At 39.9% G+C, this 60,948-nt stretch overlaps 1 protein-coding gene and 1 long non-coding RNA gene across 4 annotated transcripts in view; both read right to left on the bottom strand.

Moving 5' to 3' along the window:
• Positions 1–7,297: 7,297 nt before the first annotated feature.
• Positions 7,298–51,771, bottom strand: MATR3 (matrin 3). Of its 3 annotated transcripts, none has more exons than XM_084636237.1 (15): positions 51,627–51,771; positions 37,725–38,789; positions 32,087–32,148; positions 31,380–31,421; positions 28,183–28,283; positions 26,270–26,322; positions 23,619–23,744; positions 22,843–22,968; positions 22,034–22,204; positions 19,565–19,696; positions 16,155–16,198; positions 15,671–16,061; positions 11,562–11,955; positions 10,546–10,667; positions 7,298–8,361 (listed from the first exon to the last, which is right to left on the bottom strand). In XM_084636237.1, exons 2-15 carry the CDS (start codon positions 38,625–38,627, stop codon positions 8,311–8,313), a joined length of 2,718 nt encoding a protein of 905 aa, XP_084492363.1. In that variant the 5' UTR covers positions 38,628–38,789; positions 51,627–51,771; the 3' UTR covers positions 7,298–8,310. The 3 variants fall into 3 exon arrangements, with proteins under 3 accessions (XP_084492363.1, XP_084492364.1, XP_084492365.1); XM_084636238.1 differs by lacking the exon at positions 51,627–51,771 and adding an exon at positions 51,509–51,575; XM_084636239.1 differs by lacking the exons at positions 37,725–38,789; positions 51,627–51,771.
• Positions 51,772–58,353: 6,582 nt separating this feature from the next.
• Positions 58,354–60,948, bottom strand: part of LOC311525281 — a 4,010-nt gene continuing 1,415 nt past the window's right edge. Inside the window, exons 3-4 of the long non-coding RNA XR_014712734.1 lie at positions 59,563–59,663; positions 58,354–58,628 (exon numbers count right to left, since the gene is read on the bottom strand). This is a non-coding gene — a long non-coding RNA (uncharacterized lncRNA). The remainder of the gene's footprint in view (positions 58,629–59,562; positions 59,664–60,948) is intronic.

Here is a 60,948-nt window from a genome sequence, read left to right as displayed (position 1 = left end):
TTCACACCTAATCTACCTAGGTATCCAGCAAACAGAGCTGCGTTGACCCATTGACAGATTTTGGCTGGGGTTGGGTTATAACTCAGTTGAATGCGGGGGGGGGGGGGGAGAGGAGAGATGAAATAATGTTTTTATTGTAGGAGTAAAGGGCAGTAGAACTGTACTTAGCCTGTGCTGATTGAGGGCATCAAGAGAGAGGGTGGGGACCTGTCCCTCTCCATTGTTTAAAGACAGAGCTCATTAGGCTCCATAGATAGTCTTTTGTTAAGTCACCACTGCAGCTGAAATCACTGATAATCAGGTCTAACTGCTTAGTCCTGCTATGGGGACAGTGTTTCTGTGGAAGACATAGCCCAGACTGCAAGAGCTGCGAGGTTCCCCCACTGACAGCTCAGCTGAAATCACTGAGAGCTGGGTGGAACCTCAAGAGACCAACTTGCAGAGGTCACAGTGGCAGATGGCAGCAGAAGGTGACTGCACAGGGCCACTGGCAATAGAGTGGTGGAGTGATCAGTGGAACAACGCACAGCAGTGGCCAGAGCGAACAGGGAGCTGCTGGAGGAACAAGCAAGGTGCCTTCTTGCCCCCACCTGGGAGGTGTACTCATGTGAAAGCATCTCTGAACTCTAAATCTCCACTGACCAGGGACAACACCGGCGAGTGGGGTGCGCTGGAGGGAAAAGTGAGTGGCACGTTAAATAAACATTTGTTTGTTGGATTATATTTTAGTGACTTTGCTCCAGAATGCTAGATGTGTGACTGGGAATGGAAACTTATATAAATGTTTCCTAGTAGACCAAGATTTTTAAAATGCATTATTTGCCAAGGTTGTTATCTCACATCGTTGCTATCTTGAGAGTTTCCGTACTAAACATTTTTATAATTAATTTTTACATAAGAATGGTCATACTGGGTCAGCTCAATGATCTATACAGCCCAGTATCGAGTCTTCCAATAGTGGTCAAGGCCAGGTGCTTCAGAGGGAATAAACAGAACAGGTAATCATCAAGTGATCCATCCCTTGGTGCCCATTCCCAGCTTCTGGCAAACAGGCTAGGGACATTCAGAGCATGGTGTTATATCCCTCCCGATCCTACCTAATAGCCACTGATGGACCTATTCTCCAGGAATTTATCTAGCTCTCTTTTTTAATCCTGTTATAGTTTTGGTCTTCACAGCATCCCCTGGCAAAGAGTTCCACGGGTTGACTTTATGTTGTGTGAAGAAGTACTTCCTTTTGTTTTTTTTAAAACCTGCTGCCTGTTAATTTCATTGGGTGACTACTAGTTCTTATGATATGTGAAGGATTAAATAACATTTCCTTATTCACTTTCTTCACACAAGTCAAGATTATATAGACCTCTATCGTATCCCCCCTTAGTCGTCTCTTTTCTAAGCTGACAAGTCCCAGTCATTTTAATCTCTCCTCCTGTTTCATACCCCTAATCATTTTAGTTGCCCATCTCTGTACCTTTTCCCATTCCATTATCTCTTTTTTTGGGATGGGGTGACCAGATCTGCACATAGTATTCAAGGTGTGGACGTACCACTGATTTATATAGAGGCAATATGATATTTTCTGTCTGAGTAAGAAAGGGATAGCTAATGATTCCCAACATTGTTTGCTTTTTTGACTGCTGCTGCTGCAGTGAGTGGATGTTTTCAGAGAACTATCCATGCCTCCCAGATCCCTTTCTTAAGTGTTAACAGCTAATTCAGACTCCATCATTTTGTATGTATAGTTGAGAGTGTTTTCCAATGTGCATTACTTTGCATCTACCATTTTGGTGCCCAGTCACCCAGTTTTGTAAGATCCCTTTGTAACTCTTCGCAGTCTGCCTGGGACTTAACTATCTTGAATAGTTTTGTATCATCTGCAAATTTTGCCACCTCACTGTTTATCCATTTTTCCAGATCATTTATGAACATGTTGAACAGTAATGGTCCCAATACCAACCCCTCAGGGATACCACTATTTATCTCCCTCCATTCCGAAAACTGATCATTTATTCCTATTTACCATCTTTTAACCAGTTACTGATCCATGAGAGGACTTCCCTCTTATTCCATGATGGCTTACTTTTCAAGAGTCAATTTAAATTAAATACATTTAAAAAAAATTTTTTTTAGAAATCTAGACCTTTATCCTTATGTTAAATTTGCATTATCCTAACAAAACATTTACTTTATATCTCTTTTATATGTTGCAGGTCAAAGTGAAAAGACAAAACAATTCTTCCACTCAAAAGCCTTAAAAACTAACCAAGGTGAAGAACACATCAAGAACCAAGAATATATCAACATGTCATCTGAAGGTTCAAGTGGTATATCTACATCCAACCCAGCCGAAGCACAAATACAGCTACCTATTGAAGAAACAGTGTCTCCAAAACCTAAAGGCAGTTCCCAATGTTTGTCGGTCAAACTGTTCCCATTTATTGAAGTTACAAAAGATGGCTACTGGTGCACCTCTTGCAAAAAAGCTTACAAAGAAGGAAAGCTTCCCAATGCTCTAATTGGTAAAAGTGGAGGAGCTTGGTTAGCAAAGCCAATGCTGACAAACTATGTGAAAAGGCTGCAAAAACACCAGGCCTCTGGAGTACATCAACATGCAGAAATTCTTATAAGCCCACTTTCAAAGCCAATTTTAGAAGTACTTAATGAGGCTATTAAGAATGCTGGAGACAACACAGTTCATGCGAACAAACATGGTTGTGGCATCCTACTTTCTATTTAAGCAAGAGATACCACACTCTACAAACTGGAAGCCAATGTTAAGTTCATTGTCACTTGTTCATCCTGAAGTTGAACACTGGTTCCGAACAAGACCAGCAAATGCTCACTATCCTTCTGCGAGAAACTCAACTGACTGGCTAGAAGCATACGATGCAACAGTGAAAGACTCAACAGTTGAAAAAGTGAAGAACTCCCACCACATTCAAAAAATTTGCATACATGGCTGATGAATGCACCGATGCAAATGGGCATCAAGTCATTGTGTACATTATCTTGATATCAGGGGTAGGCCAGTAGATGCATTTCTAGATGTTCAAGTTATAGAAGTCACATCGGCCGCACCTGTGACAACCCACATCTTAGAGGAGTTAAATGCTCGTCAATTGGACCCCAAACAGATGGCTGCTTGGGCATTTGATGGAGCTGCAAACTCCTCTGGAAGACATGGTGGAATACAAGCTTTGCTCAGAGAAAAGTGTAACCCTAATCTCTCCTATACACACTGCAGAGGCCATCTACTCCAACTAGCACTAGTACAAGCTGCAGAATCTTAAAGACACTAAAAAAAGCTATACATTTAATGTCTTCATTATATTTTTTTCAGCAAGAGTCCAAAAAGACTGAATATCTTGGAAAATATAGAAGACACACTGGGACTGAAGTTCAAATTAGTCCAACCTGGGAAAACCCGCTGGCTTTCTCATGAGCAATCCTTGGCTGTTGTCTTAAAATTACTCCAGCCGTTATTACTGGCTTTGGAAAGTATCTACCAAGATGGGATGGATCTAAGTAGTGAGGCTGGTGGATTACTTTTGCTACTATGTTCAGAGAAGACTATTGCCATTCTCTCTCTTGTAAATCTACTGTTGAAACCACTTGGGTCATTAAACAATGCCATCCAGGCATCTGCTACAACAGTAGCAGATCTTTGTCCAGCAATAGAAGCTACATTTGGATCAGAGAGCTATCCATTGAAAAAGTACTGGAAGAAGCAAAGACTTCAGTCTAGAAGTTGACTAATGAAGGCATTTAAATCCAATCCTTAAGTGAAGAAGACAATAAGTGTTTGTTAAGACAACTGAAAAAAAGTACACACTTGATTCTTAATCTACAACAGCAACTTCTAGATTCTACTCAACCTTTACGTAGCTTTTACAGATGCCTGGCCTATAAAACACCAACAGTTGAGTGGAGTGAGGCACTACCAGCAATGGGGCCGTGTGATCAGGACCGAATAGAGAATTTGAACAGAGTGGAATATCATATGATGAATGAATGAAGATTTGACTTCAACTTTTTTATCATCACTAGTGGCTCGACCCGATCTCTGTGCTCTGTTTCCTAGGATGAAAGAAGTAGGAATTCATCTCTTGTTACTCCCAGTCACAACAGCTACAGCTGAGCATTTTTTCATCATTGAATAGAATGGTGTTCTGAAAGAAGTCGCCTTCTGCCTGATCATGTGAATGAACTAATGAGCATATCAATCGAAGGAATGGAAGTACCAGACATACGAGAAGCCACCAAAGATGAATGCACTGCATTCAAGAAGTTCATTAACAGAGTTGTGCAAAATTATAACAAGAAACCAAGAAGGATGTAGATGATGTGTTTCATAGAAGGCTTGAGTAGCCAACTTTAATTTGTGTGATGATTTTAAAACATGAGTTAAATCTCATAAAATGGTCATGAAACATTTCAGTTTTTACTAGGTGGGCTGTATGGCACCATTCACCCTCACAGTCTCAACCCTCTTCGGCCCTGACACCTGCCCCCTGCAAATTCGAGCACCCCCCCAATTTCAATTCCTGTGGAAACCACTGGTTGCTGCTGTTTGAATGGCAGGAGTTCCATGTGGCTGACACCTTTTGTAGGGAAGGGGAAGTTGCTTCAAATGGAAGCAGAGGCTGCCAGTCTCCCCACTTTGCCCCCTTGACCCACCTTTTTGATTGTTGATGGCTAAGGCCATGCTGGGTAACTAACCCCAGTTATACCTCAATTGTTCCAGTTTCCCAGAGAAGTTTAGTTTTAGAATTAGGTGTGTCCTGGAGGGGGCTTTTTGGGGGGAAGGGGAGGGAAAGGTAAGCATCTCCTCTGGCAATGGACATAGATCAAGGATTCATACTATTTTATTAGCACAGTCTTTACTAGCATGAGCTGTTGATGACTGCTCTGCAGGACCTGGCAAGGGTGAGGTCACCCAAGGGTGAGGTCACCTTCCTACTAGTAGAGAAGGCTTCTAGGGGCATGATGAGCCATAGCTCATTCCTGACTAAAAGCTCACTGTACTGCTGCCACAGGTTTCCATCCCCTCACCCTTGATTAAGGTGTATTTGCAACACCCAGGTGAGACATTTGGGGCTGTAGTACAGCTGATACAACTACAGTACTCAGTTCTATGCCTTATCCTCAAACCCAGTTTTATTCTACCTTCACCCTCCCAAGGCCTAGCTGGATTTTAATGAATCCATCACTATTCCAGGCTTCCTGACTGACAGAAGATCTGAAAAAATGCCTGTCTGGTTATCTTAACATTTTCTGGCTTATCTAGCAGATCTCAGGTTTAGCTATGCCTTTGTCACCTCTCGTCTAGATTGATGCAATGTGCTCTAATTAGAGTTACTCTTGAAGTCTAGTCAGAATATGCAGATAGTAGCAGGCACCTAATTTATGCATCACAGTCTGATCTGAAAAATCGTTCCCACAATGCTCTGTTGGCTCTGAATTTGCCTTTGGGAGCAAATCAAGGTGATAGTTACGTAAAAATCCCCAAGACACCTGGCATATGTCTGTACATTGCAATATGAGAATGTTCTTGATATATGTCCCCAGGATTGGATTATTTTGAGGGAAGGGGTTGTCAGATGGACAATTTGCTTCCTTTTTTATACTACTATATTGATTATTAAGAAACCATACAATGCATGCATCCACTCGAACTCAGTGTAGGTAGAAGGTGCTGCCCTTATCAATGATTGGAGTAGGTTTGAGTTATCAGTAGTTAGTAACAGTTATTTTCAAAAATTCTGTACTATATCCTCCAAAGGAGGAACAGGTGTATAAGGTAGGTAAGGCAGCTATAAAGGACATAGGGCTGAATTTTCAAATATCTTTAGGCACCTAATGATTCAGAGAGCACCTCATTGGATTTTCAAAAACACCTAGACAGATTAGGTGCTTCTCTGAATCTTTAGGTGCCTAAATACCCTTGAAATCTGGGTCACAGTGTACAGCATTTCTAGAATAGCTGATCTCTGGACTATGTCACCTTAAGACAACACTGTGGTCTTTAATTCTCTAAAGATTCCTTTATGCTCAACACCTGTAGACCATTCAATATATTACTTGTTTAATCCCTACTGTAATAATACACCTTCTATATTTACCACTTCATTGAGAGAACAGTGGATATTAAATCACTAAACTGTCTGGTATTTAGGAGGGCTGCTATAAGATGCCTAAATGGCTAAACTGAAGGGGGTTTTGTTTTGTTTTTTTAAACAGCTTTGGGAGCATTTAAATGGATCAGTCAACTATATATGCTGTTAGGAACCAGGTCTCTCCTCCCCCAAAGGCAACTTTCTCCACACCCCCTCCAAAATCTATTAAGAAACAGATTAAACTTATTTTTGGCAGCCAGTGTGTGGGAAAAGTCAAATCCATTACATCCTCCAACTTGTCAATTAATGCACTCCTGGAACCATCTCCCATTCATCTGTTGCCTTTTGCACTAATGGCAGGATAGCGTCTATATTAACTAAATCAATGCAACTATTATAGGATTTATATAGCAAGTCTTATTCAGGGACTTACTCTTCTCTTTTTAAGGGTACGGCCTACTGGCAGAATTGGTGTTCAAAGTGTATTGTATATAGTTGTATTTTACTCTATGTTTATCCATTTAACAATCAGCAATTAACTATTTAATTAAAAAGACTGAGTGCAAAGCAAAGAATGTCACAACAGCTTGCTTACTGAAAAGGAAATATGGAAAAATGAATTATTGCAAATTACAATTTAATTTTGTTTTGACAGCATTTTAGGCTGTGCCATTTAATGAAGATTTGTGCACCCAAAGCCAAGCAGCATTTCACCCTCATATCTTGCTGATGTTCAGAAAGCTGCATACAGTATCAATTCAAATTCTCACTTTACCCAAACATCATAATTCTCTCAGAAAACAAGTTGCACCCAATGCCAAGGGACAAAAAAGTCCAAAGAGTTACTCTTTACATTTCAGCCATTCTTAATGATCTTCATTCATGAAAATCTAAAGGAGTTTGAATCTTAGCATTAATGCAAATGTATTACTTCCAAGAGGAATAATAAATTCACTCGCAGAAGCGCCTAGAACCATTTCATTAAGTGGCATTTTAATTCATTGCAGTGCAGTGTGCGTGCATTAGGAAGGAGGGTAGCATAATGAGCTACTAAATCACACAAACTGTTAAACAAGCAAAATTAAAAACATTCACTAAAGGTTATGAGTTAATCAGATACCATGAATACACTGGTCTCAACTGCAGTAAACACATTGCTTAACATGCCAAACAAAAACAAATTACTGTTGCCTAGGTTTGTTTATTGGTAAATCACTTTAGTAACCTGAACCCACAAATAAGCAGTATATAATCAGAAAGACTACAGATAAACACAGATTATACATGCAAATTCCTGATCACATGTCACATGTGCAGGTACATTAATAGCACAGTTCTAGGAATTTGATCAAACCAGTTTTAAAATGCAGGTATGAAAAATTACATATGAAGAATATAAAGATACTTATTTTTTTACATTTCAGGACTCAAATGCTGCTTTTGCTTATATCAGAGATGTATGACAGCTACAGGATTCAAGTAGCAAGCAGTAAGAGGTCAAGAAAATAATACTGGTCAGAGAAGAATAGGACTTTACATTTCACTAAAAAGTACGCTGAATAATAGAACAGGGGAAAAAACCTATCAAGAACTTAGAAAAGAATCACAAAATTTTAAAGCTGACTACTTACTAATTTTCTTATTATCTAGATAACAGCAATGACATTAAAAGAAACTGCATCCAACATTTTAAAAATGCAACCTTTACATTTAAAGACTTTCCACAGTGAAATGCAACGACAATCTCACACTCCAAATTAAATATATGCTAGGCTCAGAATGAAATCTGGAATGTTCTAGATGAAAGCAATAAAAATACAATACCACGTTTTATTTTTTATTGAAGAATGGAATCAAAATTGAAGGATAACTTCGAAGCCGGAAAACAGTAGGTTTATATAAAGTTTGCTTTTTGTACATGAGCTTTCATAGTGGTGCAATAGTTTCTATAGTAGCTTGAAATATCAATTGAAAGAAAACTTTCTTCTGTTGCCATTCCCATATTTTCCATGAACAAAAAATTTCTATTAGCTTCATTTATGTTATAACATTTAACACATGAACAGAGCTATACGCCTACTGTATTTCACTAAAACAAAAGAGTATAGTATTTTCCATCTACTATTTGTACTGCATTTAAAAAAGGTTAACATTAAAAACAAAACCACTTTCCTTGAATCAAGTTTTTTTGCACTTAAGCCTCTTTCTTTTGTCTATGATCTTCTGCCATTTTATCCAGAATTTTCTGTAACAACAAAAAAGAATGAATTACAACAAAGCCAACCTGATTAGGGATTAATTAAATGAACTAAATAAGACCATAATTCTAAGTATAAAACCATTTTAAAGGTTGTCAGATTTGTGAACTTAAATGTATGACATAGTAATATGTCATACAATTTATTAACTACGCAACTGCCAAATAAGCCTGGCACTGGGCAAAATATGCCTGGTGCTCTTCTAGTGTACCAGATACATAACTGATCCACTGAAATGAAAACTGCTAGAGCTCCTTTAAAAGTACTGCATTTTCCAGCCGCCTGAAGCTCTGAACAAATCAACAAGTAAAATTTACTTTCTACCTGTGTCATACATCAGAGTCTTCATGAACATTTACCCAGTCCATGCACAGATATCTACTGTACTTGAGAGTCAGTCTAATCTGCGACAGCAGAGAACTGGAGTCAGAAAAAATGGTTTCCATCCCCTGTTCTGACACTGATTCACATATGACCTTGGCAGTCACTTATCCTGTGTCTCAATTTACCCATCTGTAAAATGGGGAGAATACATATTTACCTACCTCACAGGGGTTGCTGTGAGAATTAGTGCTTTGTGGAGCACTTTGAACAAGCAAAGCACTATATCACTGTCAAGTTTTATCATCTTTATCCACCTTTGCCATTATGAAGATAATGAAACTAGATGTATGATCCAAGATAGAGAGGGGGCATTATACTTATGCAAGTGTTGCTTTCTTTTCAATACTTTATCATTTAGAAATAATCAAGCTCAAATGAAGCTAAAGGTTACTGGCTGTGTGTGGCAGAGAAAGCAAATTAAATGGTTAATTTTACCTGTAAAATTAGAGAGATAAAATTCTGATAAGACTATTCAACAAGTCACTGGATTTGTTTTTCTCTTATACAAGTATCAATACTTCAGTGTCCCATCATTATGTACTTAACTGCACAAAGCTATGGATGAGGTGGTTTTCTACCCTAAGATTTGGATTGCTCCCTGGATTCTCTCATCTACTCCCTCCTTGCTGATGCTGTGGCTATTCCTCCTTTGCAGAGGCTTCATGATAAAGGCCAGGTCTATACTACAGACCCCAAGCAATGTAGTTATACCAACTTAAACCCCTCCCAAAGTAGACAGTGCTAGGTCAATGCAAGACCTTCTCCCGCCAACACAGCTACCACTTTTTGGGGAGGTAGATTAACTATGCCAACAGGAGACTCTCTCCTGCCAGTGTAGAAGCATCTTCATGTATAGCAGCACTGTAGTGGCACAGCTGCACTATACAGGAAGACAAGCTCACAATCTAGTTGCCCTTGTGTTCTCTCTACCACTTGCCCCCTTTCAGTTCCTGGGCTAGTTTGAGGCATTCCCACTCCCATAGATGCATCCCCTCCACTGGTAACTCTCAGACATGTGCCTGCTTCCTTCCTATAGGACAGAAGGAACTTATATACAGCTTGGCAATGAACTGAAGTGAAATCAACTAAATGCAGAAGCTTGGAATAATTAATGTGAAGACTTACTGTGTTTTAATAATGGTGGTAATTACTTATTGTGTTAGGAGCACCCCATCCTCCCCCCGACACACAAAGTGTACAATGTCAAAGAGCAGCTCATAGTACACAAGCAGCACTAATGACAGCATAAACACGTGTTATTGCACAACATTTCACTCAATCAGGAACTCTAATACATGCCCATAAAATCAAAAGTTAGATATATCAACTTCAAAATATGCATGGGGTTCAGAGCACTATTTAAAAAAAACCAACCAAAAAAACCCCTCTAGCTTTGCTCTTGCAGTTTTTGGTCGTAAGCCACCCTCAAAGGAACTGTAGGGACAAGATTCAGTCACCTTTTATTCCTTCTTCAAAACTATTCTAAAGCTTACCTCTACTGCAATCAAAAAGTCCTATATATTCTCAATTCATAGAGAATCATAGGGTCCCATATTTGACTTGTTCATTACGCATTCAAATTTGAACAGAGGCAACCCTGGAGAGGATTAATTTAAAACAACTAAAATTACTGTGATATGAAGCAACAGCTCTTAAGCATGTTTGGATAATCCAGTGTTCTAACTGGATTAATTTGTTTTTTCCTTTTAATGAAGCCCCAACAAATCTATTCCTTACTCCTTCCCAACAAAGAATCACTTCACTTAAAATGGACAGTTTTACCTTACCTTCAACTTTTGATAATGTGGAAGGCTGCTGCAATGGGTCTTTTTTGCAACATCTTCATTTGTGTAAAACAAGGAACACAGTTTGCAATAAAACCCTGTTTTGGGTACCACATAATTCACACCTAGAGAAGTAAAGACCATAAAGTAACTAATAGAATGAATTAGAGTAATTTTTAAAACCTCAAATACACTGCTCACTAAGTGAATCTTACAGTAACAACTCAATTTGCACTGAACAGCTGCTTTACTTTAAATATCCTTGTTTTTATGTGTTCAAACCAGAATCTGTAATTAAATATGTACACACTTGCCTTTAGCATGTTTTTGGATTAAAACATGGCAGTTCTATTGGTTCCCTTTTCAGAAAGGTATGCAATGGTTTTAGTTACAATACATAGCGTTAATTTCAATACTAGTATATCTACTGCACATTACCCATGTCATGATGACAAATACATGATTTCATATATCAATCTAAAGTAACTCATCACTTCTGAAAGATATTTTGTGCTGTCATAATAGGTCTCTTTCATCATAATTCCAGGCTGGAGAGAAGCCATTGTCAAAGACTGCATGGGAAGAGTAAAAGGGACCAGAGATGATCATAGAAAGAGAGTGTGAAGTTCTAAAATGAAATGGCAATCTTTGACCTTACTTCAATGTCTACTGGCAAATCTACACTTAAAATGCAGCTGCACTGCTGTAGCGCTTTAATGATGCTTTATGCCGAAAGGGGAGAGTTCTCCCATTGGTGTAGTTAATCCACCTCCCCGAAGAGGAGGTAGCTATGTCGGTGAGAGCAGCTCACCTGCTGACACAGTGCTGTCTACACTGGGGGTTAGGCCGGTATAACTACACCCCTGAGCGATACGGTTATACAGAAATAGGCCTATAGTGTAGACCAGACCTAAGAGCCAGTGTGCACTGCAAAAAATAAAGTTAATTAAATGAAAATGTTACCATAAAGCCCCCCCCCAAAAAAAGCAGCATTTGAAAAGAGATGGGAAAATTCTTACCAACAGGAACATTTGGCTGATACGGTCCAATTCTATATTCGTCTGGAACAACAGATTTCTCCTGGATGCTTTTTGTTTCCTGTTCATCCTGTGCATCTGTATTTTCATTTGTATTTTTCTCCGTATCCTGGGTTGCTGTGTTGTCAGAAACTTCAACAGTTTCTATCTTCATATTCTCCTCAGTTTTGGTTCCATTTTCCAAGGTCTCATTTTCCTGCTCTGGTTCCTCCATCTTGTCTACCTTAATTTCAGCCAAACTATCATCATTTTTCCCAGCAGATTTAACTGCCATCCCCGATTTACGCAGTTTCTGATGATCTGAGTCTTCTTCATCACCAACCTCATCTAGAGTGACAAAACCTTCCATGCTCTGGGGGAAACCACCCACATATCGCTGTTGAGAGACAAAGGTTTTTCATGTCTACAACTGTTAATTTACATGCATAAAAGTATAATTTCTCTTATTTTTTAAGTTACAAAAGAAAAAAAAACCTTTTAACTTTTTTTTTTTTTTTGGAAGAACCCTGTATTTCCTGCCCCCAAAGCTACCTATATTCTTCAGAAACACTGTTCAAATCACATGAATGGGTATATCAAATTGCTTATTTTTTGCTTGATTTGTAGAATACTTATTTTATTTTGAAGTATTTTAGCCTCCATTTGAAAAATATTTTATTTTGCCAGGTTTCCACCTGGCCTTTAGTTTTCAGCTTTTTGCACTTGCTTCACTGGATTACATTGATTCCTTCACTGCAGTAATTTATAAATTATTCAGATTAAAAACAGTTGCAATTTTAGAATGGTAATTTTAAAAAAATAAATTTTATCTTTTGTTTCTCTGCAACAAAGTAATTTAAAGATATTTACAATCTGGAAGACATTCCCACTGGATCCTAAATTTCAAGGGTACCTGAAGGTACAAATTAAAAAACCTGAAAAGGTCTGAGGGGAGAAATGAATAAAGTGCTGATTAGAAATGCAAGGCTTACCTTACTATAAATAATCCAAGATGTACCTACCTAGCTTTTTACTGAAGCTACAAGCTAGCTAGGTTATACATACTATTTCTTTTGTTTATATCCAACACACTATTCTTAATAAACCTTATTTTTAGCATGGTCACTAAAGTCTGCCCTCGAAGGGCAGACAGACAACCTTCTAAACTCATGAAGCAGCTGGAGAGAAAATTGTTCCTATGCTGGAGCACTGAGTTGAAGCAATCTCCTAAAATGTACCACTGAGATACTGATAGCAGTCAACAGGGGCACAGAAAGCCACCACGCAAATGAGGTGGGGAAACCAAAAGTTACAGCATGTTCGAATAAAGGATAAAGTGTTCTCTAAATCAGGGTGGACAGTTTTAAATTTAAGCGATTTTAATAATGATTTAAACTGATAAGCAAGAAATCTTGATGCAAATCAATTTTAGTCATGTTTTGTATTTTAGTTATTTTCCTGAAGAAAGGTTGTTTCTCATTGGTTGGTATAATTTGGAACTTTCTGCTAACCAGGAAGCTACGCTATATCTATAAACATTTACTTAAGCAATTATATAGCTTAACACATTTATTCAGATTCTTAATTTTTATTTTTTTTTTGTTAGAAAATGGTAACTGACGCGTTTCCTATTTACTAGATGATTAGTATGTGCAGGTGGTGGAGTCCCTATCGGTGCACCAGAGGTTGGTCCTGGCAGGAGTCACCAGGATCTGAGACCTCCTAGATAACGACCAGGGAGACTGGGTGGGTCCCCTTTGCGCTCACTCAGCGCATGGTGCTCTCCACCCTTTTAACTCCTGAGCATGTACTTCAGGAGGTTACGGCAGCCTTGTCGTCCATCTCTCAGGTTTACCTTGAGTGGGTCCTGTAGCAGGGTGCTCCCCACCCACCCTACACCCCAGGCCCTCTGGATCTCTTTATAGGGCCCTTGCCTCATGAGCCTCTGCCCGGCCGTCCCACCCACCCACCGTGAGCCGGCTGCACGACCTGTAGCCGGTTCGCTTTTGAACCGCGCCACAGGCACACCTGTACATGCTCATGGCTCCATACTCTCCATTTCCTCATCCTTGTGCCCCAATACTAAGTGGTGGAACCTATTGCTCCGTGAAGGAGCCACCAACCAATATACCTGGCGGGCTGTGGGACTAAGGTGGGATATAGGCTAGCCCACCTTAGTCCCACAGCCCGCCAGGTATTTTGGTTGGCGGCTCCTTCACGGAGCCATGAGCATGGGCATTTACCTAGCGCAGTTCATCCCCATCCCCAATGCCTGTCCCTTTTGCGGCCTGAGGGAGATCCTGGCACAGGTTTACCTTGAGTGTGCCAGGTTGCAGCCCCTTTTCTGGCTCCTCCTAGACTTACTGTTATGTTTCTGGCTGCATTTCTCCCCCCACCTTCTCATATATGCACACCCTATCCATGGCACCACAAAGTCGTGGAGCCTCCTCGTCAACCTCCTCCTAGCAATGGCCAAAGTGGCCATCTACACCACCAGGGAGAGGATGTTGGCTGAGGGGGTTCTCTGTGACTGTGAGGCCTATTTCTGATCCACCCTCCGTTCACGCATCCAGGCAAAGTTCCTCTGGGCAGCATCTGCTGGCTCCCTTGACACCTTCGAGAAGAAGTGGGAGCTGTCTGCGGTTCTCTGCTCGGTGTCCCCTTCAGGTTCCCTTTTTTGACGCTTTCACCTTCACAGCTATCAGTGTTATTTTTTTCTGTTGTCCCCCATAATTATTTGAGTCCCGGGCTCAGTGGATCCTTCCCACAGGCTGCGGAAGGGTCCTTTAGCCACGGGTGGGCCTGCGCCCATCCACCTCCCAAGAACCCCATAGAACTAGATTCATTTTACTTGGGATTTTGTCAAGCTATATTTCAATTAAAATTGCACAAAAACAATTAAATTTTTTGTTTATTAGTTAAATAAAAGTGCCTTAACTGTACTGGAAACAAGGAAAAAAATCAAAGCACATTTAAAACTAACTGATCTACTAAACAAAAGTAGTATTATATAGTTAGTGAGATAAACGGATTGCTTCTAATCACTATGTCCTGCAAGTTTTTAGGACTAGATCTCAGCCTCACATCTCTCTTTCTCTCCATAGATTGGAAATGGGAAAACAAGCTTTCCTGCTTTTACAACTCTCAGTCTTGTTTCTCAACTCTGACTGAACTAGTCATTTAACTGAAATGAAGAAAATATTCTCTCTGCACCTGCAGAAGAGTTTACTACTTTTAAAAACTGGTTTTAGCTCTTCAAACTCTAGTTCCAACACTTAGCCAGTGACTCCTACCAGTTCAGTGGTTTGACTTTGAAAGTTTGGCAGCAAACATGGCCTGCTTGGAATTTTATATAATATTATTTTAATAGGTTATATTTAAGGCTACGATTCTGGCATGGAATTTTTTAGTAAATGTCATAGTATAGATGGGGGTGTGGGGAGGAGGGGAAAGAGAGAAGACAAGTCACAGAAAGGTCAAGGAATTTTGAAAGATGAGACCTGGAGAGGTGGGCAGGTTTGGAGAGCGAGCCTGCGTTGCACACCCTCTCCAGTGGTTGCTCTTGTCCCACAGGGCTGGCCCCGCTCCTCACTCTGGGTTGCTGCAACCTGGCACCTGTGGCTGCAGCACCACTCAGGTTTGGCCTGTCCACTCTTCTGTGAATGGAGATGGAGAGGCGGATGGGCCAAACCTGACTGGAACTGCTACCCTGTATACCAGGTCGCAGTGCTGTTCAGTTTCACAGACCTTATTCAAATTCAAAATTTCTGTGACCCTTCCCAAGACAAAATTGTAGTTCTAATTATACTATGTTTACAACTTAATATAGGTTATCATGCCAAATGGATTTAAAAGAAAAATGTATTAAAATAAGAATTTTTTTAAAAATTTTTATCCACCCTACTTTGAATACCTGATCTCAACTCAGCATCACATTCTTTGAGGTACTGTATTTTCTTCACAGAAAAGCCAAACACAAATTGTTTCTTTCCAGAAAAGTAGGAGTGGGTGTTTGTTTTAAAGTCCTGCACAAAAGAATTGGAACTATGTGGAGGAGCACAAATTAAACAGATAAGGTTGCTCCCTATCCATACACCATGCCGTCGGATTACCTTTTTAAGTTTTTTCTTTGCTGCTGGGGGCACGCCAACATTTCCTTCAGTTTTTGTGGTAGTGTCATCTGCTGTATCCTTTTTTTCTTCAGCAGCCACATCACCTAAATTAGCAACATCAGCATCATCTCCTGCTGAGCTGCCACTTTCTAGCAATGCTGCTGCTTCTTCCTCATCTACTAGCAGCTCATCTTCAGATTCAAGAAGTAAACTAGGTTCCTCTTGGTCTGCCTGTTCACTGCCTTTTGCAGCTGATTTCTCAGCATCATCATCCTGTTTCTCCTCTTTATCTTTATCTTCAGCACTGCCGCTTTCAGTTTTCTGAGTTCCATCAGTCTTAGATTTTTTATCACTTGGAGAGTCTTTACTATCTGGAGAATACGTTCTCTTTCTGTAGGGGAGAAAAACATTTATCTTCATTATGTTTTAGTTTAACTATTTCAATTCAGGATTTTTAATAAATTATATTTAAAGACAACTTTACCTAGCTTTATCTTTTTTCAATAGTTCAACTCCTTTGTTGGGAATCTAAAAAATAAAAAAAGCTTTCATAAGGTATAGCAGGTATATTATGTATTAACACACAGTTGTTACAGGATTCATTCAGAGCATGAATTGCACCTTGGCTGCTCAATTCCACTGGCCATGTTCGATGTCTTCACCTTTCTTCAAGACATTCTGGAGAACACTCCAGTGGTGGCTCTCCCTAGCACCAGAGGTGCTGTTATATTAATTAAGTAGTCCTAATAGTTGCCAAACAGATGGCTTAAAGGCTTAAGAACTGCAATATTACTTTCCTTTTAGGAGCAACATTCCCTCCCCACTGTCCACACCTTTGGTCTATTTTCTTCCCCTTCTTTTAAAGGATACGTCTGCACTGCAACAAACCAAACCAAAACGAACAAACCAAAACCAAAACCACGGCAGTGAGTTTCAGAGCCTGGGTCAGCTGACTTAGGCTTGTGCTATGGAGCTAAAAATAGCAGTTCCTACTTAGGCTCTGAAATGGTGAGTGGGAGGGTCTCAGAGCCCAAGCAGGAACATCTACACTGCTGTGTACAGCCTTGTAGCACGAGTCCTGCGAACTCAACTCAGTAATGCTCAGACTCGCTGTTGAGGCTGAGGTTTTTTTTTTTTTTTTTTGGTTGTTTTTTTTTTTGCAGTGTAGACATACCAAAACTTATTTTTTCAAAACTGCCTTTCTGTGCAATCAAGTCTTTCCTTTTAAAAGCTGCAGGTAGAAGTCCAGAATTATAAACTGACACTTGAATGTGGTATTAACACTGGAAATCTGTTATTGTATTGGTTACCTATATGAACTTGGCACAATCCATTACACCGCAGGAAGTGCAGTGCAGTGCGGATAAACAAAGCCACCATCTCTATTAGTCAGATTTTACACAAATTATTCATTTTGAAGTGCTCAGTTATGAACAGCTTGATCCTTGCCATCCAGTGCCTCAAAACTCTGCATTAGCCCTTGCACATGTATAGCCAGTAGCTGTTTATATTCTTCCCTCCACCCACAAAATACACACATGCAATATAATGGAAAGAAAGATTTGGCGCTTCTTCATGTACCCTATCTGCAAAACAGAGAGGCAGGATATGCAATCAGAGAAATTAAGGGGAAAAGCCTTGTCAAGCTGATTTTTACAGCTCCAATAAGATATTTAGATGAACGAGTTTCATTTAATCCTATCCTCTATTCAGAGCAGACTTTAAGAACTTTTAGGAATTAATGTGAATTTTTTTTTAAATTACACATTGCAGCCTTAAATTACATTTACTGAAAAAAGCTCAGTGCATACAAATGTGTTCTTGAATAGGTGCACTTCCAGGACAACATTTAAACGTATATTAGTCATGTAAATGTTCAGAAATTTGTCAGTGCTTCCTGTATAAGAGTTTTGGAAAAATAACCAAATTCCAAATTTAACAAAAAAACTGTTACCGAACACTTGACCCAAATGTCAAACTGAATTGATTATAGAGATGAAGTGTTAATCACTACAATGGCTTTGTCCTATAAAATTAATGGGTCATGGCCAAATATTATATATGGGTCATTTTTTGAACTTCACAATTCAAATTTCTTAGATGACTTTGCTGCTATATGTTTTACAGAATCCTGTGTATTAAAGCTTCTAGTAACAGTCCTTGAAAAGTGGACTTTAACCAAACCTACTCACCAACCCTTTTTTCTGCAAGTCTATACATGTCCTCCCAGGCCCACTACCAATGCTGAAACTACCCACTGCAGAATTTTGCATTTCTGTTGTGTCAGCCACCCACTCCTTTATTCAGATCTGTCACTCTTTGGATCAGGTGTGCCCAGGACTCATGGGGGAGGCTCTTTCAATAGAGACTGCAAGGTCTGCTGAGTTTGTACTACAGAATTAGCAAGGAGTCAGGTAGAAAAAGAAAACCTGCTAAGAGTATGCAAGGTAGTTATCACAATCAGCCCAAGATTTAAAGGTTCAGATCAAGATTTGTGCTAGTTCTTATATTCCTATATTAAGAATTATAATCGGATGGAGAAAGTCTTAGTTAAAAAAAAAGAACACCCACACACATTTGAATTCTATCTAAGCACTCCACTGCCCGAAAAGGCCACTATTTTGTAAGCCAATTAGAGTCCCTCTCTTTTTGGGAATAATAAGAATTGCTACTGCAAAGTTGGTTTATATTACTTAAGAATCTATACAAATATCCTTTTCATGAACAAAAACTCATGAGAAATTAAGCCACCTGCAGTTAGTATTAATCCCCTTAGTCTTGCATCCAACATAATATAAAATGTAAGTTTCAATACTCTATCTTAAAATGCAAAAAAAGCCCCAAATAAAATCTTCTATGTACTAAAGAGATATTTAGAGCACAACATAATGAATACAACTTCCAACTGTGGAAATCAAAGGAAGGAAATCAAGAATGAAGTAGAAGGAACAGGTGGAAGAGTAGATAGTTTTAAAGTTAGAGGACCATTTTGAGGAAAAAATAGTTAAGAGGACATTTTGAATAGGATTCTGACATGAAAAGGAGTAACGAGACATCATATTCAACTAATTCATCTTCTGCTACCCTTTTTTTAAAAAAAAAACAACATTTAGAAGCAAAAAGAAAAGGAGTACTTGTGGCACCTTAGAGCTGACAAATTTATTTGAGCATAAGCTTTCATGAGCTACAGCTCACTTCATCGGATGCATGCACAAGTACTCCTTTTCTTTTTGCAGATACAGACTAACACTGCTGCTACTCTGAAATTTAACAAGCAGAATCCCTTATTTGTCTGTAGCAATTAGTCACTTGGAGTCTTCACACAATGCACAGTTCACCTGTGGAACTCATTTGCCAAAGGGTGTTGTGAAGGCCAAAAATATAACTGGGTTAAAAAAAAATTAGATAAGTATGCGGAAAACAGCCATAGTGGCTAATAGCCATTGATGGATATAAGCCTCTGACTGCCAGATGCTGGGACTGGATAACAGGGGATGGATCACATGATAATTGCTCTGTTCATTCCCTCTGAAGCATCTGGCATTGGCCACTGTTGGAAGACAGGCTAAATGGACCATAGGTCTGACCCAGTATAGCCATTCTTATACAGAAACAATCTACCAGGGGAACCAAGTTTCTTGTTTTTGCCAGTGATGCAAGCACACCATTTTCATGATGTGCTACATCAGAACACTGAATACGGACAGCTACTACACTTAAAGGGAAAGGATGAACTGGAAACATTTAGTTTACAAATGGCTACATTCTTATATAAACAAACTTGATAGGTGTCCTGTAATTATTGTTACTTACTTTCTCTCTCCCCCTCGCCCACCCCCACCCCGGCCAACAAAACATCTCAACTTAGAGTTTTCATTTTAAAACAGTACGTACCCTTAATACCAGCTTCTTGTATTTTTCAGACAAGTCCACCTTCACACATCTACCCTGGAACCAAAGTGCTTTGTTTGAACAATGCTCAACCATAGCCAAAGCATCCTCTCTGGTTTCCATCTCTATGAAAGCCTAAAAAAATTAGAATACATATAAAAACTATAGGAAGTGTATGTAACAATGCTATTACACAAAGTTCTTTAAACTAGAATATGGCTAAATCCTACAACTTTGATTTCACTACTTGATGTTTCAAAATGAGTATCAACCCAGTTTTACGTTATACTCGCAACACAAACCAGGTGCACAGATGCACTCAGTCTTTGCAGTAAGCAATATTTTCACTGCAAAGAAGTTCTGAAATTAGACGGCAGGAGCCCAGCTGATCTGAAAGTAATCTTAAAGACAGTGTCAATGTATCCCTTCTTTGAAATCTAATTAAATGATAGTTCGTAAGCAGGAAACACCCTCAAGTCAATAACCGTATTCTGTGCTAAAGCTAAATAAAGGGCTGAAAGGCCTACTCAAGACTCATTCCATTCACAATTTCTGGAATGAAGTGTTAGACAGTTGCTCTCCCACAAGAGCTCTATGGTGGATGGATCTATTCTGTTTAACATGGATAAATTTGCTGGGGAAGACAGTAAGACAGTTTTGGCTCAAGTGTCATCAGTTTACAAAGGGTATAGCTTTTGCATTAAACTCTGAGTGGGTAGGATCTATGCAATTTTAACACGCAGCTGAGATGAGGGTGATCTGGTTATGGCTCAAACCAGATTCTATCTGGCTGGGGAAAGCAACTAGAGAATAAAGTAGATTTGGTACTTGTCCCCATTAGTGAGGGGGTACCCAACTTTGCCCAAAACATTTGCAACATTTTAAGAGGCTTCTGAATCCCCAGAAGAGCACTGAGTAGCCCGTAAGGTTTTTGACTTCTCTTGGCTGTGGACCTTCTGACAGGCATCCATGGTTCTTTCACTTCCTCAGCGGATTAATGTAATACATGGCACACTGCTACACTAGAAGTTGACTCAAACTTATTTCCCTTCACTTAGCAGTATCAGCAGAAGGATCTTTATATCACAAGTGTTCCAACAGAGAACTCTAGCTGCAATTCAAGGTGCTATTGGAAATATAAAGTTCTCTTTAAGGGAACTAAAATGTCCTCTGATTTGGGTACTCATCCAAGAAAACCACCTCTCCTTCACAATCAATCTGCTCAAGCACTCAACGTAACAGCTGTTAAATTTAGAAGTCTGGGGGGCTCCTCAGAAGGTGCTTTCAATGGAAAACTCTCAACTCTGGAATTTGATTTACTTTTTTACCCCAAAGCCAGTGTGGTGACCCTGGTGCAAGGCTGATCTGCTTACAGAGTCTCTTGCTTGTTGATGGAAGTATGTTTTTATGTTATTGAGTTACACTTTTGTTTGTGGATGGTGTTATATAAAAATTTTTGCAGTTTTGTTTTTGTGCTTGTGTCTTGAGATGGGACATTTTAATAAATTAAAAAACTAAACAGTAATACATCAAGCTACATACTTAGCCAGAAAAACAGGGACAGAAAAAAGTATATTTGTAATAAGCAGCTAACATTGCTGTTGGATCTTTAACTTCTTTAAATTTGCACAGTGAAAATGAAATGTGTTAATGTATTTTGGCATCTAACTGCCTTAAAAAAACCCTCCAGAGCTAGTTAGCTTGTGAAGACAACAACATTTACCATCAGAGCTGATAAGTACCTTGAAGCAATTGCTCACAATTTGCTGTGCATGCACACATGCATGTTCATGCTTGCTTGCACCCATTTAATTAAGAAAATGTTCTAATCTACCATACATGCTTACTATGCAATTTTCAAGCAGATTTGTGAAATCAAACCCAAGGGTAACTGCAGTATCTTTAGAAGGAGTGAGGGAGTAAAACGAAGGGCTTTTTATTGTTGCTATGTAATTATTTGTTAGACTGCCCATAAGAAGCTTATGATTGGCTTTTGATAATGTTTTTAATCAATGCAATGATCCCACAGATTTTTACCTATATAGGAGCTAATTAAATATTGTACCCAATACTGCATAGTTTCATAGGACTAGGATGCTTATGAGTTCCTCTTCTTCTACTAGACGTGTTTACTGGGAAACAACTCCTATATTTTGCCATGTTCTCCAGTAGTTTCCATATCCATACTGAATCAGAAAAGAAAAAGATGGCAAAATAGAGGTATCAATCTTCAAGATCAAATGTAAACATTTTATTCTGCCTTGAACATTTCTCCCTACTTCAAAAACAACACTTCAACCTAGTTTTTGAGATATTCAGACTGTATCCACTTTGGAGCTCTCACAATCCATTTAATCAAGTTCCCAACTTAAAATCTTGAAAATCTCTGGTTTCTTGCAGGCAGATCTATTCAACTTTCCACTTAATTATGCATGAATCAACTCAGTTATGTAAGTGTCTAGGGTGAATTACCTGGCTTTTCATTCTCATCAGTATGTAATTCTTTATTTTTCCATATGGCTCAGCTAGTTTGATTACGGCATTGTCAGAATATCCTGAATGAGGTAAATTACTGAGGTGAATCACGCGACCAGGTTCTGGTTTTGGTGGCTCAGTTTTTTGGTCAGGCTTCCCCTCTGGTTTCTAAAATTAAGAGTTTGTGAAACCTTAAAAATAAATACTACATAAAATCTGACATTTATATAACAAACAAACAAACATTGATATTAAAGATTAAGTTCCTAATTTTATTATATGCATTACAACTGAAATATAAGGCACCAATTTTGTCATGGAGGTCGCAGAAGAGACGGAATCTGTGACCTCCGAAGACCTCTGTGACTGCAGCCCCGGTGGCTGGGAGCTGCAAGGTCCTGCCGCCTTCCACGGGGGGCAGGGAGTTGAGGTACCCCTGCTGCAGGGTCTGGGGGACCCCCGCAGCTCCTCTCTGCTGCTGGGGAGAGCTCCAGGGTCTCCCTGTCCCCTAAGCCCCCATGGGTGGTGGGGGCCCCAGACTTCCCAGCCACCCAACAACTGCCCAGTCCCTTCCCAATTTATCATGGATATTTTTAGTAAAAGTCAGGGACAGGTCACAGGCTTACATGAATTCTTCTTTATTGCTCATGACCAGTTTGTAACGTTCACTAAAAATATCCATGACAATCTTACCCGTAAACATAGCTAAAAACAAATTAATGCAAAAACTAAACATTAAGATGTCATAACACTGAATATATTATATTGATTAAAAATAAGATTTTAAAATGCAAAATTGAATTTACCTTTATTCTTTTATACTTATGGGACAAGTGCACTCTTACTGGCTTGCCAAATACTAGAGCTGGTGTTGTCATATAATATTCCACTGCAGCCTGGGCATCTTCAGTAGTGGACATTTCAATAAATGCCTGAAATTGTAAAAATTTATTTCTGCATTTATTTCAGTAATACTCTTTTAGGAGTGAATACTTTGTCTAAGAGCTTGTGCTGTTGAGTGCCTCTCTGGCAAAAGAAGATGCACTTTTAAAAAAGTGCAGTCAGGAAACGCAAAAGTAAAAGCTTTTTACAGTAGCATTAACTGGCCCCACAGATATATACCCTTATGCAATTAGGTATAAATTGTATATAGCATATTACTTAGGTGTACACCAAATATGCTCAGGACAAATTAGTGTTAATATAACTTTAAACAATCAGTTATAAACTTAAATACAAGTTAAATATAATGTTGCAGAATACTCTCAGTGTATTTGATTTCTGCGTGCCAAGGGGGAAAAAAGACAAGACATTAACCCTCCTTCCCCTTAGTGTTCCCCTCCTATGATAAGATGATACACAGTATATTCCAGGGAACATGGAGAATTCCAAGAACTCATCTGGTCTGAGAACAAGCAAAAAATTTCAATCTAAATAACTAACAAGGATTTGTAACATAAGTGGCTTTGTAAACTAAGAGTGCTCACTTTCACAAATGCTGTAAAGTTGTCTGGTGTTCACCGATACCAGTGAAATGTTACCCAGAACTAATTATGCCACCAAAAGATTTAAATAAACTTACCTCATTAATTTTGTTTAGAATCAGATGATTTGTAATTATTCCAAATGGCTCAACAAGCTGCAGCAATTGGTACCTCAAGTTTTTCCCTCTTTGAAAATCCATAATGTGAACAACTCTGCTTGTTTCCTGATAAAAGCAGAAAGAACTAACTAGTAAAGTTTACCAGTAGCATGAAATGAAATAGAATGTCAACTAACAAAGACATTATCAAAGGATTTCAGCCCCCAAATTTGACCTAAAATTACCAAGGAAAATAAGAACCATTTTACCAATGTCCTCGCTCCAGCCATAACTAAATGCATCAGGGCAAGACAGGGAATTCCAAGGGTACATAAGTCAATTCTGTACACCAAAGAAGAAGTTTATTCTGATCCAAGATGATGACTGTGACAATCTGGGGATAAGTCAATGTCAATTTATGAATTTCTTTCTGGTTTATGAATTGCATTTAACACTGTAGCCCTTCAGTGTGGATTGGAACAGCTATTTTGTAGCAGGAACCGACTGCCTGAGAAGCTGAAATACAGCCTTCAAAATTGAATAGAAGAACTGTGCTGCTACTAACATTTACTTTTAAAGACTCTCTGCCCCAGCAATCTCACCGGGGGTCAGAGCAAGGAAAATCCTGAGCAGAAGAACAAAGGTGTCACAGACTACTTTAAAGGTGACATGCTCTCTAAGCGAGGGAGTAATTACATCCCCAGAAAAAGACAACAGGTGGAGGACTGGGGGCAGGAGGGATTTTGCCATCCCCCAGGGACTCTCCAGAATGGTGAGGACTCAGAACGAGATTGTGTTCTGGCGTTTTTTGTTTTGCCTTAGATTTATAAGCTCTAGTGTGCCAAAGAGTAAAGGGCATGGGTTTAAGAAGTTCCCTGCAAAGCCTGTATTCCTTGCTTTAACTATCACATGTTCCCCAAGGGTTAAACTGTAAACCAGAGACCCCACAGCTCGGCTGAATTCTGGGAGAACATGCAAAACAGCTGGAGAGGCTTGGGAGGTCTCAGTAATAGCTTCAAGGCCTAGGGCAGCTGGACTGTGGAGTCCTTTATCCCAGGGAAAGGGACCAGACAGGGAACCTGCATCCTAAAAATGTACTTGAGAAGCCAGATCTAGAAACAGTGTCTGGACACAGCCCAGACCCACATGGGATAGAAAGTTTGGGTCCATTTAACAGTGTGGTGCCCATTCACTTGGTGGATCGTGACAATGATCATAGTAGGTGGTGAAACATGATGACTGATAGACTTTGTAATTTTAATCCAAAAGAGTATACATTAAATATATTCTTACCTTTTTAAAAAAAGATTTGTATATTGGACTAAGATGTTTGCTTCAACATCCAATACAACTTTGAATAACAATAAATCTACCCTGATACATTTTAAAGATATTTTGCACCCCCTCCACCAAAAAAGTAAGTTTGACATTCCTTGAAGCACATGCAAGATTATTATCCCCTGTGCAAATGAGATTTTAAATTAAAATGAACTTTTGAGCATAACAGTAATGACTGTCACTGAAAATTGAGATGTACAGCACCAGCAGCACAGAAACAATTTCAGTTTCTTACATCAGTTTGCATCTGCTTTAATGGTGATTTAAAAAAAAATAAAACCCGAAAAATTAGTGCATTTGTGTAAGCATTATGTGATGTACAAACAGTCAGACCAAAAAAGCTCAAACAAAGGAGAACAACATTCTAATGTATAGATGACCATGTCCCTCGCTGCATCTCAACCTAAAACTGACTTATGTTCTAGACTACACCACTCAAATGCAATGCTTGAAGCTTCAAGGAATTTGGAAAAAAGACTTTTGAATGTTTTGGTCAGGTTTGTCTTATTTCTTCCCTCTTCTGTTTCTCAGGTGCCTCTCACCAAGGTATGTAACTACCCAAAGGGCTGAGAAGTGATGGTCAACATTCAAACTCTCTCGTCTTTGTTGTAAAACAACAGTATAGCGTGAGGAACCTCTCTTACAAAGGAGTTATAAACCTGTTTTTTCAAGGTTTTATGGTTAGTCACGATCAGGCATAATATGGCTAAGGGAAATGCAAGCGGTGTCTCAATATCAACCTTGAGAGATTACCTCAAAGGCTGTGTTTGTCTCCAGGTTTCTTCAATTCTTGACCTCTTTGCTAAGACTACAAACAAGATTTCCACTTGGTACCAACAGCAATGAGGTCCGTATGACTGTTTGGTATGTGGACTGAGTACCAATCCATTTTACAACAGCCAGCAAATCACAACCGTAATCACTGTCACTATCACTGTACTCAAGTGAGCTAGATATGAAAGATTCTATAAAGGAAGTTTGGGTCCACTGGCCAAACTGGACTGGGAGTCAGAAACCTGGGCTCTATTCCTCGCTGCGCTACTGACGTGCTGCATGATCTGTAAGTCACCTTTCCGGTCCTCTACTTCCCCTACCATCCATTTAGACTGTAAGCTCTTTGGGGTAGGGGTTGCCTATTTGTGTACACAGCACCCAGCACAATAGGACCATCATACAAATAAAAATAATTCTACCTCCCAAAGACATCTAATTCCCTCCTGTCAAATATATTAAAATGGGCAAGCTTCATAGCAGTGTAGCTGGATATTACTGTTTTGTAAAGCTGATTGTTAGAATAATAATTTAATACTAACCATTCTGTCTTTCTGCATATGTCGTGGTCCTGGCATGTTTCCATTTCCAGCCCCTTTATATTAGAAATTAAAAGTATATAAGCAACACTTAAATGCGTTATGGTTACTGTTGACATTTCATCTTTTAAAAATGTAACAAGTTAAAGATCACTTGTAATGCCATAACGTGAAGTTATTTGTCAAACATTTCAAATTACTGTAAATGTATAAAAAAATCAAATCCACATGTAATATTTTACAGTAAACCTTAAGAAGCAAAATCCATGGCTTGTGACCCAAAATTGGGGTCGCCAGAATGTGTCAGTGGCCCAGAGGGCTGATTCAGCTCCCTGCTCTGGGTGTTGCAACCTGTGCACAGAGCCACAGTACTATTCAGGTTTGGCCCAGCTGCCTCTCTATCATGACCTGGGGCTGGCCTGAGCACGGCCAAATTGGAGCAAGTGGCACTGCAACCGTATGCATCAGGTCACAATGCCACCTGGGCCAAACCTGAGTGGCTCAGCAACCCTGGAAGTCACAATGCCCAGTGCAGGGAGCTGAGCCCAGCACACTCTGCAGAACAGAAATGGGAAGAAAGCTGTTGGTTTCACATTCTCTATTAAGCACCGCCACCCCTCTCCCCTGCCCCCACAAATGTACCCCCTGCCCAGAAGCCAGGACACACCTCACTTTCCATACCCTGTGTCCCACTCCCCAGCCCAGGTCTTTCAAATGTACCCCTCCCAAACAACCAAGCTATCCGTTTTGTCATCCCACCTGTCCTAGTCCCCAGACTCTTCCCCAATGCAGCCCAGTTCCTTCCCCAAGCCTCCCCACTTTATCCCCAGGGCCCTAAAATCCTCCCATCCCTTACCCTCTGCCTTCCCAGGGAGCCATGGGGGGCTGTCTCAGCTTGCTTCCTCCCCCAGCCCCAATTGCTGGTGGGGAGTACCCAGGTTTTCACATCTGGCTGGAGAATATGGAATCTTAGTGCCAAGCCCCCGATAGACCCCTAGCTGGGGAGGAGGCCTACACTGGGTCTGGGGGCATGTTGGGGAGTGTCTGGGTCACAACAGGCCATCAAGGTTTACAAATGGGTCCTGATCCCAAAAAGATTGAGAACTACTGCTTTTAGATATTGATCCAGAGCACACTGCTGAAGTCACTTAAGGTATGCATTGACCCCAATAACCCAACTGGAATTTAACAGAACTGCTATACTGAAAAGTCTCCCATATTTATTTATACGTAAATGAGCTGAAACGTTTTTATTAAAAAGTGCAAAAAAAAAAAAAATTAATGTAATGTTTTGGTTGAGATTTTGGATGCAAACCTCAGAATTATGACCCTACAGCAACACTGATTCTACCATACTGCATATATTAAGGAATAAATTAAAGTAAGTCTGTTAAGCAGTTAGTTAAGTCAAAATTTCGGCTTATGAAATTTCTAAGTATGAATGAAAAGAAACTAATGAAAACATTAGTTCTCTTTAAAACATTTTTCTGCAGCGTTTGCAAGACAGATATGCACTAACATGATGCTAGACTCTAGAGAATGACACCCAGAAAGCTAGATTGTCTCATCTACTTTAATGATTCACATTACTTGAAGTGGAAAAGTAAACAGTATAAATGAAAGGTAGGGGTTTTTTTTTTGTTTTGTTTTAACAATATACGGTTTTAGTAACAAAAGAAAAGTTAACTATTTTTAAAGTTCTTGAGTTTTTTAATCTGACAGTGACAACTTCAAACAAATTCAAAATAAAAACTTGTGGCTATGTTAATGTTGCTGTGAGATCCTTCAGTTTCCTTAGCTAAGTTTTGACTCTCATCCTGCATAAAGTTACACGCGTCATTTAGTAGAACCCAACATTTCAGATAACCAGGAATTTGAGAGGAGTGTATTGAAAAAGATTTGTTTACTCATGTTACCTCTTGGCCCAATTGGCGGTCCAAGATGAAACGGAGGTGGTGGAGGCCCCAAAATTCCTGGTGCAGGATTTGTAGATTGCTGCAACATAGACCGATCACCCCTAGAAATGTAGATACAAAACAAAGCATATTAACCTTTAAAAGAAAAACTTTTCACTGAGCCCCTAGAAAAGTTGTGTCCACATCTCAAATACATTTGATACCATATCCTTGAGAGAAAGGAAAATTACAGCTAATTCTAGAAACCTCCCAAACTCACAGTAAGCTTTTCTACAAAGTTTGAAGAATTTAGCCAATTCCCAGTAGCCAGAGAACTAATCCTGAAGCAAGAGACAGACCCAAAAAGATGAAAAAAGAACGAGAAGTACTTGTGGCACCTTAGAGACTAACAAATTTATCTGGGCATAAGCTTTCGTGGGCTAAAGCCCACTTCATTAGATGCATGCAGTGGAAAATACAGTAGGAAGACAGATATATATATACACACAGAGAACATGAAAAAATGGGGGTTGCCCATGTTCTCTGTATATCTCTTCCTACTGTATTTTCCACTGTATGCATCTGATGAAGTGGGCTTTAGCCCACAAAAGCTTATGCTCAAATAAATTTGTTAGTCTCTAAGGTGCCACAAGTACTCCTCATTCTTTTTGCTGATACAGACTAACATGGCTACCACTCTGAAACCTGTCACCAAAAGATGAAGGTCACCATCTGCTAATGAAATCCAGGGACAACACATGCTGAGAAGCTTTGAGAAGGTGGAGGTTGGTGGGATTTCTAACAAGGGTGTTACTGGACTCTGTCTTGGAACTTCACCTGTATCCACCACCTCTAGTGAGTTGGTGTCTGAAGAACTCAGGGGGAAAAAACCCTGTTTACATTAAGAAGATTCTTTTTGCAACCATAAGGGCTAGAAAATAGATTTTTTTAAAACAAAATCCTAAATCTGTTAATGGTTTAAGGCCCTTCTATGCATCTGGGAAAGCTTCCTCCACACAACCAAAGAGTGGATTTTTAAAGATGTTCTTTCCTACATATAATGCTTCAATAATAGTCCTGTCTTAGGACGTACCAGGGATAGTGAGCAAGTGCTGCATCACACGAAAACCAGTACTCTACTTCTTCCAATGGTATGTGTTGTCCATTTATAGCTGTGATAGATCATCGGATGTGTGGTGGTATAAAAGCTTTACTGGCACTTATATGGGCTAAACTGTATAAATCAGTAATGTCTACACTATTAATATTATTACAGCTAAATATAAAATTACCACAGTAATAATTAAAATGTACTTCTGCATCTTTATTGTATCAAGTTGTATACAGTTTAAAGATGAATTACTTGTACTAGTAGTTTAACTAAGAATTAAGGGGAAATTTGTAAGAATTATGCTATTTTAGCAGCTAATAGCTACAGTATTCATGATTGGAAGATTACAAACACAATATAATATATACACCACTGCAGTGTGAGCACCCTAAATTCTACATATTTGTATGTCTAGGGGAAAAGATTACTGAAAACAAAAAAAGTCTTAACATTGCCTGATCAAAAGAGCAACCCTGAAAATCTTCTCACACAGAAGTTTTCAGGTGCCCGGCATTTGCCTTAGAAGTCTGATCATAAAGTTTTAGCAAGTCTGCCTACTCCTTAGAAAAAAGTAGTTTGTGCTTTATTAAAAAAAAGTTTGTCCAGCTTCAACCTAATCATTTTGGGACAGTGAAATTTCCAAGACAGAAATTGATCATATTCTTCCCATGCTCCACATCTGTGATCATTTACTGAAGTCATGATCTGACACTGAACTCCAAATTTGAGATTTGGATTCCTAGGTATCAAAGGATTTATTAACCATTTTTATCCCATAGGTTTTATGGCAGGATTACTTCTCAAAATATGGCAATTTTATAGCTAAGATTTCAGTTTTAGTGTAATGTACTTTAAAGGCAGATACTTTCCTAAACAATGGATTTCTTTAGTTATTTTACGCAAATGGTTAGTTAGTTAAATAAATATTATTTGATCACCATGTAAAGCTATTTAATAATGAATTATTTCAAGTTTTCATTCTGCAATTTATTATTCCCTATTCTCTGCACAAACTCCCCTAGAGCAAACATGAAGGAGTGAAGGAAACAGACATCAAAGCAGATAAAAATCAGGATTATTTTTATAAATCAAATAAGTGTAAAAAAGTGATTTTTAAGTTATATGCTGCTAGTTGTTTACTTTCTTCCCCTTTTTAGTGTCTTAAGTTGCTAAAGTGGCCATTTATATCTAATTTTCTAATCATTAAAAAAATTACGTAAAATCTGAAATTCTACTAAAGTTTCAAACTTAAAAAGTTCCTATTTGCTGGAAAAGAAAAAAGTCTAGAGCCTCATTAACACCCTCACTGTAAACTTCACAAACTCAAAATTGATCAGCAAAAAGCCCATGCTCTATTTGGAATCAGCATCACCTTTCCATACACTGAACTTCCACAAGTCAATGACCTGATCCTGGTCCCACTGAAGTCAATGGCAAAACTCGCACCTATGACAGTGGTGCAGGATTTAGTCTTCAGTGCTCCTAAGTCATTTAGGCTCCCACAGGTGAGATTTAAAACAAACCCTAAAAGCAATCTTTAGATTCCCATAAAAGCAATTAAGACTATACTTAATTATAAGCAAGAGGAGTCTTGTTGAAGTTGGAATCACGGCTTTCATTTTCCAATATTTTTAGTAGTGGCATTTCGTTCTCTCCCGCTACCGCCAGGATTTATAATATAGTTCATTATAAATTTTTATCTAAAGTTGCAATAGCAAAAAAATTCAGATTTTACAAAGCCTCAATCTGATTTAAACAGCTACACTCCAGAAAATGTCTGTTTCCTAGATATAATTACACAAGGAAAGCCAACTCAGCTGAATCAGTGCTGCTTTTCAGCTGGTATAAAGAGCAGTCCACCCGTAAGGAAATTTGGACAAGTATCCAGATAGGATAAAACTTTAAAAAACCAAAACCCTGCACTCTATCCTACACTGCGAGATAGGAAACCGAGCCCCTTTGTTCTGACACACTGAATGATTTTAGTATTTCCAATATTTGACAAAGTTGAAAAAAAATGCCAAGTTTTAATTACAATCATTTCATTGCATTATGTACTTCCAATATAAAAGTAACTTATATTTTGCATTGTTCATGTTTTACTTACATTCCATGTCCAGAATCACTATCAGGATTCCACTCTGGATATCTTTAAATAAAAAAAGGTCATTTATAAGAAAGATATAAAATTGGGATTGCAAAGGACAGTATCTACACAAAACTACTGCAAATTCACATTTTTCACAGGAAGCAAGAAAACATGAACACATTGTACAGGAATAATTTGGATAGCATGATTGGCAGCCATAAAACAAATGCAATTTGTAACAGCCATAAGCACTTTAATGCTAATTAGGAGATTAGGTGTGGGGGGGGGGGGGGGTTTCCAGACTAGAAAGTGTATTGTACTTAAATATCAAATATCTAGCAATAATCTGTAGTATTACAAACAGGAGAGGTTTGAGTCTTCACTATGTAGAACAGACTGAAAGGAGAACCTCTTGGAAGTTTGCACTACAAGCACAACTAGGGAATATTGCAAGAAGTTACAAACATTGAATACCTGCAGCTGGCACTGTCTAACATATGTAAATTGTAAGGACTTAGTAGTCTAAATTGCCTTTCTCCAGCAAATTTGATTACTTTTTGGCCTGTAGATGCTTAAGGGGAATGGCTAAAACAAGTTTAACGTATGGTCTTCTCAGTGCACACCAGGCAAATTATTTAAACCTGCTCTGTAAAATATAGTTAACAGCTGTTGAAGTCTACATGCCCTCATGCCACAAGAATGCTTAAGGTATTTCAAACTCATACATTTCAAGAAGAAGCTGACAACGTCGACTGTGGGTTGCTCCATTGATATGGTGGTTCCACTCCTGCAGTAAAGTAAACAGTTACAATTAACATAGGATCAAATATTTTGTAACAAAACATTCCCTCTGCCCAGCTATGTACCTACTCTTCTATGCAGAGGTATTTAACAAATATTTGTGCATAGATGCCGAAGTCTGTTTGTAGTGCTTTAAAGATACAATGAATTTTGACCTACCTTAAAACTGTTATAACCTGACAAAGTGTCCGATGGAAAATGTCCTCTGGAATCTAAGGGCTTGATTCTGGCTTCAGATATCCAAAGCTCATCATGAGAAAATTTGCTAGAGTATGCCTGCAGGGAGCCCAAGGTTTTCCTTTCATAGCCTTGAGATTTTTTCCTAACCCCTCTGCTTTACACCTCAGACCTTCAAAGACTAACATACTTACAAATACTGCATTCAGTAGCACAAAACCCAGAAGACGAAAAATTGTAAGGAACTCAGAAAACAACAACAAAAATCATTAAGGGGTTAGAGGGACTGACATATAAGGAAAGATTAAAAGAACTGAAAGTGCATAGCTCGGCCAGACGACGTTAGGGAAAAATAGAAATGTACAAGTATTTGAATGATACAGACACCAAAGAGAGGAGGGACTTGTTTAGGATGATAATTAGGACTAATGGAATTAAATTAGGCAAAATAATATTTAGGTTAAACATCAGAAAAAGTTTAATGAAAAGAACCCCTAGAATGTGGGAAAGACTCCAAAAGCCAAGTGGTAGAATCTCCATTTGCTTAGGTCATTAAAACAGGACTTAGTTTATCAAGTAAAAAACCATATTTTCCAAAGCTTTAACAGATCTACCAGACAACTACTAGCCAGAGTCAGATACAAAAGACAAGTACTGGGGAAGGGCAGAAGGGTCTCACATCTATCAGGTGCAGAGGCAACAACCTGATGATAAACCCAGTACTTCAGTTTGTGGGAAGAGGGAGGTTGCTGGGATTTCTATAAGGAGGCTATTCCTAGATCCTATCTAGGGGTTCAATTTTCCATATCAGCCTCTGAGAAATATCTGATAAATCTGAACTATGACTACAACTACTGAAAGAACTGAGTCTCCCCTCCCCCCCACACTGTTCTCCAGTCTTCCAACCATCAAAGGGAGCTCTCTGCTACTCTATTCTTTCCCCAATGGCCAGTTTTGGTTCTCTTCCCTCATGAAGATGTCCAGTGCCTGCTCTTGCTGTTTCTCGCAGCTTTCATAAGCAACTGCAAAATGAAACGGACATGATTTTGAGTTCCACTCTTGATCAGGGGTTCCAAACAAGTAGCAATGAAACTGACCAGAACCTTATTAATTCCACTCTGCTGCAGTCAAAGAAACCCATGATCATCAGCAGAAGTACTGGAGCAATTAGTTATAGTGCAACTATATTTTCAAGCTTAAATTCTGCACACATTGATGGCCTCTCTCTGTTCTCCAGAAAAATCTTACTCCGTATGGGCAACGTTTCCATTTTTAAGATGTTATAACCATCCTCCTGGGTAAAGCAATGAAGTATCTGAGGCTAATTGTACTGCCTTGCCTCCAAGAACTGAGTTTTAATGGCCTTGCAGCAAAAAAAAATGAATGATCATTCAAGTCTCCCATGCAGCATTGTCACTAAGTTATAATTAGGGCCCTGCCAAATTCAAAACCATTAAAAATGCGTCACAGACCATGAAATCTGGTCTTGTGTGCTCTTTTACCCTATGCTATATAGGTTTTACGGGCGAGACCAGCGTTTCTCAAACTGGGAGTCCTGACCCAAAAGGGAGTTGCAGGAGGTCACAAGGTTATTTTAGGGGGGTTGCAGTATTGTCACCCTTACTTCTGAGTTGCCTTCAGACGTGGGGGGCTAGAGAGTGGCGACTGTTGGCTGGGTGCCCAGCTCTGAAGGCAGCGCCCCGCCAGCAGCAGTGCAGAAGAGTGGCAATACCATACCATGCCACCCTTACTTCTGTGCTGCTGCTGGCAGCGGCTCTGCCTTCAGATCTGGGCCTCAAACCAGCAGCTGCCATTCTCCAGCTGCCCTGCTCTCAAGGCAGCACCGCCACCAGCAGCAGCACAGAAGTAAGAAGGGTAGCAGTACCATGACACCCCCTACAATAACACTGTGACCCCCCCCCCCAAATCCTTTGTGTGTCAGGACACCTATGATTACAACACCATGAAATTTCAGATTTAAGTAGCTGAAATCATGAAATTTATGATTTTTTAAATCCTGTGACCGTGAAACTGACCAAAATGGACAGTAAATTTGGTAGGGCTGATTTTTTTTTTTTTTTTTTTAAGATATACAAAACACATCAGAGAGCAGGATGAAACCCTGATCACTCACTCTGTCAGAGGTTGGTTGTTTGTTTTTAAAAAGGAGGACACCACTTGGTGCAGGATTCACAAGATCTGAGCTCCCACTGTTGGCTCTGCAATTGTGAACTTGTAGATCAATGATTCTAACGCACAAACATGTGAACAAGCGTCAGTTTATTCCACTATATACCAAACATTCATTACTTAAAAATAAAAGGAGGCCAAATTTGGAAAAGGAAGATCATTTAAAGCTTTTAAAAGGTGGTGCAAACAGATTTAAGTCATTTAATACAAACAGGCATCCCCTAAACAATAGGAAAATGTAAACTTTGGAGTTTACAATGCACTTTTAATTTGAAAAGTTTCCAAGGCTGGCTCGGCTAGAAGTAAATGTGTATATGAAGTTGGCTTACAAGTTTTTCTTTAAAAGTGACAAACTAAATTAAATATCCTCTCTATAACCTGGCTGGGATTTTAACATATAAAGAAGTTGGGCACCCAATTCCACACTGAATTTCAAATTCCCTCAGGTTCTTTTGAAAACCCATCCTATACATACATTTACAAATTAATTTTTACAAGTGAAGTTTTTTTTTTAAAACTAAGGTGAAGTTAGCTTGCCTAGTTAGTTTTTTTCTTTAATAGTTTTACCACATTCTATTAAAAGGGTTCTAGACTCCTTAAAATATTACTCAGGTTGCTTCAGGATCCAAGTTTTCCAATTCTGAATTTTCAGGGCATATTTACATACAGACATTGGTCTAGGTGCATGTCTGAAATTAAACTCTTAAGTACCCTCAGCTCCCACTGAAGTCAATGGCATTGCTCATGACTTTAGAAAAAAAAAAAATCAGGCCAAGCTTATTTAGGAGCCTAACTTTAGACATATATTTATTAGAGAGTCTTAGCTATTACTTTTAGAAACCCATGTCTCTTGAATGTTTTACTTTCAAGTTAACCCACTCATGCTCTTCCGTCTACCACAATGGGTCTGTTTTATTTTACGGGGAGAGTTAACATTTTCCTAAATCCTGTTCTGTGATGTAAGGGGTCAAAACTGATAAAGTTCGTAATCAGACAATTTGGGCAGTGTTTCTTTTCACAAGTAGATGTTAGAACAAGCTATCAATCATCAATGAATATTTATACACAAAGTTAAAGGAACAACTAGTAATATATACAGAAAAGGAGCGCAACTTTTTATATTTGTGAAGTCAAGTTAAGTTTTTCCCTTTGGCAGACTTTGATAAACCACATAGTCCCTTCTCTGTCCTCCTGATATTATTTCATTTTAGAGGAAAGAGAAGATATTGTAGTAATAAGCTAGAGTTGTCCCAGCTCAGAGAAGCATATTTCAATCTGCTTCCCCTAGAATCTGTTTCAGATCTTAGTGTTTTATTTGTGACTCAAAATCAGAAATACTATAACGTAAGGAATATCTAACAAAACTGGAGAAAATATGGTACCTATATCATTGCAGGAAAATATTTTCTTCTTGCAGTGGTGTTATTTCTGGATAAGAAAGCAGACCCCAGGATTTGGATCCTGGCAAAATAGAGGAACTGGTTTCCAAAATATTTTATATGATGTATTGGAAGTTTAAGTCTGCACATGTATTATGTTACTAACTTGATCTTAAACAGTTTAAAGTGAGCTAAAGAATGTTTATAAATTTAAAGTGTTTTCAATACACTGTCAAAATGGGGGAAATATTTTTTCATATTCTAAAAAAAGCTTCCTTTCACAATTGGCTTCTTTTATGCCAAGTTCCTGTACAAAACAAAGCAAGCAGAATAGAGTAAGTGAAAGTGCTAAAAAAACCCTTTATAACAGAAGAATTAGTTGATACCATTATAAAGTATCTCAAGATGTTAACATTTAACTTCTGTAACCAAATAAGATGTTTTCATAGAACTACTGGTTTGTTGTTTATTTTGTTTGTATCAGTTACAAAAATAAACTTCAAATAAAGGAGAAAAAAAATTATTATTGGAGTTACCGGAAGTAATAATTCATATACCTGTATTTGCGTTGTCAGGTTAGTAAATACAATATAACAGCTAAATTCTCAAGTTATATGGACACTTGAGGTTTCTTAAATTTTAGTTGTTTTACACAAAATATTGCTTTAAAATGTTTTCAAGTGTAGGTAATACTTCCAGATGTTACTGTAAAGAAAAAGTTAGTAACAATACCACCACATTAAATCAATTTTAAGGCAAACGTATGTATTCTTAACTTGAATAATTTTCCCCAAAGCCTTCAAATGAAAAATATAATGTAATTGATTTGAACCAGAGGGGCATTAAAAGCCAATTTCAAAATTCAGCTGCCTAGTATATTGAAAATCAGCAAGAATGAATAAAACCAAAAAGCTGAAAGTAAGAGGGCTCTGAAATAATATCTGAGCAAATAAGCCAGTTTGAGTGAATTGTCACCTTATCAGAGACCTGAACTATAATTATGAATAATTTAAGAGGGAAGTCTGATAAAAAATAAATATACCAGAAGATCCACTCTATTTGCAAGTCAAGTAAAAGAACACTACCAGGAACACAGAGCAGGATACTGCAGCAGCAGACTGATTTTTTCTGAGCTTCTAAAGGGACAGATGCAACATGTGACAATAAAAAGGGAGTCTGAAGTGTGCTTAAGAAAGTTGTGAAAAAAGGAGAAAAAATGACAAATTTCAGCCATAGTATGAGATAGAGTGTTAAAGTGAAATTAAAAAGGCAAGAATGACCTAATCTAAAATGTGAATTATACTCCTGCAAATAAGTTCCAGGGCTCTACATTAACTCTTTCCCTTTGGCCATGGACAAGGAAAAAAGCAGTATTGTGCAAGAATGCATCTTAACTACATATAAATCAGCAATCAAGACAGATGTGGAGGAGAGCTGAATCTAGCTTCCTGAATAGCACAATAGATACACTGCGAAAAAAAACACAACCAAAAACAAAAATACCAAAAAAACTGCTTAAATGCCAGATGTTTGTGGTTAAGAGAACATGTAGGATGTAAAATATAAATAAGATATCCCAGCAGATGATAGCTGTTTGGTCTGAAGTTAAGCAATCTGGGCAAATAGAATATTAATGTAAAGCCCTGGTTTAAAGTGTTCATAACAATTACTTTGTAAATAAACAAAGTGCCTTTTTCACTCTCAAATTTTCAGATTTTAAAAGTAATTAGGCTATAGAAATAGTCAAAGAAATAGGTAAAAACAGAATAGATACTACAATGTAAAGGAAAATAGAAGCATCTGATGCATAACTCACCTTATTAGAATGAACTGGCATATCACATATAGAGCACAGATGGGGATAACCCTTCGGTAAGAATCCATGGAAGTCTTCAATATTGCTATTTGGAGGAGCACCTCTCTTTTTCTCAAAGAGAGATCTCTCAGGACCAGGACCACGACCCATTCTGTCATACTCACTTTCATATTTATGATAGTTATGCGAAGTCTCACCATAAAAAGAGTCATCCCTACACCTTTCTCCATCTCTTAATCTGTCATCTTCATAATCCATTCTGTCATAATAACCAGATTCTTGAGAACGACTTCCATGGTCATAGTCAACCACTGGGTTGAGACTAGGACCACGATCATCAAAACTATCTCTTCTAAAGTGCCTTTTTTCTTCCCAATCATCCCTAGGTACTCTGTATGGTGGCTCCCGTGTAGATGATCTGCCATCTCTACCATAACTCAATGAAGGACCTTCTTCAGCTCTCCTCCTTTTAAGTTGTAGAAGGATTTGAGGCAAGTTTTCAGGAGTAATCTTGTCCTCGGGATAGCGACTCAGTTCATCTAAGTCTCTAGCAGACAGACCAAAGCTGGCCAAAATATTAGTGGCCTGGTCTGCATCTCCACGGTGCTGAGAAGACAAAGGGAGTGGACCTCTACTTCCAATGTTAAAAATAGATTGTAAATTATGGGAAGAGGTACTAGCAGAAGACAGTGCACTATGAGATCCTTGTTGGTTCAATGAAGAACTCATTCCAAGATTCATTAAGCTAGCAAGCCGTGCAGTACCCTGGTTCATCCTTCCAAGAGATGCTGGCATACTTAAAGACTGGGTAGCAGCAGTAAGAAGGCCTATTCCTGCAGATAGGTCACGCCCATGACCTTGTGAATCCCTACTTAGAGATGACTGCTGGAATGACTTGGACATTGTAGAACTATAGCTTGTCTACTTTATGGATCAAAATTTTAAAGATGGCTGAAAAGAAAGCTCACACTAGAAAGGTAAACTTCACTTCAAAATGGTAACGCCAAGAAAAAAGGATCAGTAATGACTGTAGATCTTCTTCAAGCTGAGAAACACCAGACAATTCTGTAGAAAAACAAGCAGTTTTAGTCATAAATCCCTTTAAACAGATGCAGTTTTAAACTTATGCATCATGTTGATCTAAAAAACATTTAAGATCTCAATCTTACAAGGCTTTTATTACATAGCTTAAACAGATTTGAGATGTACTCAGAACCTACATATATTACTTCAGATAAAAATACAATAGTTTTTCCTCCTATACAAACTAGTCTTCTCCGACAAAAAATGAGTCATACTGAAGATAAGTGAATTTCAGAAGCTTTAGATGTTAGAAAGCATCTCAAGTTTACTAGCACACAAGCCTTGATCTTTAATGGTTTTGTATACACCCTACATTACTATGCTAAATTCCAGAAGACCACAAAAAAAAACAAAGCCATGGAAACCAAGATGAATTTGCCATATACACATTTGGAAATGAAAACTATACCACTATAGAAAAGGACGAAAGGGAAGTTATAAGTAACTGAAGTTTGGGCAACAAGCGTCTATTATAAGATCTAGTAAATAAGACCAAACATAATATTCAACCTTTATGCAGTCAAATCAAATTACTGAAGTGAAGACAGATGTGAACAAGAAAAATAAGGTTGAAATTTTAATTTTGGTAGAAAGTTTTAATTTGGTAGAAAGTAAATAAGACCTCTTGCTCAAATTGCAATTATATGGTTAATACCACATATGAAATGAATCTATTCACTATACCACAGCCATAACACATCAGCCTGTGCTATCAGATCTCAAGCTAAATAAGGCCAGGTTTCGTCAGTACTTGGATGGGAGACGTCCAAGGAAAACCCTATTGCTGCAGGATGAGGCACTGGTAAATCACAAGATGGTGCTATTCTCCCCGCCCTCAATCCCCATCAGTTCTGAACCAACACACTGTTAGGAAACACTGATGATACTGCTGTCTTTTGGATGTGACTTAAAATTGAGATAATGACCATGATGGTTGTTAAAGGTCCCTGAGCATTTTTCACAAGAGATGAATATTATCTGGAATTTACCTATGATACTAGAGCAGAGTAATATATTCTGCCTAATTACATTTCTTCTGCAGTTTCAACTGCATATGGTATTCTTCACTTCCTACACTGTTTTGTAGGGTTTCTGTGCACTTTTTGACAGCTGTTTTATTCCAATCCACAGACGCTGTATTTCAAAGGGATTTCATTTTTGTGGAGAGGTGTGGTAGTATATTTCCCCTCACATTTACACCTCTACAGACTTGTGGCATGCGCTGCCTAAGCAATCCAATTCCCCATATGAACGCCCTTCTCTAGTAGCAGAGGACAACTGCATTTGGGTCCTGAAAAGAATACACCCGTTGAATTCCTGCATGGCCACTCACCCATAAAAGCATAATGGCCTTGCAACAGAGAAAAGAAACATTTTGGGGGAGAGACAAGGGAATAAATGCAGGGGTCTTCCTCTGAAGAGATGAATAGCGGAGAAGCTCTATGGCACACACCAGGCACTTAGCCTTGCAGAGTTTCCCGTTCCCAATACTAGGAGAATTCAAAAGTACAAGCAGGGGTTTACAAGTGTGGGATCCTCATAACTGCATACTGAATTTAAATCCATTTTTCGGTGGTGACTAAAGTAAAATATTTTTTCAGCAATATTTTTAAGTGTAAAGCACTTTGGTATCCTCTGGGGTGCAAGATGCTATATATGTCATATGTATCAATGCTTTACCAAATATTTATGATTTATATCAGAGATGTAGGGAATCCTATAATAGATGTGAATAATACACAAAGCCAACACAAAGGACCACCACCAATGCATCCAACGTTATGACTACAATTTTGCTTTACCAATGGTTAAAAATATCTGAAGCCTTTTGCAGTCCATTGTATATATTTCAGATGGGATCTATAAGATTAAGCAGCATGGGAAAAACTTATTTGGAAAGAGCAAATGATGTGGCAAGGTAGGAGGATACTTCAGACATCAGTAGTTGCACAACAGATTACTCAGTGACAAGAATGTAGGGAGGGACAGAGAAGGCAGGTGGCTAGGTGAAATAGTGAGATCCAAGACTCAAGCTGAACAAGTTTCAGGAGGAAAAGGGACATTTTTGGACTGTATTGTAAAATTAAGAGCCAATTAAATGTTCAAGTATCAGAAATATGTTCAGACTTGCTCATATTCAAGATAAAGTTGGTAGCAGCATTCTGTAATAGTTCACACTACCTTCAAAATACTTCACAAACTACTCTACGAAATAAATTTTACTTTATTTTATATACATCTGCATTAACTTAAATCCTTAAAGTATAGTTCATGTACACATTTGTAGCATGGGACAGAATTTGGTTTTTAATAGTGCCTTTCTTAAGGTTGATCAAGGAACTTTGCAAAACGGTGAGTTAGAAACTGGTAACAAAGGTTGAGCATACAGCCATATGCCCAGCAATAGCTTGATGTACATAGCTTTGGACATCAGAACCTGTTTAAACTAGAAGTTGAACAGGACACCAATGTTATCTACAGTATTATTCAAAAAGTAATGTTTCCCTCAAAAGCAGATCCACCACTAATCCTCCTGCCACACTTATTGTGAGTTCACGATCCATAGCTTTGGTCAGAATACCACTGAACAAAACCAGGAGTATTTGAGTAGTAGCACCTCAGAGTTCTGCTGCAGAGAGAAACTGAGTTTCACTCTGTAGCCTGGCTCTACATATGAATTGCTTCTGCAGAGTGTAACTGCAAAGATGCTGCAGATCTGCAAAGAGGAAAAGAGAAAGCCAGAAAAACAGAAATGAAGACTACAAACACAGAAAAGACAGAGCAGGGAAAGAAACTCAGGAGAGGATGAAGACAGACAATTATGTGGAAAACCACTGCTGACAGAATTGTGGGTCTTTTAGTAGTTTGTGTACTATACCATAAATCTGTTTATCCTTGTTAACTTTCAAGAAGTAGAATATAGAGGGAAACTAAGCTTCTGGGTGGATGTCGCTAAACATTTCCTCATATCATTGGCATCTGATGATTGCCACCAGTCTTTTGTTTGTACATTAAGATCAAAAGTGGGAAGGGGACAAAAAAGAAAGAAATAAGAGCCACTAATTTCATAACCAAAGGATGTTTAATTTCTACATGGTCAAGTTTAACATCTCATTCAAAAGACAGCATTTCTATCACTGCATGCCCTTGAAGGATTGCAGTACAGTGTCTATACCAGGTATTGACAAGTCCTGATGAACCTATACCCCAAGATCTTCTGACTTCCAAGTGAGTGTGCCATCAACTGAGCCACACAAACAAGATGACCATGACTGATCAAAGCAGTGGAAGGAATTGAGGTTTGATTTAGCTCAGTTCAAAGTGTAGTGCTATGAAAGTGTTGTTCCCAGTACAGATAAAATTGTAACAGATGTGTTTTGGAATCTAAATTTTAATTAAAGATTTATAGTCAGAAAATGGATAATATCAAACTTTGAGAGTTTATAGTAAAAGCTATTTCAACATTAAATCATTTTTAAAGTCGAAATGCTACTAACTACAGATAAACATGAACAATGCCAAACAATCTTTAGAAACAAGTTGTGCAAGAAAGTTCTCCAAAATAAATCTAATGAAAGGTTGACAAAATGCAAAAAAGAAAAATTGGAACCATACTGAATGTGTAGCTGCCATATACAAAGGCAGATTAATGCTGATTTTCAAACAGTACTGGGATTTTGTTCTATTTTAATATAGAAACAGTATTCATACTCTGTTTCTAAACATTTAGAAGTCTGACAGCCATATTGTGCCATCCATTTTCAGTGGAAATTCCCCATGAAAATCAAGAAGCATTCTACTTTAGCAAATGGATAGCACTACATAAGTCTAAGTTCTAAGGATACATCAATCTTCGGCCATACAAACCTTAGCAGCAGCATCTTTTTAAAGGTACACTTAGGCTGAAAATACTTTTAAAAATTAATTTCCTTACCTGTGTAAATACCTTGGGCTATTAAAATAAAGTTTTAAAAATCTAAATGACATTTCATAGTTCGTGCTGTTTTACTCTTTGTATTTCTCAGTTTGGACAATGAAAATCAAACAATTTTCAAAAATCAAACTTGTGTTTCTAGTCAGTTTCACTTTCTGGTGTTCCTGCACCAATATAGTACTGCAAACACTTGGAGGGAAGGGGTTAAATAAAAATACTATTACTGAAATAAAAATCATGGTAAAACATAAAAACATTGTAGGGTTTTTTAAAACAATTTTTTCACCTAAATTATCTGACAAATGCTTCCTTTAAAAGGATACTAACAAGAGTTAAAGTCAAAAATGTAACCCAGCTTAATGTTTTCATGTTTGACATGCTAATTCGAAGTCTAATGTGTTAAACTATGTGTAAATTTTCTCCTTAAGAATTAGACCTACTAAACACACACCCCCACCCCTTCCATTAAGGAATATTTCAACCCTTAGTCTTTAAGGACTGATACACATGTTATGGCACAAATGTTTATATAATCTACATATGTCACCAAAAACCATTTAATAATGGGATGAATTTTCAAAAGTGTATAAAGCCTCTGAAGCTCATTTGCACACTCCCGAAAATAGTTTTTAAATAAGTTTAAATAAAAACCCTAGTCTCTAGTTGAGACTGTGTACCAAATTTCAGACAGCAAAACACAAACATGAGCACATAAAGACTTTAATTAAAAAGTGTTGACTAATTTGACTGTAATAGTATTAATATGCAATACCAAAATAAACTGACATTAAATACTGTACACATTTTGAAAATTAGACAAAAGCTTCAACGTCTGTCTTATGTTCCACATCCATGTTGCCTCACCTTGTGAAGTGAGTGGACAAGAGTAAATCTACTCAGGTTTATTGCAGCTGTTCCATTTCCAATATGAACAAAAATCATAACTGTCTACTGTCAACGCAATTTTTGTACTTACCCCTATGTTCTTTGTTCAAACTCTGTTTTACTAGTCACAGCAATAATCCATAACTACAGACATGCACAATCTTCTTCCTACATTTGTTTCCAGCAACAGAATACCACTGTTAAAAAGTTGTTCTGTGTAAGGAAACTGGCTATTCCTATGCTGAAATAGACTGAAAGAATAGGCTGTGGACTTAAAAGAACTCCTCCAACTTCAGGGTTTTGGTTTTTTTTTAAAAAACCTTTTAGTAACAGTTAACTCCTATAGTTTCTGTAACAAGGATTAAAGGAAACATAGGAAAATGCGATAAAGTCACAAAAACAGGCAGGAGAATCAGGAGCAGATGAAATACAAAAAATAACTGGTTTATATGTTAAAAAGCTTTGCAAGTCCTATTCTCAAATGCTAATTTTAGCATATAAACACACACACACCCCAAATATAATTAATAGAACTTATTCTAATATAAAGACAGATCCTACAGTCCTTAAATAAGTTATGTATCTATAATGGAGGTGTAATTTCTCTTAATAGGAAGCAGGTTTCACTTCTGCAGGGAGCCAAAAATCTGCCGTGTGTGTTTCGGATTGTAAACAGATGCAATAGACTGAAGTTTGTTCAGTTTGAAAGCTAACTGTTCTAACTTATGAATGATCAATACAGATCTTAATATGTTTGCAACAATCTCTATATTTTTTCTTTAGTTTAAGCAGAAGCCCATTATAATTAAATGACTTTTTGTAATTGTTGTCCAATCTTTAATTCTAAAGGGTATGGCTTGAAAAATAAACCCAGTACCTAGAAGCCTGAGGATTAAGTTTGCCATATTAAACTGCATTGGTTTAAATCAATCCAATCACTGATTTAAATCTTGTTTTGCATTTATAATTTTTAATTTTCTAAGGAAAGGTTGAGTTTCATTCATTGGTAACCATTAAAACATGTTGATTTACAAACTAAACAAGTGCAACCTTTACACTAAATTTGGTACGGATTGCTAACCAGGAGGAATACACTATATCAATATACATGTATGTAAGCTATATAATTGCTTAAATAAATTTGCTTGCACTCTTTATTTTTACATTTTTAATGTGTCACAAAATGATGAAAGATGCATTTCTTATTTATAGATTACTACTTTACTGGAGACTGCATTTGGATGAAAAGTAGAAATTAAAAGAGCACAAAACAGCATTTTAAAATTGTTTATTAGTTTAATAAATCTACTTCAATTGTGCTGGACACAAGAAAATTTATCGAAACATATTTTGCATTTAAAACTGATTAAAACAAAGGGAGAGTATTCTCTGTAGTTAGTGAATTGAACTGATTGTTTCTGGTCACCAGACCCTTCCATTGTAGAACTGGCAGAATTCAGCCTCTCTCACCTTGTTTTTACTGAGATTGGAAGAGGAAAATAAGCTTTCCTACTTTTTCAACTCACAACCAATTTCTCAACTCTGAATGAACTAATAATTGAACTGAACTACTTGAATAAATTAAAATGAAAAAAAAAAACAAAAACAAAAAACACACAACCCTGTATCTGCAGACATGGCTACTTCTGTCAAAACACAGTATAACACCAACAAATTCTGGTTCTACTTGCTTAGCCAGTGACTTCAACCAGTTCAGTTGTTTGACTTTCTCTAAAACTTCAGTGCCAGATATATCCTGCTTAATTTTATTTAATTTAAACTATTTTAACAGATCATAGTAAGTTTAGGCCTTAACATAGGTTGCCAACTTCAAAAGTTTTTTTTAATTTTAATAAAAATAGTTTCAATAGAAAATTGATTTTAATGTATTTATTTTTATCCATTGTGTGTCCACAGACACAAGAGGTTGCAGGATTAGGGCCTCAGTTTCAGACCTGGGAATGCTATGTAGCAGATAACTGCATCAGAAAGCAGTGTCTCCATTGTTGTAAAAGAAGTTCTATTGTTTATTTTATCACAAAAAAAAATAAGTTACGTCAAATCAATGTTAAAAAATAAACTTTAGCTTAAAGTTAAGAAAGTTTCAAGACAGCATGGACGTGGAGACAAAACAGCTCTGTCAAAAAATAAGATGCCTGCTTCCTATCTCAGTCATATGTAATTTTTTTTTAATTAGAGTCATACATTTTTGTTGTGCTCAAGTATGCAAACGAGGGGACAACCAGAAAATCATTATTTACCCCCCCCCTTTTTAAACAAAGGCTTTACTAAAAACAAAACAGCAATCCTAGAAAAAACAGATTTTAAAAAATGAAGAGGCTGAGCTAAAGAAAAATAAATGGGCACAAGAATTATTTTTAAAAGTTGAAAATAGGGAAATACAGAGTAGAGATTTTTTTTAAATGTAACTGAGTCAGATTCATCACATGAACAAGCTAGCCTATGCAACCACATTACCTTATCGGTGCTATCCTTGTGCCTCTCCCCTTTTTCAATCCTGTTTGTTAAACCCAGTCTATAGAGAATCATAGAAACACAGGACCATTCCAGCTCGAAAGAGGTCATCTAGCCCACCCCACTGAGGCAGGGCCCGAAAAGGTGTTTGTCCAAACTATTCTTAAAAGCCTGCCATGACAAGGATTCCACAAGCTCTGCTGGAAGCTTATTCCGCTACTTAACTTTCTAGTTAGAAAGTTTTTCCTAAAACACCTAACCTAAATCTCTCTCGCTGCAGATTAAGCCAATTACTACTACTCCTATCCTCAGTGGACATGGAGAACAATTGATCACCATTCTTTTTATACAGCCTTTCATATGTTTGAAGACTTATCAGGTTCCTTCCCTCTCCCCCCCATCTTTTCTCAAGACTAAACACAACAAGTTTTTTTTTAAATTTTCCTCATAACTGAGGTTTGCTGAAACTCATCATTTTTGTTGCTCTCCTCTGGCCTCTCTTCAATTTGTCCACATTGTTCCTGAAGCCTAGCACCCTGAACTAGAAACAATATTCCAGCTAATGCCTCACAAGTGCTGAGTAGAGCAGGACGTTATCTTCCACATGTCATGTATAACACTCCTGTTAATACACTCCAGAATTATATTAGCCACTCTCACAACTGTATCACTCTGTTGGGCGACATTCAATTTGTGATCTACTATAACCCCTAGATTCTTTTCTGTAATACTACTTCCTAGCCAGTTATTCCCCATTTTGGATCTAGGTGATTTTTCCTTCCTAAATGTAGTACTTTGCACTTGTCTTTATTGAATTTCATCTTGCGGATTTCAGAACAATTCTCCAATTTATCAAAGCCCTTTTGAATTATATATAAGCCTGTCCTTCAAAATGTTTGCCATCCCTCCCAGCTTGGTGTCATCAGCAAATTTTATAAGTACACTCTCCACTCCATTATCCAAGTCATTAATGAAAACATCGAATAGTACCTGACCCAGCATAGACCCTTGCGGGACCCCACTACAGTTTGACAGTAAACCATGTTAACTACTCTGTGTTTTCAGAGTTATAATAACTTATAGTAATTTCATCTAGGCCACAGTCTCATAAGCCAACTAAGGAGATATCATGTGGGACTGTGTCAAAAGCCATACTAAAAATGAAGACATATCATGTCTAGGTCAGTGATCCTGTCAAAAAAGGAAATTAGATTGGTTTAGCATGATTTGTTCTTGACAAATCCATGTTGGCTATTATCCTCTAGGTGCTTATAAATGTACCTTAGGATGAAATTCATCCGGTCCTGCCAACTTGAATACATCTAACATCTAAATATTCTTCAGCCTGTTCTTTCCCTTTTCTAAAATGCATTCCTTCCCCCTTGTTGTTAATATTAATTTACGGCTTGTCTTAAACAAAGGCCCTGACCCTACAGTGAGATACAGTCAAGCAAATTTCTGCACTCAAGGGGAGCCTGACTGAAGTCCATGAGGCTCCACTCAGGACCATGAGTCAACCTGTGCATGTGCCACTGAAGGATGGGGACCTTAGGTTTTAAGCTCACTGTAGCAGAGACCATTATTACTATGTGCTTATACAGCACTTTGCCACAATGAGGTCCTAATCTTGATTAGGGTCTCTATGCACTACAGTTACACAAAGAATTTATAACAAGAATTTTGAAAGTGAGATGGAAGATTTAAACAAGTAAATAAGACTTGCTGTTATGAACCCTCAGGGCATCGTGAGGCAATTACATGGAGGGTTGCGAGCTGTCAGCCTCCACCCCAAACTCCGCTTCGCCTCCAGCATTTATAATCGTGTTAAATGTAAAAAAAAAATTGGTTTTAATTTATAAGGGGGTCACACTCAGAGGCTTGCTGTGTGAAAGGGGTCACCAATACAAAAGCTTGAGAACCACTAAATCAGAAACAGTCACCCAAAGATGGAGCAAGTCACAAGTAGCAGAATACAGACATCCCAACCTTAGGTCTCTTGACACACCAAGATATAGAAGCTAAACAAAAACTGCATACCTACAGATAAAAAGAAAAGGAACACTAGTGGCACCTTAGAGACTAACCAATTTATTTGAGCATAAGCTTTCATGAGCTACAACCATCCGATAAAGTGAGCTGTAGCTCACGAAAGCTTATGCTCAAATAAATTGGTTAGTCTCTAAGGTGCCACTAGTACTCCTTTTCTTTTTGCGAATACAGACTAACACGGCTGCTACTCTGATACCTACAGATATTTCTGTAATTGGACCAAGTTATTTTCTTTCCTGATGAGATCAAAAATGCTGTTTGTGAACTTGCTGGCACATATTTTACTTGCAGAGAAGACAACGTGATGGTTCATTCAACAGTTTTACTGCCGAAACCAAAAACCCCTTTGTTTAAGTTAAGATGACATCATAATACATGTGTGAAAACTGAGAAAGCACAGAAATACTAGGAGGCATTTATACTTATTTCTAAGAATTTTTGATTAGTTCTCTGATCAGCAAATGGCAACCAATCAAGAAGTCAACTGGCACAGAGGCAAGCAGCACAGGAATAGATACATGGAGATCAATTCCTTTTGTGTTTGGCTGCAGCAATCTCTCTTCCCATTGTCTGTGGCAGATCTAACCAAAGCTCTATTAGATGGGAACTTACCTAGTCCCCATCTTTCTCCTTTACAACATCTCACTAGCACTTTTTATTTGTATGGAAATGGCAAGGGAGGAAATCTATCAGTTCCTGATTTTCTCCTGTTAATGAATATTTGAATTTTTAGAAGTGAATTCAGCATGGTTCCCTAATTCATTCTGGGGTATTTGAAAGTTCTTCCTGTTTTTTATGATGCAGATATTCCTGATAAAACTAGGGGATAGAAAAAGTTGTAGGCAGGATCAGTTTATAAGTACTTACTCTATTAGTTACTCTTGAATCATTTAGTCTTGGAATGCCTGTAGCATCCCAGTTATTTCCAAATCACAACTAACTGTAAAGTCTTCAAGTATGGAATACTCTGCAGATGAACTCTTCAAAAAATAAAGACCCTGTTATAAACAGAGTCCCTATTTAGAAGATAATTTGTTGTTCATTCCTTCCCTTCTGAAATATCCTATTATCACTTTATATAAAAAGTGTGGATATGTCGTTGTGACTGAACAGATGAGCTCAAAAGGTTCCCATTAACCTAGGTTGCAATTATTGAGTCAACATTTAGATACATGGCATCAGAGAGGTAGCCCTGTCAGTTTGTATCCACAAAAACAACGAGGAGTCCGGTGCAGACTCCTCATTATTTAGATACATGGAGTATTATTCTAAAACTAGAGCAGACTTTACTTTTTTTTTTTTTAATAATTCATTAAACAGAAAATGATTAAGACAAATATGTGTATTGCATTTGCACGTAGTACAATGTTTCAACATTTGGGAGACAGAATAATATTTTTCTTCTGATGCTTTTATAAATAAAGGTAAGGTACTCACACACCAATGATGGGTAACCCTATTAAAAAAAAACCCTTAATAATCAAGGTTTTTTTTAATTAAACAAAGAATATTAAGTCTACTAGATGTGAGCTGCTTATCTCATTCTGGATGGAAAAACAAGACCCCTTATGTTCTTTGAGCTTCATGAAACTCGAGAATTCTTTAAGCTAAAGTTCTTTGGTTTTTTTAATTTAAAATATAGCCAAAGACCATTAAACAATAAGCTTTTACTACTTTCTATATTTAGGGCACTATCAGGTAGTTCTAGCCCAAACTGTATGCTTTGTAAAGCAAACAAACATTTAAATAGGACATTTGACCTTTTTAAAGTCGTATTTCTGTCCGAGGATTTTTAACCTAAAGTTGAAAGTAATGCTAATGTAGCTATAACTCAAAGCTTTTTAATATCTCTCTTTCCCCCCCTATTTTATGCATTTAACAGCGTTTTGTATGTGGTCACTTAGGCCCTGTGCATGAAGTTAAAACATGTGCATGTCTGCTAAATCAGGGCCCTAGTTGCCTATTTGTCTGGCTCTCTCTAGTGGCAACAGAATAATTTTCTGTTCTAAAAAAGAAAATGCAACTATAGAACCACAAAAAGTGGAGTGGGGCACACTGAGGGATGTGTGTAACACTTAAGGTAATTTCAGTTCACTTTTTTAAGTTCACTAGATTTCAAGTTAATGGTATTCTATTAAAAGGGACGTTATATATCATTTTAAAGGTGTAAATGACAAGTTTTCTTTTTCTGAGCCCAGGAGGCAAAGATTTAAACATGCCTGTGCAGTACTTGCAGCACACATATGGTTCAAGTTCCATGAAAGTGAAACAGAGTAGAAACATATGTTTTTAAAGTTGATATTTTCCTCTCTGCCTTTGGCCAGGATAGACATCTCTGGAACTCCTCAGGAGCAACAGCCTTCAGAAATGCTATTAACAGAAGGCACATGTATTAATGTGCTCTTTAGCCTCAGAATGTGTGTTTATGAAGCAGGCTGCTCACCCCACACAGTCTATATGGGAAGAACAAAAACTTCACCTGGGGCACATCCACCTGAGGACACGGTTTATATGCTTAAACACCAGCGTTCCTGAGTCACCGACCAGTCCCCTGCATCTGAACACAGGCCAGGAACCTACAGCAACTAGAGGCAAGTTCACCACGTGGTATGGGGCTGGGTTATCCAACGTGGTGAAACAGGCTAGAGAAGAGTGAGTATACTGAACTGCAGCTGAAGGGGCCCAGCAGGACGCTGCGTGTCTCAGAACCACAATGAAGAGCAATGTGGGGGAAAGCAGGCAACCCCTATAAGGGACAGAAACCAGGAGCGAGGCACGCACTCACTCATATGGGGTCATCAGAATCAGGGAGTTCTCACAGCACAGCACGATCTGTGCCTGGAGACAGGCGAAGTTCACGTTGCAATACGATCGGGGCCAGGCAGGGTGCGCGGAGTACGGTATGTGGTAGGGAGGCCCCACGAGACGATCCATGCTCAGGAACGCGCAGCGCTGTACAGCGGAGGAGGCACTGTGACCGGCCCAGGGAAGCACCAATAGCAAGGCATGGGTCCACACGGCTCGCTAAGGGGGAAGGGCAGAGCGTAATACTGCGAGCCGGGGAGAGGGGGCGCGCGCCGCGAGGCACGACAATGGAGGAAACCAGGCCCGCACGAGCCAGGGCTGCAGCGCGGCGAAGGGGAGGCCTGCTGAGCGGCCTGGACCGGGGGCGCTGTACTGTTCTCCCCCCCCGCCGAAGTCTCCGCTTAGCTTTCGCACGTGCGCTGCTGTCCCCAGGGGCCGACTGAAGCCCCGCTTGTGTCGCCATCAGGCCCGACACCACCAGGGACACACACCCGCCATAAGCTTCGGCCACTGAGCAGAGACTTGTCACCACCTCCCGTAGAGCCCGGCCTACCCGTTCCGGTCACCAGCGGCCCAGGCCCCCGTCGCTGCCCTCACGGTGAGAGAGAGGAGGAACAGCCAACACCAGCTCCTAACATGGCGGGGACAGCGAATCCCAGCCCCTCGCCTACCTCAGGCCCGCGATAGCGTCTCCATCCGCTGTCGCACCACCACCAACGGCTCCAGCGGGGGGGAGGTGGCTGCCGCCCGTGCGCGAGCCTCACACCTCTCGCGATACCCCCACAAACAAACACTTCTCACTGTGCTCTCGCGAGATAACGACTACCCCTCCGCGCGCGCACACACACTCAGTTGCTTCTCCGAGATTTGGCGAATTCCCACCGTGTTGCTACCTCTGAGATGTCGCGAGGCTACCTGCCTGCGCCCGCAACTTGTTGCCGTCTCACCGAGATCTCGTAGAAGCCCTTATTCTCCCGCGCATACTGCCGCCACGCCACATCTCTTGTTCTCTTGGAGAACTCTCGCGATAGTTAGTCCAGTTATCTCTCCCCGCTCTCTCTCTCTCTCTCTCTCTCTCTCTCCAGATCCGCGCGGGGGATGAATTGAACTAGGCGGGGGCGAGCTATGGCTCTGTGCCCGGGCCCTCCGCCCCTACCTCGGCGTGATCCCTCACGTGTCCCCGACTGTCATCAGCATGGGCCTGTGCCCAGCCTTCCCCCGCACCTACTCTCCTCACAGGACCCAGTCACCAGCAAAGGCCTGTGCCAAGGCCCTGCCCCTCACCTCGGCCTGCTCACCTCATGGGCCTGTCACCAGGCCAGGCCTGCGCCCAACCTTTCCCCCTCCCCACCTTCCCTCATGGGCCCCTGACTGTCACCAACGTGGGCCTGCGCCCAGGTCCCCACCCCTTGGTCTGCTCTCCTCACAAGCCACTGACTATCACCAGCACAGGCCTGCCCCAAGCCCACCCCCCTCAGGCCCCTGACTTTCACCAGCAGTAGGCCTATGCCCAGCCAGCCCTCCACATGTCAGCCTACTCCTCTCACGGGCCCCTACCCCACTAGACAGGAACAAGGCCTTTGTCCGGAAGTTAGCGGCAGTGATCGATCATACCAGGTGGTTTAGTGACAAACCGTAGATAAGGGGGCAGTGGGGAGTTCAGTAACATCCTGACCTGCCTAGATTCGCACTGCCCCAGCATATCACAGCATCCCCCATAGCACCCAGTGACAGCCCTAGGATTTTGAAAACTGAGGGTGTGTGAAGTTGCACAGAAGTCTGAGATGACAGAGGTCCGCTCACTCCCTTGCCAGATGCTTAATTCCTGACCTAAGGTTAGATTATATGCAGACCACAAGGTGAGATGCCCATCAAGCTCTTGTAAGGCCATAATTAGTGGCACAGGAACATGTCCGCTCCTGCTGAGCTCCACTACTGTATGACTACCTCAGATAGGTTTTCTAAGCCATGAATCAAGCGTTCAGAACTGACACTGGACTAGAAAGTGGAAACCATTCAGCACTCAGCAATGCTAGGCAACAGCACAGGACAGGAAATGAAAAAGAATACTGGCTCCAACTGAAATTACCCAGGTACTTTAATTACCCAAACTAGAATTTGGTCAGTATAGTGATGCTAATGCGCTTCGAGTTTCTGTCCTGGCCAGTTAAGACCTGGAGTTTGTATAGCTCCTTAGCTCAGGCTTCTTGTAACTGTTGTCAGTGCAATCATACTCTTTCACCCTGAATCTAAACTGACTGCTTTATCGAATGAAAAAAGATGTTACTGTCCCCAAAATGTTTGAGGCAACAGGCACTCCTTGCATACTAGGTTCATTACAAACCTTTGTTGTAGATTAGGAGATCCTGGTAAAAATATAAGAACACTGACTTTTGTATGTAATCCTTTCCACTAAAGTTGTGATGCCACCTTGCAGTCACATGAAGACAGAATGGTATTGTACTTCCATTTGTGTGTGTGGAGCTGAAGGCTTGGTGACCAAAATAATTGTAGAAATTGTACTGTCACTTTCAGGTTGTGGAAATTATTTCATAATCAATACTTTTCACTCCAATTAAATTTTCAGACTGGGCAAAGTTTACGAGACTGATTTGCTTTGGTTGCTTTGCAAAGGGGAGAGATGAATTCACTCTTCAATATGGTATAGTCCAATTATACCTGAATTATGAGCTTTTGGGGGTGGAAGGGGAACTGCCTCCTGTTTGAAGTCACCAGTCAGGGAAAAACTATTTTTTTTTTATCCATTTCAGGGCACAGAAAACAACAAGATAATTTCATTGCCTGGAACAATTTGAAAAGGGGGAGAATTAGCACTAAATCTATACTGATGTTGTTAAAGAGCTGGGAGAGTAATTATAGGAAATGCAGAATTTATAAAGTTCCAGCATCAAATCCTTAGAACACAGACACATAAATCTAACCTTAGAATATATTTAATCCATTTAACTAACTCCATTTTGTGCTACAGTACTGTAGAGTAGCAATGATAAATGATAAAGCTTTTTAGATGAGATGTAAGACAACCTGACTACTTTTGCCCATTAAAAGTCAAATTTAGATTGTAATATCTGTGATAGGAAATGACTTTTTGTTTGTAAAGCATCAACAGAAAACTTATTGAATGATAAATCCCATGACACTTTTTCCAAGCACAAAAGCAAAGGATAACCCCACTGTCCTGACTTTATTCCAGTTTGGATATTTTCTTCACATTAGACTGCCTGCACAGCAATCGATACAGTCTTAAAATCCTAATGTCTTGTCCCAGCCAGCACCAAGATCAGTCAAACCTCAGTGGTTTCTCTAGCTTCTGTCTCTCTTCAATTGTTCCAAAGCCATGGTCAGCAGGAACACAAAGGAGATCTTACCCTACCATCTGATCCATTTCCATGTCTACTGAGGACTAATCTGGTCCTGTGGATCTGCACAGAGGGTGGCGCATAATCTTCCCTCTCCTCAGCCTTGTAAAGAGGGAAGCAGAAGGAGCTAAGAATATTGAGAGCTTCTGGGCCTGGAAGAGGATCTTGATTCACCCATCTGAGACCTTGGTCAATTATGAGAAGAAAGTGGACTAGGGAGAGCTTCACCCACCTTGATCCCTAAAGGGACAGCCAGGATGAGATCATCACTCTCACTGTCAACAAGAGCTTCCAGGGTTCTGCCCCTCACTTCAGGTAATGGCCCTCCCCAACTTTTTCTTGCTGCATGTCTGAGGTGGAGCAACCACAGGGTTGGTCTTGTGAGCTCTGTGTTCAGCTCTGACAGGATAGGAATAGTTTAAAATTGTATTATAGCAGTTTCTCAAACACCTACTGAGGTGTATAAATTGTCCATATACCACATGCTTTCTTGTGCAACTGTGTCTTTTAGGGAACAGTATAACTATTCTATATTTTTCATATGACCTGTAAAACTGTGTTAATCTATTTCAGAAGTTAGCATCTGAATAAGTGAACACAATTTTTCCAATATTAACTGCTTTGGGCAGTGAAAATTTGTGTGTATATAATTTGTAGAGTATTGATTCAAAGGTCAATTTCTAGCTGGATAAGAAAAAGTTGACAAGTGTGTTTTCAGATGTAAAGTATTTGAATTGGGGATTTTTAATCAAGTGGAACACCATTTAGTGCTATAATCCTGAAAAGCATTAAATATTGTAATTCATTTCTAAATTTCTGTCACTACCAGCACATTTTCACAATTGTTATTTCTTCTGCAGAAATTATTTTAGTTGGTTACGTTTCATCCCACCCCTTATCTCAGTTATCTGAACTTAAAAAAAAATAAATTACACAACATACACTATTTTTATGTGTGTGTGTGTATATATATATATAAACAAATCAAGTACTTATAACTCAGAAGAATATATCAATAATAAAACAAAGTTATTGCAATACATGAAAGGATCTGATTTCCTCGCATTATTTCGATCTACATTAGTAGGACGCCCCCCTTGTTTAGGTGGGGTTAAGTAATAAAAAGAGAACAGAAAAACGGGGGAAGAGCATGTAGTGGAGTGTAAGGAAGTCTAACAAAGTTCTGATTTTTCCCATGATGACATTTCAATGCTTTTTTTGAAATATCAAATATCAAATTTTTTCCAAAAAAAAAATCTCTTTTTTTTTGGTGCCCCCCCTGCTTTGCTGGTGCCCTATGCACGTGCTTAGTCTGCCTATAGGGTAATCCAGCCCTGCCTATGATGAGATATTAGATGAGGTGGGATCTGAGTTACTACAGAGAATTCTTTCCTGGGTGTCTGGCTGGTGGGTCTTGCCCACATGCTCAGTTTAGCGGATTGCCATATTTGGAGTCTGGAAGGAATTTTCCTCCAGGGCAGATTGGCAGAGGCCCTGGGGGGTTTTCACCTTCCTCTGCAGCGTGGGGGCACTGGTCACTTGCTGGAGGATTCTTTGCACCTTGAAGTCTTTAAGCCATGATTTGAGGACTTCAGTCGCTCAGAAATAGGTTAGGGGTTTATTACAGGAGTGGGTGGGTGAGATTCTCTGGCCTGCGTTGTGCAGGAGGTCAGACTAGATGATCATAATGATCCCTTCTGACCTTAAACTGAATGAGTCTATGAGGAGCGGGCTCAGGGCAGGGGGCTGAGGTGCAGAAGGGGTTCGGGGTGTGGGCTCCCGGCCAGCGCTGCTTACCTGGAGCGGCTCTGGGGTGGCAGCAGCGCGAAGACAGGCTCCCTGCCTGTCCTGGCCCCGCACCACTTCCAGAAGCAGCTGGCACCCCGTCCCTATGGCCCCTGGGAGAGGGGGAGCAGAGGGCTCCGTGCACTGTCCTCACCTGCAGGTACCTCCCCCGAAGCTTCCATTGGCCATGGTTTCCTGTTCCCAGCCAACAGGAGTTGCAGGGGGTGGTGCCTGCAAGTGAGGGCAACACACAGAGCCCTCTGCCCCCCATCCCCCAGGGACTTGGTGCTGGCCGGTTCCAGCAGCAGCGCGGGGCCCGCGGCACCACAGGGGTGGCAATCCGGTGGGCCGAATCCGGCCCACATGCCGTAGTTTGCCCACCCCTGCAGTAGAGAATGGGTTACCAGACACCCAGCATGCACTTTCACCCCTATGAAACAGAAGGTCCTGGCACTTCATCATCCCAGGGGCATATTTTAAGGAGTCCCTGTCACCCAGGAGGAGCTGGAACTGACTTTCACACACCCACAGGGGACAACCACCTCAGAACACCCCCTCCCTCCCACAGGGAACTGCTGATCACTAACCCCAGGCAGGCAGAAGTGGTCAATGGGCTGTGGTGCAGCCAAAAGGGATTTTAGGTTAAAGCACTAATTTCAACAAGATGAGCAGGCAGGGTTAAACAAACAACTGGAATAAACCAAAAAAAAAAAAACCCCAAAAGCCTAGTATTTATTTTTAAATAAAATTTTAATAAAAAGGGTGAGAGGAAACCATCAATCCATGTCATCCTTCTCCCCACCTTTCATGTTTTATCTTACTAGGCTCCTACTCTGGAAACACTTCTGCACAGGAATAGTCCCATTCAAGGCCTGAGACTACTCACATGCTTACTCCTACCTCTCTAAATATGTTGGCAGTCACTCTTTAAAGCAGCGGTCGGCAACCAACAGCGCACAAGCCGATTTTTAATGGCATGCTGCTGCCTGCTGGGTCCCAGCCGCCAGCCCCGCTCAGCCCACTGCCGAACCCAGGCCAGGACCCCAGCAGGCAGCAGTGTGCCATGAAAAATCCTGCCTGCCCTGGCCTGCTCTTCTCCGCCCCCCCCTCCCCAGGCAGGATGAAGAAGCTTGGTCCTGCCGACTGCTGCTGCAGGGCAGGCAAGCTGCCCTGTCCCCCGCCTCTTCCCCCAGCGTACTGCGTTCCTGCCCCTCCTCCTCTCAGCTGATGGCCCTTGCGAGGGAGGGAGAGAAGCAGAAGCGGAGCGGAGCCCACACTCGCTGCTCTGGGGAGGAGGTGGAGAAGAGGTGGGGATGGGGCCTTGGGAAAGGGGGGTGGAATCAGGACATATCCCCTCCAGCCCCCTGCTGTGAGCCGCTCTGGGCAGGGGGCTGGGAGCACGCCCACAACCCCAGCCACAGCCCTGACTGTTACATCCCCCCCACATACACACCCCCCCAACCCCCTGCCCTGAGTCCTGCACCCCCCTCACACACTGCCAGCCCCCTGCACCCCACACACACCCAGCGCTCTGCCCTGACCCCTGCACCCCCCCACGACCCCAGTACTCCCCCACACATACCCAGCCCCCCCCACCCCATGCCCTGACTCTTGCACACCCCCACCCTGAGCACCAAACAGGAGCTCCTGCACCCTCCCACATTCCCACCTGTACCCCTCACACCAAATGGGAGCTGCCCACGTAAGCACTCCACACCCAAACCTCTTGCCCCAACCCTGACCCCCCTCCCTCATTCTAGCTCCTGGCCAGACCCTGCACCCCAACCTGCTCCTTCGCCCCCAGCCCTGTGCTCAGTGCAGTCCCACCCTAAGCTCAGTGCAGAGCGAGAGAGGCAGAGAATGGGCTAGAACCAGGGAGAAGGTAGGTACTCATTCTATATGGGCAGGGCCGGGATCCCAGACTGGCAGCGGGCTGCGCGGGGCCAGCAGCCGGAACCCTGGCTGGTAGGAGCCAGCAAACTGAACCCTTCACCAGCAGCAGGCTGAGCCACTCAACCCACTGCCAGTCTGGGGTCCCGGCCGCTGGCCCCGCTTAGCCCACTGCTGGTCTGGGGTTCTGGCTGCCAGCCCCTTGCCAGCCAGGGTCCCAGCCGCAGGCCCCGCTCAGCCTGCTGCCAGCCTAGGTGAACGGAACCCCAGGCTGGCACCAGGCTGAGTGGGCCAGCAGCGTAAGATCAGCATTTTAATTTAATTTTAAATGAAGCTTCTTAAACAAGTTTTTCAAAATGTTTACTTCACATACAATAATAGTTATATAATATATAGACTCAGAGAAAGAGACCTTCTAAAAAACGTTAAAATGCATTACTGGCACGCGAAACCTTAAAGTGAATAAATGAAGACTCTGCACACCACTTCTGAAAGGTTGCCGACCCCTGCTTTAAAGCAACAGCAACAGTTCCTCTCTTCTCTTCAGGCAACTACTGCTGCCCCCACTAGCCTCACTCCTGCAATAATCAGTCCAACCGAGAAGGCTTTTATCTGTAACTAGGAAAAAAAAACAAGTCAGCCAGTGGAGCCCTAAAGATCCATATTTCACAGGAAAAAAAGAACAGGGGTGGGGATTGTCTGCATTTTTATATTTAAAAAGAGACCATGATTGGACCAGCCTGTGCCTAATTTTCAGAAGGGTGGATCGGAGGAGGAAAAAAAAGCATTTGCAGCCCCATTTTATATTACAGTACAGCAGGGAGATGATTGTGTTCGCATCCAGTCTAGGACTAACTCTACAGAGAGTTATTCCACTCTCAAGGATGCAAAGCGCTATCAAAACCTGGCACTGACAGGCACCAGAACAGTACCAGCAGTACCAGGTAACTTTGATGGCACGTTTCTCTCCCAGCAGTGTAACACTAGCACAGGCACAGAACTGCACTGGGCAGCTGACAACTGCTGGATTAAATAAACAGACCTTCCATGCTTTGGAAAGCGTGTAAGAGAAATACCCCCAAACGGACATTCCTTTGAGTAGTGTATATCTAAACTCCCCTCACTTGGGTCTTGCCTCACTGAAAAACACTTCCTCTAGCAATCTGCTACAAGCCAGGCTGAACTAGAGGAGCATTGGTTAGCACTCCCAGGCTGGAAGTGCTGCCCCAGCAGGCACCCCATTCAAATACCAGCAAAGGCTGAGTATTTTGAATATTACTGATCAAATATTCAATTTGCTCATCACTGTTTGTGGCTCACAGAGGGATTTACACCAGGAAATTTCAAAGGTTTCTCCCCACCCCACACCCTAACTGCATTAAATATTGTTTCACATCTACAGAGCTAAGCCCAAAGGAGACATTTCCTAAGAAATAAGTTAGTGAGATGAGAAGAACCGCTTTCTTCTTAAGACAGAACTGAATGTGCTTCATTGGCTGCTCCCACATTTTGTAAGGCTCATTAGATCTCTTCAGTGCCTAGGAAGAGTTACCTGTCAAGTCTTAATTTTGCAGAAAGCTCTTTGCTCCCCTGAGACTCTTGGTTTACATTGTTCCCCTTATGGATGCACAAGCTGCAGACCAGTTATGATACCTTAAACAGAACAGAGAGAGACAGCACATCTTGAGTGTCAGATATCTTTTAAACTAATACATATTCAACAGCTGGGGTTTGAATTGTGGAAGTACTAAGGAGGTTTCCCGAAGTGAACATTACAAAGAATTCCACTTAAACAGGATTTGTTGACCAAATATTCTTTGCATTTAATTACAGTGAGGCAAAGGGGTCAATTTCCCCACATATGCTGCATAGAATAATTTACAGAAATGCACAAAGTCTTGTGTATTTCATCCATTGATCTGAAAGTCAGCTGAAGAACGAACTCAGTTTCACATCTAAAAGCACTCCTGTTCTAGTAATCAAAATTCAGTTCACAAGCCCAATTCGCAAAGGGAAGTTAATTGGCTCCATAGAATTGCTGTGATGACTTTGAAATAAAACAGAAACAGAGAGATTCCAGGCAATCCTCCATGCTAAAAAAGCTAAACGGGGCCTACAGTTTGTAAAATCAGAATCGTATCCTCTTTAAAGCCAACCTCTGTCATGTCTACAAGTTTCAGCATATGGCACTAGCTGGGAAAGCATGTTGAGGCTGCTGTTTCTTCAGCTAAACTGTTTTATTACCTCTTCCTCCCTGCCACCCACTAAGTAGGGTCCATGTTACCATCAGTTGCATCCTGACACCTAGACTGTAGGCTATCTGGGGGCAGGGACTGTTTTCTTTATTACTTATCTGAACAGTGCCTAGCACAAGGGGGCTTTGATCCTCGACTGAAATTCTTTGGCCCTACCATTATACAAATAAATAAAAACAACTAGGAGTCTGGTGGCACCTTAAAGACTAACAGATTTATTTGGGCATAAGCTTTTGTGAATAAAAAAACCACTTCTTCAGAAAGATTTATTTGGGCATAAGCTGTTAGTCTTTAAGGTGCCATGGGACTCCTCATTGTTTTTGTGGATACAGACTAACACAGCCACCCGATACCTGACAAATAAACAAGTTACAGTTCTAAGTTATGCATCCAGCAGGTCATTTGTACACCCAAACAAGCTCACAGTCATGGTATTTGCAAGCACAAGTTAGCCATGCCTAAATATTTAAAAAGAAAATGTCAGGCTCCAGAAGATTAAGTGGGTTTTGTGAGAGTAAGGTATGCGTGGACAAATGTTAATTCAAGTGTATTAGCATCCAGAGAACTTAATGCATTAATATCAGTTAAGGAATGCTAAATACCACAAAAACCTGTTATCAGTCAAAATTAATAAAACTTCCCCGACACAAGATTTACAAGGCAAATGCTCTCCGAACAGTGTA

The sequence above is a fragment of the Lepidochelys olivacea genome (assembly GCF_965140295.1).
Source record: "Lepidochelys olivacea isolate rLepOli2 genome assembly, chromosome: 8".
NCBI lineage: Eukaryota > Metazoa > Chordata > Testudines > Cheloniidae > Lepidochelys > Lepidochelys olivacea.
This window is presented reverse-complemented; position numbering and strand designations above follow the sequence as displayed.

Coding starts and splice junctions, on each gene's coding strand:
- MATR3 (XM_084636237.1), bottom strand. CDS start 38,627: ATGTCCAAGTCATTCCAGCAGTCATCTCTAAGTAGGGATTCACAAGGT. Junction 22,205..22,842: donor ATAAGTATAAAAGAATAAAG/GTAAATTCAATT, acceptor TCTTAATTTTAG/AAACCAGAGGGGAAGCCTGA. Junction 10,668..11,561: donor TCAGCCAAATGTTCCTGTTG/GTAAGAATTTTC, acceptor TTACTTCTCTAG/GTGTGAATTATGTGGTACCC.